Source organism: Nicotiana tomentosiformis, chromosome 8 (assembly GCF_000390325.3).
Source record: "Nicotiana tomentosiformis chromosome 8, ASM39032v3, whole genome shotgun sequence".
NCBI lineage: Eukaryota > Viridiplantae > Streptophyta > Magnoliopsida > Solanales > Solanaceae > Nicotiana > Nicotiana tomentosiformis.
This window is the reverse complement of record NC_090819.1, coordinates 20546294-20618382: the sequence shown is the minus strand read 5'-3', so window position 1 is coordinate 20618382 and position 72089 is coordinate 20546294. Positions and strand designations below refer to the sequence as shown.

Genomic DNA, 72089 nt, shown 5'->3' with positions numbered 1-72089 from the left:
GGTGGCGCCGAACTCCTCGAAGATTGGGGCCTGATACTGCCTCTGAACTCATCAGAATACCCTGCAAATCTCGCCCTCTTATGCTGGCCCCTATCCTGCTCCCTATCTGCCCTTTGCTGGCGCTTACGATCCTCTAGGGTCTGGGCATAAGCCTGAATACGGGAAATATCCATGCCCTCTACCAAGGAGGCTGTTGTGCACTCATTTATCAGATGTGGTCCCAACCCGTTCACGAACAGATGCACCCTATCACTCATCTCTGACACCATATGGGGAGCATACCTTGCTAAAGAATCAAACTGTATACTATACTCTCGTACACTCATATTACCCTGTCGAAGGTTCAAGAACTTATCAGCTCTAGCTCGTCGTATCTCAACTGGCAAGTAGTGACGAAGAAAGGCCTTAGAAAATTCCTTCCACATGGCTGGAGGAGCGTTCGGACCCCTAGATCTCTCCCAACTATCATACCAGAAAATCGCTAAATCCCGTAACCGATAAGAAGCCAACTCTACTGCCTCCGTATCACTAGCATGCATAACCCGCAATGTACGATGAATCTGATCAATAAATATTTGTGGGTCCTCCTTGGGGTCTGATCCGGTAAACACTGGAGGGTCTAGATTAATAAAATCACGAACTCTCGCACTAACCGGTTTATCAGCAGCACCGGTATTCTGCCTCTGAGCCTGAGCAGCTACCAAGCTAGTCAACAATTGCACCGCACTGCGCATATCATGGTCTGTAGTGCCAGACGGAGGAACTGGATGTACTGGGTGCCTCCTAATATCCTCGGGAGGAGACAGAGAGGTATGAGACGGCATCTCACTCTGAGCCTCACTTTGGCCTGCTCTGGCTGGAGGCACCTGAATGTTACCCTCTCCCACAGCTGTATCAAGCCGTTTACTAATCGCTTGCTTCCTAGTCGAAGGCATCGCTGAAAGAAAACAAGGTGAATATTAGATATGAACACTTACTACTCAACTCTATGCACGATCTAGATTCAGGAAGAAGGTAACAACCCTAGATGTCACGTAGCCTCCTGATTATAAATGTGGCACGCTACACATCCATAATCAAAACTCTACTAGACATGGCTCATAGACAACCCCTAGGACAGACTTGCTCTGATACCAAGTTTGTTACGACCCAACTGGAGGGTCATGACTAGCACCCGGGCCATACTTGCCGAGCACCAATGTACATTTTATCTAACCTTCCTTATTATCTTTAAGGGCCAACAAGATCAATATAAATAGTAGACATGGATCATGAACATCCAACAATGAAAGATAATGTCATGAACATACATAACATGGGACGACAAGACTGTCAAGAAACTATATATAAGGTACGAGCTACCATGATGCCATGAAAGACTATACAACAAAAATCAGCCGACAAGGCATTCTAAACCATACATAAGTCGACACCTGTCTATGAGCCTCTAAAAGAACATAAATGCTATAACATTGCCGGAACAGGGCCCCGACATACCCATAATGTCTATAACAAAAATGCATACCAAGACCACGGCAAGTCCGGAGAAGGGATCTCGCCAATAACCGCTGAACCGGATAGCCTACTGTGATGGGGGAGCTGCGTCTACCCGTCTATCAGGACCTGCAGCACGACATGCAGCGTCCACAAATAAAAAGGACGTCAGTACGAATAAAGTACTGAGTATGTAAGGCAGGAAAGCATAAGTGAGAACAGTAATGTAAACAGGGATAGAGAATATACAACCTGTGACATCTGGGTACCTCTGAGGGCTACTGACATGAAATACATGATACATACATATATATACATAAACTTTTAAAACATACGCCTTTGTGGGCATCACCATCATCATATCGTACCCGGCCGTAATAGGCTCGGTAAAATGTACCCGGCCATCATAGGGCTCGGTAGAATCGTACCCGGCCACGTGGAGCTCGGTAAAACCCAACTGATCAGTGGTTGCACAATAGGTGCCATACCCGGCCGACTATAGCGCGGCTCGGTAGAGTAAAATAGATACATATATATGATGCATGCTGGACTCATTGGAATCACATTTTGAACCTTTCGGAGTGACGTAAGGTCGGTATCCTTCGTACATGTTATTAGGATTAACTCTTCATCAAGAATCTTATAAGAATAAGGAACTACCAACAACATTGATAATATAAGAATAAGAGAAGTAACATCAATATCAATCGTTTCATAAGAAGGGCAGCAATGTAAGTACTGCTAGCTTCTAAGAGTAGAGTATCTTTGGGAGCTCGTTCATTACATTATGTACAATTGGAGTCGTGCAAAAGAATGAAGGGGATAGCCTCACATACCTTGTATATACTGCCCAACCTCAAGCTATGCAAATGTCACGACTCCTTAGTCTACAATAAGACAAATGACACTATCATTATCGTTTAAGCGTCGTAACTATTATGTATCGACCACAACCTATTTTACGATGAAACGGACAGCACCTCCCCTATTTATATGACTTCCCACAAGTCAATACAATCACCAAACAGCCCAAACAACATTATTAATAATCATATTGAGCCTCCAAAACAGTCCACCAACCAACAACATTACTACCAAGCCTTTCGATATATATTTCACAAGTTCTAGCTTCAACGACTTAGCTGCAACTTGGATAATCTTAAATATATATAGAGTAAGAGGTTCCTTACCTTTAAAAAGAAAGAACAACTCCAATTTGACCTTAATTTTCCACGAAATATCCCTTCAATTCTGCCACAAGAACAAGGAAGCAAAACTAGCAATTAATTCGGGTTTTTCGGCACTAGAATTACTTTAGAAGACTTGAAATCACCTAGGGTTGATATTAAAAACTTGAAGGTGTATTTACAGGACATAAAACACTTAAAACAACCTCCCACACGAGCTGGAACAACACAAAAATCAGCAACAACAAGAAGAACAAGAAACTTACTAGCGCCACGGGATTCCTGACATTTGATTTATGTTGTTTGCCCTTTGTTTGGTTCTTGGATCATGAGAGAACCTTGAGAGACTGATTTTAGGGTTATAAGGTCTGAATATACTGAAATATAATGAATTAAAACGGGGTTGAGGTATCTTATATATGTCCATATGTCTTAAACCGCCTTTGTGGGCCCCATAGAGAGCAGCTTGGCGCACTCTCGTGAAAACGCGAATATCTCTCTATTCCGAGATCGTATCGACGAACAGTTTAATGAGTTAGAAACTAGACTCATAGATCTTCAATTTGATAGGTAGATCACCCCATAATTCCAAGCACATTTGGAGAAAAATGCAGTAACATTTGACCTAAAGTTTAAGTAAAATTATAAACCTAAGTTGCGACAACTTTTATCGACTTTTGTTTCATAACTCGCTTGACTTCAAGACTTATGATGCGGATATTATATGATTCAAATACATTAAAACAAGACCTCTTGGGACAGTTAATCACCTCTAGTGTTACCCGAAAATACGGTTTATAACATCCTTGATTCGTTTAACTTCTAATATTTGTTAACCACTCTTATACACCCTTGTATCGTTTAAGACCAATAGGATTAACTTCTTATCATCTCAAAGATAATTTCTTCTTGGATTTACGTCGACTAACTTATGACGTGATCTATGGTATGCGAATTTGGGTTGTAACACAACTAGTGGCCCGCGTGCGGGCTGGTACTCTGATACCACAGTCCTCCGATCTAGCAGAGGTCGAAGAGGGAGCTTTGGCCATAGTTCCTGAACCAGAAGGAGTTGAGGCCACTCCGTCCCAAGCTAAGATGGTCGAGAGAGAGACCGGAGGAGAGGCTTCCCAAGCAGCGGAGGATGCCTCGAGGGATGAGCTCGGAGTGATCGATATTTTCGGGTCCCCTTATATTTTGGACGCTATGATCCACGAGGCCAATATGTTGGAAGGTCGCTCTTACGAAGGTATTCATGGGGCGACTGATATCCATAGCTTTTTGGATGGGTTTGAGTCTGCAGCTTCGGAGGATTCCACCAGGTTTGCTGGTTTATGGGTACCGAAAAAAGTACCGTCATCGGGCTCTACCGGTTCTTCATCGAGCCCAAAGCTAGTAGACCGATTCCCGGCCCCAAGTGTTAATCTCGACCGTAGGCGGAACATAGCGCTTTCTATCCCGGTGGATTCCCAGATTTTCTCTCCTCCCGTGGGGATTGCTAGCTACCTTCGATCCTTGGTGATCGAGGAAGACCAAGCCGTGATGAACGCGGTGGGAGCCGCTTGTCTTTTCAATGAGGCCCAACATGCTCTGAATCGGGTAACTTCAAAGGTTTCTTCATTATTTATTTTAAACTCGGAGTTATAGATAATTTTAACATCTTCTCCCTTGTTTGCATGTTTCTGTGTTGCATAACGAGACTTTCCTCCGAATCCGGGAGGAGCACGAGGTTGAGGTTCGGAACCTCACTGAGAAAAGTAATACCTACAAGCTTCTCTGTGAGAAGCTTTAGGTCGACTTAGTGACAGCACGGGATGAGCATGCCGAGATAGCCGAGCAGATATTCTGAGTTCTTAACAATAGTGAAGATGAATTGGAGATAACCACTAACGATTCGATTCTGCAGGTTCGGCAGAGGCTCGAATAAATCGGACGACTCCAGACGCAGGTAGATGCGATACAGGCCGAGGCGGAAGAATTCAAAAAGAACATGGACATCCTAACCTCAAAAAAGGAGACCGTCCAAGCGCAATGGGAGTTGGATGAGACCCAGCTTCGAGATGCAAAAGAGAGGGCCTCGATGCAGGCTGAGAAGATCAAGGAGCTTCAGTCTCTGTTGGATTTGGCCATTTCTGATAAGGCAAGCTTGGCCAATGATCTCGAAGTGGCCAAATCCGAGGTGACCGTGGCCAAATCTGAGGTGGCCGTGGCCAACATAAACGTTGATGCTAAAGTGGCCCAGTTTAGGGTCGATGTCGAGGTCATCCAGGGCAAGGCCAAGGGTATGGTAGATCATGCAAAGTGGCAAGCCCGAAGGGAAGCCCTCGAGGGAGTTCATGCCCAGGGTTTCGACATTGCGGCTGAGATTGAAAATGCCAAATCTGAGGAAGCCAGGGCCCGGAGGGTGGCCTTTCCTGAGGAAGACTCCGAGAGCTCGAGTTAATCCGAAGATAGAGAAAATCCCAAGGATGGAGATGCAACTTCCGATGAAGACCAAACCACTTAGGATTTTTTGTTTATCTTTTGCATTTTTCTGAGGCTGTTTTTGGCCGTTGTAAATTTTTGTGTTAGGCCTATTTGGCCTTTGTAAAATATTATCATATATAAATATAAGGCTTTTCTTTCCCTTTCATCTCTCATATTTTTCCTTTGCTCTCATATAAGGTTGTGTTCGAGGGTTCGAACAAACCTTGCCTTTATTGCCTTTCTGGGTTAATACGTTAATGGAAAAGGGTTTTTTTCCGAAAATATCTTAAGTTTTGGGGTTTCTGCCGAGGGTAGCCTTTAGAACCGGTTGTGAAAGGAGTTTCTCTTTTTCAAAGGCCCTTCCTTTTTTTTTTTTTTACGGGTATTGGACGTCTCTAAACCGTGTAAAGTTGGGCTACGCCTTTTAGTTTAGGAGCTACCCATTGGGCTTATTTTCCCATTTTATCCGGGCTTACCCGAGATAATTATTCCCGAGCAGGGTGGCTGTGACCTTCAGAAATTGGGGCGTTGCCTATTAGGTCTGTTTGAGTCGGACGGCAGTCCCCGAGTGAAGAAGCGATCGTTCGTATTTCGGTTATGTATTACCTTTGGGTTTGTCATTTTCGGAAGTACGAAGCTTTTTGATGTGTAAAGAGGAAAAGTTTTTAAAACATAAGATGATTGCAAGAATAATACTTCTTTTTATTCTCAATCGAGACAATCATACATGCATACATGTTTTATGTCAGGGTTCGAACGATCTACATGGGCACGACTCATTTTGACCGTTTGGCCCTTACAACAAATCCTGTCTATCGAGATCCTCCCTTTATGAAGTAGTTTCCTAGCTAGAGTTTATGCATATCTGAGGGTAGCCCCCCATTATTCGAGGTTGATTGCAAAGGAACCTTGAATATTGTTGGATTGATCTTCGTTGCTATTTCATAACCGGTCTTGATTTTAAGTTAGCACGATTCATCGCCACCTCATTAAAAACCTCGACGAAAAAATCCATTTGGGACAAGAATCGGTCTGAGGGAAAAAGAGTGTGACACGTGCTTTCAGACCTAAAGACTTCATGCCGTTCGCTAAAAAGATCTATCGTTATTTCTTGTCGACCACCTGTATGTGTTATTTTGAAATTGAAAAGGAATTGAAAAAGGGCGTACCTTGGCAGTAGTACCGTTTTAGGTGAGATACGCTCCAATTGTTTAGTAGTCGTTCCCCATTCATCGTTCCGAGCTTGTTGGACCCTTTTCCGGTGATCTCGAGAATTTGGTACGGTCCTTCCCAATTCGGACTCAATTTCCTTTCATTAGAATTTCGGGTGTTGAGGGTGACTTTCCTTAGTACTAAGTCTCCGATATTTAAATATCGAAGTTTAGTTTTTCGATTGTAATATCTCTCGATTCGTTGCTTTTGGGCGGCTAATCGAACGAGGGCGATTTCACGCCTTTCATCCAATAGTTCTAGGCTCGTATTCATGGCCTTGTTATTTGATTCCTTTGTTGTATATCATAATCGGATAGTTAGCTCTCCGACTTCGACCGGTATTAGAGCTTCGGCGCCATAAACTAATGAGAATGGAGTTGCGCCGGTGCTAGACTTCGAGGTTGTGCGGTATGCCCAAAAAACTTCTGATAGAATTTCCTTCCACTTTCCTTTGGTGTTAGTTAGCCTCTACTTAAGATTTTGGATGGTTTAGTTTGGTTGATCGAGAAGCACTTCATCAGCTTGTTCTTCAAGCCAGGAAATGAAAACTTTAATTATATGAACATTAATCATCCTAACCAGATCAAATTCCACAAATCTGGTTGGGAATACAAAAAGATATCACCAACCAATTCAGAGGATATAAAAGACGTTGTATATTGTGTTTACCCGAAAAATGAATAACAATTGAATTTGTACGTGATTTTAAAGAGATGTGATATATAGCTTGGTACAAATAGAGAAAATATAAATATTGGTATCGAAATTAGTTGTAAATGAAATGAATGCAAACCGAATGAATCAATTAGCCTAGGCTCTCAAGTCTGATCACCCTCAAACTAAATGGAGGGTAAACTGATACAAGAATAAAATGATTGAATATTAAAAACCAGAAGAAAGGCAGTATATTGCTTTATATTATATGAATGAATCCCTTCTACAAATGATCAGACCCCTTTATATAGTAAGAAGTCCTATTCTTAATATAATTTCTAAATACAGCAAGGAATCTCATGATAGATTAATTAATTGGCCTCTCTTTGATATGCGCCGGAATTTCCATCGAGATTCTCGTCCAATTGCGGATATTCCAAATTTCTGTTTTTTGGCTCGATAAGCTCTCCTCAATTTTGGCCAATCTCGATCTTGATCTGTCTCTATCTTGCTCGATCTTGATCTTGATCGGTCTCTATTTTGCTCGATCTCGATCTCGATCTTGATCGGTCTCTGGGTCACGAGTTCGGTAATCCAACTTCGCATCATGGCTCGATTTTACACGAGGCTGAATCTTGGTCTATCATGTTCCAATCTCGATTAGTCATACGAAGGGTAAACTCGGTTTTAACCGTATACACATTGTATTTTGTATATTCAAATGAGTAGTGGAGAGAGGCAAACCGAATAAACTTGAGAGAATGCAAGAAAATATCTCATTCAGATGCCTTTCTTTAATCCATCTTTATTGCATAATCAAAAGCACGTTTAAAAACGTTAAGATTGAGAATTCCAAACGATTGGATTGGATTTGTATTACACTATTTATTAGAATACACATTTACATTTTTGTACAAAAATATTATAAGAGTATAGTCTAAATGAAGGGGTAAAAAGATAATTCAACTTTTGATGGATATTTTTGTCTTTTACTTTAGACTTAGTTGCTCCACATTTATAATATAGTATCATGTAATTAAAATACCCACTAACTATCGGGGACTGATGCAAGATATCAAGATCTAGGGCAATGTTGATTTTTCCTTTTAATATTTGCTTATTGTTAGGCATTACCTAAATAAGTCTACTTTGCGAGGGAAATCAAATGATAATAGATAAGTTAGCACTTCGAGCCAAGTAATTTCTTCATATTTGTCTAAATTTTGATTGACTAAGTGGGCGTTTGGACATAAGAATTGTAAAATTTCAAAATAGGGGGAAATATTTTTCTAAGTAAAAATGGTATTTGAAATTTATAATTATGTTTGGACATGAATATAATTTTGGGTTGTTTTTGAAGTTTTGTGAGTGATTTGAGTGAAAATTTTGAAAAAATATTTTTAGTAGTTTTTCAAATTTTTAAAAATTTTCAAAATGCATCTTCAAGTGAAAATTAAAAATTTTATGAACAAATGTTGGTTTCGGAAAAAAGTGAATTTTTTTTTTAAAAAAAGAAAAAATTTCTTATGTCCAAACAGGCTCTAAATTATCCAGTTGGTTCGAATACAATCATTATCTAGAAATGATAATGGTAATTAAGGGATCGGAGTGTCTACGGATTAATTTCCATATAATAATGGTATGCACGAATTTTCGTATGTCAAATATTTGAAAAAATTAACAAATGAATAAATTACTGTAACGACAAACTCTGTCATTTTTATATTTATATATAATATTTTAATTTTATTTATTATTTATTATTTATTATTTATTATTTATAAATACAAATTACCAACCAAAATACTATTTGGCTTCCACGAAAATTCTGGAGTGGGCAAAAATTAAATATATTGTCTCTATTGAAGAACTTTCCTTGAAGTTAAAGAGATTCGTATATCAATTGGAATATGAAGTGATTATGTAGGAATTCTTTCATGAATTAAAAAAGAAAAGAAAAGAACTGCTGGCTTTCTCCAGCAACTAAACAAGAGAATGTGTCTTTATAACTCTATAGCCCCCAACCCTATCCTAGTTTTAGGTTTGGTGGAGAATATTAGACAACCATATCGTAAGATGTTAGGGGTTCCGAATCAGTTTGACATAGTAGACGTTTTTTTATAACCTTTAATTCACGCACCTCGATTAATTTTATAGTCATACATATTCAATAATTCTATTCACCAAGGCTTAAAAAATACAAAAAAAAATCACCTAATTATTTACCTCTATTGACATTTGAACCTGAGACCTCAAGGTTCTACCGACTTTAATCATTAGTAGGGGGCTCAAAGGTTCTCTGAAAATCTATTGAATCAACCGAACCGAACTGATTATTAGGCTTTCATATAAAATCGTAGGTTTCAACATAAATATACCATTTGTATCGAATATTAGGATAGGTTTTATTTTTCCTAAAAAAAAAACTAAACCGAACTGAGTTATATGTTTATAAGTTTAAAAGATAAATAAAGGATAACGAAGTTTACACTAAATGTTCGGATAAATTCAGATAAAAATGGCTACAAGTAACATCCAAACCCACTTTACTGCTATTAAAAATTAAATTAATCGGACAATTTTCAGCAGCAAGCACCAATCTATATCTCTTTTTTTTTTCTTTTGTTTTTCCCTTTATATCTTTGTGATACTGGAACAACACGTTATTTTTCTAGGCTTTCTGTCTTTTGAATTGCAAATTTTTGGTTAGCAACTTAATAATCGATCTAAGATAGAACAATATTTGTTTCTGATTTGATAGTGCACAGTTTGTGTTATCATAACATATGCCATGTAAATAAAAAGGTCAATGTACTAAAAGAGAACTTAAACTCTTCTTCTATCTGTTTTATTGATCAGACAGAATATGGTTTTAGTTTCTTTCTTTTATTCTAAAAATATTTATTTATTTTAATTACGAGAAGTATCCCTTAAAATATTTGACATTTTAGCTACGAGATGTGTATATATTTTTTTGTCAACAGGGCCGGCCCGATAAATTTTGTGGCCTAAAGCTAAATTTTACGAGGGGCCTTAACTTCTTTTTTTAAAGAACTTTTTTATTTGAAGTTTATTTTTCTAGAAATTTTAGGTGTGAAGTTATTAATAGTTTTTTATAATCATTCTCAATTGACAATATAACTAATCCATTTAACCTCTCTTGATACATTGGTAATATTAAAAAAGATTTATTAATTTTAATTTTGAAAAACTTCTTTTCGCTGAAGCAATAACAACATGAGTTATTAACATTATTCTATAAGCAATGTAGGCATTTGGAAAAGAAAAAATCTTTTTATTTGATTGAATATATCAATTAAACTGTTATCTTCTAATTGTACTATTTTCTTGATACTTTTAATTCAGAAAATAAATCTAAACCATCAATATCAGATTGATTATTAAGCCTTTGAGGAACATTCAAGATTAAGGCAATATTTTTTAAAATTTTCATCATCTAATGATCTCAATGTTTTACCGCTAAATAGAAAACCAAAAATATTTTCATATGCTTCGAATTGTTCAAATCTATTTTGAAGTGAATATTATGTATACAAAGTAATCAACTCTAAAGGACACTTCGATAGAACTTAAGATTTCATTATCAATATTCTCATCAAATTGTTTCTTCCTATATATCACATATTTCTCACGAAATTTGGGTTCGATATTCATTTCAAATGCAATTTCCTTAGCAGAAATCATAGCAATTGCAAATCCTTCTTCTTTATATTTGTTAGAGAAAGAAATAAAACAGTTTCACTTCACATAACTTTTTTTTAAATTTATATATAGTCTATTAAGTGTAACAAAAAATGAAACTCCCACAAATATGGAACCTAAAGCAGTTGTTTTACTTGGTTCAGGGAGGGCCGCCCTGTTTGTCAATGCCCTCTCTTGATCTGTTCTAATAGTTCAAAGTGGTTGTCGTTGAAGTGGTATGCCAGTATAGCACAAAGTATTGTCAAAATTCATTTCCAGCTGAAAAATAAAAGTAGAATAAGTACTACGAAGGGGACCAGACTTATTAAATTTTAGAGATTATATAATATACCAATCATAAAAGGGAAGGACCACTAAATATGATAATCATGTACTTAATTATCAGTAGTAAACAATTTCTGGGAAATCCCCCCATTCCTTAGCAAAAAAATAGTCAAAGAAAATAATGACATTGAAGGTGTGAATTGTTGCTAATACTATTGAAGCATTATTTGCTTGTAAACTATTTTAATGATAATGAAATATTTAACAATAAATTATTCATGGGAGAAGAATCATATCTACGATAAAAACTCTTGGATTTGCAAGTTAAGTTTACTCTTAGCCGAATTCTTGTTCATTACTCTGTCATGGCATCACTATTTTAAAATTCGAATTTTTTTTTAATGAGTTTAAGTTTTATGTATTGATAATATATATTTTATTTAGACGATATTTTAATAAACTGACCTACAATAATATGTAATCTTCATAACAAACAGACATGATAATTTTGAAAAATATAGTATTCCCTTAGTCTCAGTTTGTATGACACTTTTCTTTTTCCAGAGTCAATTTTACTAACCATCGAAACTAAATTAGATTACATCAACTCAGTATTTTAAATTTGAAATTCACATATTCAAATACTATAAGTTGCAATTCTTCTCATTTTAACATGATGTAAAAATCCATTTTAAAATATTGAGCAAATTTTTTTTTTTTTTTTTTTGCTTTAATGACGAACTTTTATTAAAAACAAGAATTAAAGAGAGTTATTGATCAAAGTTCATCTAGTTTTAATCTCGAAAAACAAAAAGTGTCACGTATGTAAAGAGAGTAATAATCTATCATAATCGATTAAATTAAACTGAAGGTGCAAATATTTTTTACGTTATCTATATTCATGACTTAAGCCTAAAATTCTTCAAATTATTGCAATCAAACAAATCCAAAACAGCCGCAAACTCCGTTTTCCCTCCAACGTAATTGATATCCAATGAGCTAAGCGCTAACGAAGCTACAGTGCCACAATAGACTTTCCCACTATAAATCCTTTTCTAAATCTCTTTGGATCAAAATTTTCAAGTTCTCTTTAGTTGTTTATTTTTTTCCAAAATCTTAGGAGATACCAATCAAGCATTATATTTTATCTTTAATTTTTTTTTTTTAAAAACATTCACTATTTTGCAATCTGTAGATGTGGTTTTGATGTGTTGATTGTGTTCAAATCCTTTATAAATAATTAGTTCGTACTATCTTATATTATTGTCCACCTAAAACAAAAAATATTCTACCTATGCAGATGTAATATCCTCATTGGAACATCGTTATGTTATTGGCTAATTCGGTAGGAAAGATCTAACTTGAGCATTAAAAGATTCAAAAAAGTTGTTAACTGTTATCTTATAGAATTCGTGGGGTCAAACCCCATAATAGATTTTTACCTTTTTTTTAAATAATATATAGAGAAAAAAGATGGTCCTGTCAGAATATTTATAAAAAAAAATTCAATTACTAAAATGGTTGATAATTAAAGATACGTATGCAATAGTAGCAATGAAAAGGAACCAAATGCTTCCTGAAGGTTGCGGTCTCACATTTTCAGAAAGAAAAGGGAAAAAATAATAATAAAGAAACATGAATAGTACTGACTTAGGGGTGTTCATAAAAACCAGAAAAATCGAACCAAATCAAACCGAAAATCGAACCAAACCGACCAAAAAAACCGATACTTTTTAGGTTTGGTTTGGTTTTGGTTTTGAATTTTAAAAACCGATCAAATTTGGTTTTGTTTTGGTTTTAATCAAAAAGCAACCGAAAAAAGCGAACCAAACCGACTATAGAAGTAACTATTTAAATTTATTATTATACCTATATATATGTATATTTTTATATAAAGTTTTTAAAATTTTATGGTACATATTAATCTATATTTTTAGTCTAGTTTTTTGCTATTATAATAATATAATTCTTTGCCTTTACATTATAGTTTGATTGGTAGTTTTCTGTTGCTAAGTACAAGAATTTATTTCATGCTAAAAATAATTAATTTTTAATTGAGTACTTAAATTATTTATCACTAGTTGATTCAATTATCATCAATATATCTTGGTAAATGATAGATTTCTCAAAGAGTAATTGGTTTGATAGTGTTACGTTGAAAATGTAGTCTCCGGAATATGTATTTGGTAGTGTATGTCTCATAAGTATTTAAGAAAAAACCCGATAAATAATCGAAAAAATCGAAAAATCGACAAAAATCGAATCGATAAAAAACCGACTTAATTGATTTGGTTTGGTTTCAAAATTTGAAGAACCGACTTACTTGGTTTGGTTTCTTTTTAGGGAAAAATCGATCCAAATCGAACCATGAACACCCCTAAGTACTGTATAGGGTAAAATATGCTATGACACGTGGTCGTCCAAAAAAAGGACACGTGGAACCCAAAACGGGGGATGACCAAAAACCAAAGACAACTATTTTATTTATCACCGAAAAGAACAACGCTTATAAAGATGTGATAAATGCTCTTCGTCCGGTAGCATTTAATAGAGAATATTTTATGGCATTAAGAGCAATTACCCGTTACCGAGAATTTGGCATTTATGTTCACTATTACATATACATCAATGTTCCTCATAATTGACATTAAAGAAGGGCACGATCCTAGGACCTCCTTCATTGCTATGAATACTGAGCTCAGTTATCATTGTAAATAATATGAATTTTCTGGCAAAGTGACACTACATTCTATACAAAGTTCAATACAATCTTATCTTCTTATTCGTTTGATTTCGCTTTTGTTGCGCCCGAAAATCCTATTCCTGGAACTATTATTTCTGTTGTTTCGTCTATATCCTAAGGCTAAGTATTGCATAATCCTTCGATTATTTTATTATTTTAGGATCAAATTAATTCACTTGTCTAGAAACCACGTATAAATTCAACTGTACCATTTTACGGGTAAACAGTTTGGTGCCCACCGTGGGGCCAAGACAACCGTGTAGTTAAATTGATCCTTGCCTTTTGCACTAACATGTTTTGATTATTTTGTCTTAGAAAAAAAATCATAAGAAATGGCACATAACACTGTTAACGACACGCACAACCCCGAAATTTGAGGGGATCAGCCTCATTTCGAGGACTCAGTCAGTGACACCCATAATGAGGGGGATATCACTATACCGGTGCATGACAAACAATATCCTCGATATGTTCGGGAGACCACTCCCGATGATGCTGATGAGGAACATGTTGTCGGCGCAGTAAGGGTCTTGCAAGAGCAACTGGCGATCATTCTAGGTCATCTCACGCGACATGATAAAGTTATGACAGAATTGAAGCAGGCGTTATCAGGAGCTTCAAATAATACAAGCAGACGAGATCCGATTCCTCCTAGGGTTCCCACGAATCAAAAGACACAGAGGATCAATAATAATACTCCCAAGGGTAAAATTGGCTCCGATGGGGCAGGGGAAATGGATCCGGCCTCAACAACGTGAATGATCCTTTCAAGAATGAGCTGTTATGGTTCATGAGGGAAGTGAACGCCCGCATGGACCAGATCCCGGGAGCGCCACCAGTGCTGAAAGGTCCGGACTCGAAAAAGTATACTCAATTGCCGTACTAGCCAAGTGCGGCACCAGAGTTAATCCCGAAGCGGTTCAAAATACCTGAAATGCCAAAGTATGACAGAACTTCAGACCTCTAGGAGCATATTACCACCTACACAACGGTGATAAAGGGAAATGATTTAGCTCCTCACCAAATTGAATCTGTGCTGCTGAAGAAATTTGGAGAAACCCTCACGATGGGGGACTTGACGTGGTATTCGCTGTTACCCGAGAATTCCATAGACTCCTTTGAAATGCTCGCGGATTCTTTTATCAAGTTTGATGGGTTTAAAGTATCTTAGATTTATGTTTTGATGATCTAACAAACTTATTGTTAAAGAACCAGATAAAGGACCTGATGTACACTTGGTATATATATCTCTATCAACGGACTAAAGCTAATGTGTGTTGTATGACTTCAGACAGAAAAGAATCAACTCAGGGACCTGATCCCTTTGAGTTTCCCTGACAGTAGTACGAAGTCAATTCTATAGCTGGAAAGTGACTGTCTGCACTGTACATGCTACAGTGCAGAAACAGTGTAGCAGTCACTTCCCATTGGGAAGGGCTTTTTTACCAACCAAGTGTTTACATCATCCAAGTGATGTCATCCAAAGGATATTAACAAGAAGCATTACAACAAAATATCACTTGAACACTTGTGAAATAATTCAAGCACTCAAGATCTCATAATCAAGCATTGAAGTCACAAGTGCATCAAGAACAAAGTACAACACTACTACGGACCAGTTCCTACAACAAGTCTTTTGTATGTCCTTAGTTGAGTTGTATCTTTGTATTAGTTTTTCATTGTAATTCCTACAGCAGGTTCTCCTACCTTCTTTGTTGGGACGTATGGACCATCACAAATAACATCTCATAACTCGGAGTCTTCTGCCATTATGAAGTCATGCATTCGAGTTTTCCACCAGCCATAGTATTGGCCGTTGAATCTCGGGGGCCTGTAGGTTGATTGTCCTTCCTCGAAGTTTGGTGGAGCAGCCATGGTGAAGATCCTCTCTAGGTGTTAACCTTTTAGAAAGAACCTGCTCTGATACCAATTAATAGAATGTATGAGTCTACTAAACTGTATAGAGACCTGGTCCTATACCAGTTCCCATAGAAATAGCTAATGAACAAGTAAGTAAATAACACAGAAGATTTTACGTGGAAAAGTCCCTGCTCAAGGGGATAAAAAATCACGACCTACACTTGTAGGATTTCAACTTCACTACTTGAGCAATCTTTAGATTACAACCTATTGTAACCTAGGAATTAAACTCTTAATCCCTCACTAACTTGTAATACACCTATTACAAGACACTTTGCAATACACCTATTACAAAGACTTCAACTCATGACTAACTCTAGTCACGACTCAAACTCTAAGGTTTTATGGTTTTTGGAGGTTCCTAGTTAATGCTTCTAAATAAGTACAGTACAATATTGTACTTACTGGTCAGTAGCTATTTCTATAGGAACTGGTATATGACCAGGTCTCTATACAATTTAGTGAACTCATACATTCTATCAATTGGTATCAGAGCAGGTTATTTCTAAAAGGTTAACACCTAGAGAGGATCCTCACCATGGCTGCTCCACCAAACTTCGAGGAAGGACAATCAACCTACAGGCCCCCGAGATTCAACGGCCAATACTATGGTTGGTGGAAAACTCGAATGCATGACTTCATAATGTCATAAGATTCCGAGTTATGAGATGTAATTTGTGATGGTCCATACGTCCCAACAAATAAGGTAGGAGAACCTGCTGTAATGGTTCCAAAAACCAGGAAAGAGTACAATCTGTAGAAAAGAACTTTCGCGCCAAAAGGACTTTGGTGTGTGGCATAGGACCTGATGAATATAATAGGATCTTAGCTTGTCAATCCGCCAAGGAGATATGGGAAGCTCTACAAACGGCACATGAGGGAACCACTCAAGTAAAACAGTCCAAGATCGACATGCTCACCACAGAGTATGAGCTCTTTAAAATGAAGGATGATGAATCCATTCAAGACATGCATACTCGATTCACTTCCATTACAAATGAGCTACACTCTCTTGGAGAAATCATTCCTAGGAACAAGCTCATGAGGAAAGTTCTTAGCATTTTACCCAGCTCCTGGGAGAGTAAGGTGAACGCTATTACTAAAGCCAAGGATCTGCAAACACTAACTATGGACGAGCTGGTTGTAAATCTGAAGACCTATTAGATGAAGAGAAAGAAGGACAGTGAAAGAAGAGAACCAAAGAAGGAGAAGAACCTGGTACTCAAAGCTGAAAACAATGATTCGAGTGAGGAGGATAGCGATATGGCATACCTTACCAGATGGTTTCAAAAAATGGTTCGAAGGAATGGAGGTATACCAAAGAGAGGTAGTTCCAGCAAACCAAAGAATTTTGACCTCTGTCATAAGTGTGGAAATCCAGGGAATTTCATCAAGGACTGTCCTCTTCTGAAGAAAGAACATTTCAAGCATAGCTCTGATAAACAGCCAAGAGGAACCCGGTTCCTAACAAATGCTAAAACACAGCTGACAATGTTGTGAAGCAAGCTCTTGCAGCATGGGGATACTCCTCCAGTGAGTCTGAAGAAGAAAATGGTGCAGGTGATAGCTCCATGTTGGCAGTTGAAAGTGAAGCAAATGAATATGATTCAATATTCGCCTTGATGCATCAGTCAGATGATGATGAATACCATGACAATGATGATGTAAATTTTAGGGATGTTCAGATAAATCTGAAATCCTATTCTCCTAAAAAACTCATGTCATTAGCTAATGTGTTGATTGATGCATATCATAGTCTGGTGAGTGATAAGGATGCCTTACCATAGAGTTAGGAGATGCTGAGCAGACTAGAGATGATTTGGTTGTTTGTATAGTTGACCTGAAGGAAACCATAGAAAATCTAAAAAATGAAAAGGAGGTTCTAACAAATAAAATTGCTAGTGTAGAACATGAAAGAGATGATTTGATGGTAGTTGTAGTTGACTTGAAAGAAATCACTGAGAACCTTAGTAAAGAAAAGAATTCCTTAGTGGAGAAAGTTGCTATCACTCAGCAAGAAAGAGATGATCTCCTAGTGGTGATTGCAGACTTAGAGGAAACAATTGAGGAACTTAAAGCAGACTCTAGGCCTGGAAATTCTGAAAAAGGAAAGGAAATTGCTAGTGAGGCACATATTAAACTTGAAAATGAGCTGAATATTGTGAAAACTAATTTATGTGCTGAGCTTGAGAAAAATAGGCAGCTTCAAGTAGAATTGGAAAAAGTAAAAAATGATCTTGAGAAATCTCTTAAGTGGACCTGGTCCTCAGATGCTATTACTGTCATGTATTTTAACAATGGTGGAAACAGGCAGGGAATAAGGTTCCAAAGGGAGAAAGTTTGCTATAACCCTCATACCAAGTACGTCACTGTACCTGATAACTGGCTTTGTACCCACTGTGGGAACAATGGGCATTTCAAGGAAAATTGCCAAGCTAGAGTCTAGTGTGTTCAGAAAAATAAAGTTTTTGCTGAAAAAGTACTACTGTAAGAGGACCAGGTGCCACTCACAAAAAAATGCATGTTGCCTGCATGGACTAGAAGAGCTCTCATTCATCCCTTTTCTCATTACAAGGGACCCAAACTTGTTTTGGTTCCTAAATCTAACCCTTGAATTCCTTGTGCAGGGAACAGTAAGAGAAAGGAGTCAACAATGGATCATGGACAGCGGATGCTCTAAGCAAATGACTGGGAATACCATGGACTTCCTTTCACTGAAAGCCCTGCAAGGAGGGAATGTATCCTTTGGAAATGGGAAAAAAGGGGTACATTCTTGGTGTTAGAAAAATTTGAAAGTCTCTCTCACACTCAATCGAGAACGTATATTATGTCAATGGTCTGAAGTACAGTCTCTTGAGTGTTTCTCAAATTTGTGATAAGGGAAACAAAGGGGAGTTTTTGCCAAAGATATGCACAATTACTAATCTGGTAACTGGTGAAGTGGTACTTGTGGCCAAAAGATACAAGAACATCTACGTTGCTGATTTTGAGTCCCTACAAAGTGGTGACATGAGCTGCCTAAAAGCTGTTGATGATGATGCCGAGCTGTGGCACAGAAGGCTGGGACATGCAAGCTTCTCTCTTCTGAACAAGCTGATACAAAAGGACCTGGTTTGTGGCTTGCCAAATTCAAAGTTCAAAGAGCACAAAGTATGTGATGCCTATGCTAGAGGGAAGCATGTGAAATCTTCATTCAAGCCAAAGAAGTATGTTAGCACATCAAAGCCACTTGAACTACTTCATATGGATCTATGTGGCCCTATGAGAGTGCCAAGCAGGGAAGGAAAGAGATACATTTTTGTTATAGTGGATGACTACTCAAGATTCACTTGGACGTTGTTTCTCAGAACAAAGGATGAGACCTTCGAAGTATTTGTAGCCTTTGTGAAGAAAATTCAAGTGAAGATGGAATCAAAAGTGGCTTGCATCAGATCCGATCATGGAGCAGAATTTGACAATGCCAAGTTTGATGAATTCTGCAGTTAAAATGGCATCACCCACAACTTCTTAGCTCCAAGAACTCCACAACAAAATGGAGTTATAGAAATGAAGAACATAACCCTTGAAGATATGGCCAGAACAATGCTTATTGATAGTGGGATAGCCAAAAACTTCTGGGCAGAAGCCATAAATACTGCCTGCTACTTGGTGAACAGGTGCCTGATCAGATCCTTCTTGAACAAAACTCCCTATGAGCTGCTAAATGGAAGGAAGCCCAAGCTGACTCACTTAAGAACGTTCGAGTGCAAGTGCTATGTTCTCAACCATGGAAAGGATCAGCTTGGAAAATTTGATGCCAAAAGCGATGAAGGAATTTTTCTGGGGTATTCTTCTCAAAGCAAAGCTTACAAAGTTTACAATAAAATGACTCAATGTGTGGAAGAAAGTGTTCATGTAATCTTTAATGAGTCCCCTTCATCTGGTGAGAAGAGCAACAAAGATGATCAAGACAGTGAACCACTGCTGGTTCCAGGAGAAATCATTGATATGGCCAATGGAAAGGCAGATATGATGAGTCAAGTGAAGGAGACAAATGAAGGCAATGCAACCTCCACCACTCCAACTCAAGAGGAACCAAGTACCCAAATCACAACCACTGAAGCTGAAGAAAGAGTGGTTGATGCAGTTCAAAGTACTCAACAAGTAGCAGAAAGAAGAATGCAAGGGAACCAGTCAGGATTACCTAGTTCCTCCACTAATGATATTCTAGTGCCAAACTGGAAACACAAAAGCTCCCATCCTCTCGATAATTTAATCAACCCCCCTTGATTATGGAGTCCAAACTAGATCAAAAGCAAGAAATTCACTTGCCTTCTCAGCCTTCCTCTCCCAAATAGAACCCAAAAATATTAAGGAAGCCTTGAAGGATGCAGACTGGATCACAACTATGCAAGAAGAGCTACATCAATTTGAAAGGAACTAAGGATGGCACCTGGTACCTAGACCCTCAGATAGAACCATCATAGGGACCAGGTGGGTGTTCAAAAACAAGTTTGATGAGCATGGAAACACTACAAGGAACAAGGCAAGGCTAGTTGTTCAAGGCTACAATCAGGAGGAAGGGATTAATTATGATGAGACCTTCGCTCCAGTTACTCGTATGGAAGCCATCAGAATTCTCATTGCCTTTGCATCATATATGGAATTCACCTTGTTCCAAATGGATGTCAAAAGTGTATTTCTGAATGGTTTTCTCAAGGAAGAAGTCTATGTTAAGCAACCTCCAGGTTTTGAATGTCATGAACATCCTGAGTATGTGTTCAAATTGGACAAGGCACTGTATGGTTTGAAGTAGGCTCCTCGAGCTTGGTATGAAAGGTTGTCAAAGTTTCTCTTAGAAAATGGCTTTACAAGAGAAAAAATTGACAACACTCTATTTCTGAAGAAACGAGGAAGGAACCTGCTCATTGTTCAGGTATACGTTGATGATATTATCTTTGGGGTAACAGCTGACTCACTTTGTGAGAGATTTGCAAAACTCATGGGAAGTGAGTTTGAGATGAGCATGATGGGGGAGCTGAACTTTTTCTTGGGTCTTCAAGTGAAGCAGTCCACGAAGGGAACCTGTATCAGTCAACAAAAATACATCAAGGAGCTATTGAAGAGGTTCGATATTGAAGCATCAAAAGTGATCGACACTCTCATTGCCACTGCCACTTGATTGGACATGGATGAATCTGGTGCTTTTGTAAATCAAACAATGTATCGAGGCATTATTGGATCTCTCCTCTATCTCACTGCCAGTAGACTAGATATTGTAAACAGTGTGGGGCTATGTGCAAGGTTCCAGTCAAACCCCAAGGAATCTCACCTAAAGGTTGCCAAAAGGATTCTAAGATATCTTAAGGGAACACAGGACCTGGTTCTGTATTACCCTTCAGGTGACAATTTTAATCTTGTTGGGTACGCTGATGAAGATTATGCAGGTTATCCGGTGGACAGGAAAAGCACATCCGGAATGGCTCACTTCCTAGGATCCTGTCTGATTTCATGGGGCACAAGGAAGCAAAACTGTGTAGCTCTCTCAACAACTGAAGCAGAATATGTTGCTGCAGCTTCTTGTTGTGCCCAACTCTTGTGGATCAAATAACAAATTGAGGATTTTGGAGTGTACACTGATTATGTACCTCTTCTATGTGACAATATCAGTGCACTCAACATGGCAAAGAACCCGGTCCAGCACAAGAGAACCAAGCACATTGATGTGAGACATTATTTTCTCAGAGACAATGTGGAGAAGGGGATTATTTGCATGAAGTTCTGTAGTACAGAAGACCAAATTGCAGACATCTTCTCCAAAGCTCTGAGAAGGGAACATTTTGAGAAAAACAGGATGGCACTGGGGTTAATCAAACCTAATTGAGAACCTGATTCCCTTCCATATGGCTATGAAAGTTACATTCAGGTAAATCTAGCTAAAGTGTTTTCTGGCCAAGCCTAACTCACCTCTATACCGTTGCAGGTAGACACGCATGATGACTATAGAAGCTGAAGAAACAATGCATGAGCGGTAAAGAGAGTTGAAAAATCTTTTTCGAAAGACCGGTCAAGAACCTGGTTCTTGTACCACAGGTTAGTAGTCTTGTATTTTTTTCATGCATATCTCAAAAGAAACAAAATTAACTGCCATGTCATCCACCTTTTCAGACCCTGTATATCATATCTTTTCTTTCAAATCTTTTCACTTTCCTCTGCAACGTTGCATCTTCCCACAAACCTACATCCATTTCAGAACCCGTTTCTCTTCCCTCATAATTATCCTTTCCCTCCTTAAAACCCCTACACCTCCTAACCTTAAGAGATCATCCTTCTCTCTTTCCACTCTTCCAAAACCTTCTACCCAACTATCTACCATGGCTGAAGAGAAAGCAAACCTACCCACCTCTAAAGAGAAAACCCTTGACTCATCCGCCATGTTAGAAATACCACCAGACGTCCCCTCTTCCACCATTACTGACCCAGAAACACCCAAACCTGATTCCTTTTCACCCCTATCTCTCTCATCATTCCCTCTATCGATACTCCTTCCTTAAGTGTTAAGAACTCAGAAATACCAAAAATAGATAGTGTTTCTTCTCTGTTGCCTGATACTCTCAAAGAACAGAATAATGATAACGAAAAGGGTGAAATTCAACAAGGAAAATGGGTGTCCGAGGAAGATACTGATCAATGTGCTAGTCCTTTGGTTACTGCTGCTGCTATGGAACCTCAGGAAAAGGAGGCCATCGAAAACATGTTGGCCATTGCTGCCGAGAGACTGGTGAATGAGGTAACTTCTTCCATGCTGGAGTCTCAAGGGGAAGGGACTCCACTCTAAGGAGAAGAAGGAACAATGGTGCTCTTCGGATCTTATGCACCTAAAGAAGCTACTAGGAACCCTGCTGATGAACCTGATCCGCTCTCTGAGGAAACATGTCAGGAATCATCTTCCCAGGTCAACTTCGATCCTTCTCTATCTCCTCACTTTGATGCTAAACCATTGAAGTCCATCCCTCCCGTTGTGAGATATAGTGATGAGGATGAACACGATGATATGGTTCTTAGTGCACACTTTAAGATTAGAAAGCCCGTGGTCACTCCTGAGCCCCCTCCTAAGCGACCTACTATAAGGTCGCAACAGAAGGAGGCTTTTGAGTCTGCCTTAAAGAAAAGCAAAAGGAGTAGTAATATAAAGAAGAAGAGGCTGGTGAATGACGGGGAAATTCTGTGTGACAAAAGTGTACCTGTAGTGGAGGCGGATGAGGATGCTCATGAGGAACCAAGTTCCCTGGTTAAGAGATCTCAGAAAAAGAAACAATCTATTGAGAGTGCTTCAAAGGAAGCTGTTGAAACATCAAGTAAAAAATTTATGAAAGGTAGTATCAAGTCTAAGCACGTTGTGGAGGAACAATCAGTGTTTGATGATGATATTCTGGTGAAATCAAGTAGCAAAGTTAAGTCCATTGAGAAGTTTGGTAAAAGGAAATTTGAAACTGTTGGGGCACCCGGTTCTGTTAAAAGGGTGAAAAGTGTAAGTGTGCTTGGGCAAGAAAGGCTGCGGTACCAGAAGGTACTGTGGGTCGCACGTTTGACCTAGAGATTTCTGAAATGGCGGGTATGAGACAAATTCTTGAGATGGTGGAATTTCAGCAGTGGGGCCATCTGTTCAAAGAGGATGTGCCCAAGGTGTATGAGGATGAGGTCCAAAGTTTCTATGATGAACTCTTCACTGTTGAAGATGACCACATCTGTGTCCTAGTGAATGATGCGGATAATGTTATAGATTCAACTGTGTTGGGAAACATTCTCAAGGTTCCATCTGAAGGGTTGTCATCTGTGAGAGGCACTTGTGGCTCTAATTTTAGGCACGCCATTATGAAAGAGAAAGCTGTCCAGCATGGGGAACAGGTACATAAGAAGGCTCTGCTTCCTGTGTACCAACTGTTATTTGAGTTAGTTAATAAGGTTCTGCTCCCTCGTGCTGAGAGAAGGTCCATCAAATCCCGGTCTGATCTATACTTAATGGAAGCAATGGATGAGTTCCGCTCTATCAATTTGCCTGCCATTATGATTGAACATATGCAGAAAGTGGCAGCTTTCAAGGATGGGAACCATGGACTCCCTTATGGCTTTCTTCTCACGTGTGTCTTCAAGTTCTTTAATGTGCCCTTAGGATAGCCCAAGATGGGAACCAGGAAACAGACCTTCTTGAAAATTATACTAGAGGAATGTGAATGTGTTGAAAAGGTTGGAGGAATAGGCAGCACTTCGACGATCTCCCAGCTGATCAATTCCCAGAATAGTGCTACAGAGGAGATCAGGAAGCTAAAGGCAAGGAATGCCATTCTGGAGACTCAACTAAGTCAGGCTACAAGGGCACCAGGACCTTCCAGTTCATCAAGTGAAGAAGTTGCTTGTCTTTCAAAAGAAAATGCTGAGCTCCAGCAACATGTGGAGAACCTGCGAGAGAAACTGCTCGCAGAGCAGATGTCCGCAAATGCTCGGATTGACCTTGTTCTCAACACTCTTGTGGCCTCCTCCAAGCCTTCTTCCTCTAGCACTCCCTAGGAATATCTTCCAGTGACCAGTGACCAGTGTCAAGTTTCTCTCTTTTGTTTTGATAACTTGTGGTAGTTGTATTTGTTTTTTTGTGATGTGGATGGATTTCACCTGAACTGCTCCCGCTTTCAACAGTCCAAACTTGCCTCTGCTTTCTTGGCAGAGGTTTATGTCTTATAAATCAATGAAGACTCTCTTTTTGCTGTTAAATGCTTGTGTTTTTCTACTTCTCTTTTCTATCATGTTGTGCGCACACATGTGGCATGAGTTAGTTGGGCTAGACTTACTTATGAAGATTACTTGCTTGTGTATTTTTAATGCTGCCAAAAGGGGAAAGATAAATAGAAGCAGGGCATCTAAGTAAGGGGGAAGCATAGAGTTAGGGGGAACTTGTGAAATTCCTGGTACTTTATCTGGTTATTGTATTCTACAAATGGTTTTCAATTTTTAAGTTTGTCATCATCAAAAAGGGGGAAATTGATGGGTTTAAAGTATCTTAGATTTATGTTTTAATGATCTAACAAACTTATTGTTAAAGAACCCGATAAAGGACCTGATGTACACTTGGTATATATATCTATCAACAGACTCAAGCTAATGTGTGCTGTATGACTTCAGAAAGAAAAGAATCAACTCAGGGACCTGATCCCTTTGAGTTTCCCTGATAGCAGTACGAAGTCAACTCTACAGTTGGAAAGTGACTGCCTGCACTGTACATGCTACAGTGCAGAAACAATGCAGCAGTCACTTTCCATTGGGAAGGGCTTTTTTACCAACCAAGTGTTTACATCATCCAAGTGATGTCATCCAAAGGATATTAATAAGAAGCATTACAACAAAACATCACTTGAACACTTGTGAAATAATTCAAGCACTCAAGATCTGATAATCAAACAATTAAGTCACAAGTGCATCAAGAATAAAGTACAACACTACTACGGACCAGTTCCTACAACAAGTCTTTTGTATGTCCTTAATTGAGTTGTATCTTTGTATTAGCTTTTCATTGTAATTCCTACTTTGCTTATTTAGAAGCTTTAACTAGGAACCTCCAAAACCCATAAACCCTTAGAGTTTGTGTTGTGACTAGAGTTAGTCATGAGTTGAAGTCTTTGTAATAGGTGTATTGCAAAGTGGCTTGTAATAGGCGTATTACAAGTTAGTGAGGGATTAAGAGTTTAATTCCTAGGTTACAATAGGTTGTAATCTAAAGATTGCTCAATTAGTGAGGTTGAAATCCTACAAGTGTAGGTCGTGGTTTTTTATCCCCTTGAGCAGGGATTTTTCCACGTAAAATCTCCTGTGCCTTTACTTACTGGTTCATTAGCTATTTTTGTGGGAACTGGTATAGGACTTGGTCTCTATACAGTTTGGTGGACTCATGCATTCTATCAAAGTCTCATGCCGGGGCTAGAAAAGTACAAGACCAAAAGGCTGACATATTCATGATTGCGCAAGGAGAGTCTGAGCTGCTACGACATTCGTTACCCTATTCCATAAGGAGAGAATGTTTCTCCCGGCTGTCCCCGGATGAATGGGCAGCTGAAGCATTCACCAAGGGATTGAATCTGAGAAGTTTAAACGCTTCCTCAAATTGAAGGAAATTCTACTCGAGATTCAAAGAATGACCTGGGCGGATGTACACAACCGGTACGAATTAAAAATAAGGATCGAAGATGATCAGGTTGATTTTCTATCATCGACCAGAGGACGAGAAAAGAACATAGAAAAATCAAAGGATGATTATGACGCGGACAGACAGACTTTGAGGGGCCGGTTTTTGCCCTATAAACGGATTGAAAGCCGCATTAGAGGTTTCCGGACCATAGACAGGTTCGCCGTTGACAGAAGGACTGATCACAGTCAGAACAATTGATCACTGCAGGATAGAGAAGCGTCAGGATCGCGGGATCCTTCTTACCCCAGGTTATCGGAATACAACTTCAGTATCAGTATAGTGGAGTTGGTATCGGCCATGAGAAACATCAAAGAAGCACGGTTCCCAAAATCGAAGAGATCTAATCCCAGCCAGAGGGATCCCAACTTGTGGTGTGAATACCACGGAAGGAATGGCCACCGGACAGGGGACTGTCGACACCTCCGGGAAGAAGGGGCAACATTATTGAAGAATGGTCACCTCAGAGAATTCTTGAGTGACCGAGCTAAGAACAATTATGGTCGTAACCAGGACAACGCGGAACCCTCAAAAGCAAGAGAAGATCCCCTGCGTCAAACAATCAACATGATCTTCGGAGGGAACGAGATTTATGGGTCACCTTTTCAGCAGCAAAAACGATAAAAGTATCAATTACGCATAGCAAAGACTTTGGGAAGACGATATCACTTTTACGAAGGGGGACGCAGACGGATTGCTGCTGCCATACAATGATGCATTGGTAATTTCTTTAGATGTGCTAGATTTTAAGAATAAACGTGTTCTAGTGGATCCAGGGAGTTCGGCTAATATCATATAATGGAGAGTATTGGAGCAAGCTAAACTCACCAGAAGCATTATTCCAGCCACAAAGCTCCTCTCCAAATTTTCGCAAGTGTGACAACCCAGGGTGAAATTTTATTACTCACGAACGCTGAAGGAGTAATGAAAACCACTCTTTTCAAAGTAGTAGATGGTGATATGGGATACAACAACATTCTTGGAAGGCCATGGTTGTACAAGATAAAAGTTGTACCATCAACGTATCATCAGTTGTTGAAGTTTCCAACACCCAAAGGAATTAAGCAGATAAGGGGTGATCAACCGGCGACAAGGGAGATGAATGCAGTTTTGGTCTCCAGTAGCAAAATAAAGGAACATGCGGCATAACAATTACAGGGACTGACACCTACTCCCGAACTAGATGAAGTTAGCCCGGGGGTAGAGGCGTCGGAATATTATCAGGTGCCGAGATATTTCCATGTTTCAGAAGAAACCGATGAAACAAAGTCCACGATAGAAGAGCTGGAGAAAGTGGCATTATTCGAAGAATTCCTAGAAAGGAAATTCCACTTGGGGACGGGACTGCACCTATAATTCAGGTCCGACTTTATTAAATTCCTTAAATCTAACGATGATTGTTTTGCATGATTGCATGAGGATATGCCAGGCATCCCGACAGAGGTAGCCATACACAAGATAAGCTTGGATCCCAGCATACCTCCGGTAAGACAGAAGAAATGCCCGATTGCCGAAGCCAGGAATAAACTCGTCAAAAAGAGGTAACCCGCTTACTTAATATCGGTTCGATCCGAGAGGTAAGATATCCAGACTGGCTGGCCAATGTAGTAGTAGTTTCTAAGAAGAATAATAAGTTTCGCATGCGTGTAGATTATAAGGATTTTAACAAGGCGTGGCCGAAAGACTCGTTCCCACTGCCAAACATCGATCAGATGATTAATCCCACGACCGGGCACGAGTTGATGAGTTTCATCGATGCTTATTCCAGGTATAACAAAATTAAGATGAACCCGGAGGATCAGGAAAATACTTCATTTATAACGAATTTCGGTATATATTGCTACAATGTGATGCCCTTCGAGTTGAAAAACGTCGGAGCCACTTATCAACGACTCGTGAACAAAATGTTTAAAAATCAAATAGAAAAAATTATGGAAGTTTATATAGATGATATGCTCGTTAAGTCTTTAAATGCGGGTGATCATCTTAAACATCTGCAAGAAATTTTTGACATCCTAAGGAAGCATAATATGAAACTTAATCCTGAGAAATGCACATCCGGAGTCAGATATGGTAAGTTTCTTGGGTTTCTGGTATCACAAAAGGGAATTGAGATAAACCTTGATAAGATCAAAGCAATAGAAGATATCCCGGACCAACTATCAAACGTGAAGGAAGTCCAAAGGCTTACGGGAAGATTGGCAGCTTTGAGCATGTTCATTTCCCGGTTATCAGAGAAGTGCCATCGTTTCTTCACACTGCTCAAAAAGAATAATAATTTAGAATGGACCCCGGAGTGCTAGCAGGCTTTGAGGGATTTAAAGAAGTACTTGTCAAGCCCTCCATTGCTTTCAAAACAAAACGAAGATGAAACGTTGCTGGTTTATCTCGCGGTCTCGAAAGTTGTGGTAAGTGTGATTTTAGTCCGAGAGGTCGAAGGTACGCAATCTACCATTTATTATGTTAGTAAAATTTTAACAGGAGCAGAAACTCGTTACCCATATTTGGAAAAACTGGCCTTAGCTTTCGTAATCGCCGCTCGGAAGCTGAGGCCCTACTTCCAATGTCACCAGATAGCCGTGGTGTCTACTCTCCCTATATGGAACATCCTCCATAAACCTGAGCTCTCGGGTAAATTGGCCAAATGGGCCGTCGAAATGAGTGAATTTGACATAGAAAATAAACCAAGGACTGCAATTAAATCGCAAGTCTTGGCCGACTTTATGGCTGATTTGAGTCCGTGATTATTGCCTCTGGCAACCAAGGAGGCAGTAATGGTGTTGGAATCGACATCAGGGGTTTGAACATTATTTATGGATGGAGCTTCCAATATAAAAGGGTGCGGGCTCGGTATAGTCTTAATTACGCCTTCTGGGGAAACCCTAAGACAAGCCATCAGGACGGTCCATTTAACTAACAACGAAACAGAGTATGAAGTTTGAATTGCAAAGCTCAAATTGGCCCGGGGACTTGACTCCGAGGTTATCGAAATTTAATGCGACTCACAGCTGGTGGTAAATCAGGTCTACGGGATCTTCGAGACCAAAGAGGAGCGTATGCAACAGTACGTGGTAAAGGTTCAGGTTTATTTAGCGCGATTCCGGGAATGGTCAATTTCTCATATCCCAAGGGAAGATAACACATTAACAAAACTAGGATCATCGTCAGAAATAAAGGGATCAGAGTCTAGGACGGTAGTGCAACTGATGAACTCAATCCTGGATACAAATAGTTACTATGAGGTAAATTCGACTAGTCTAGTCTGGGACTGGAGGAATGAAATCATCAATTATCTCGAACACGGGAAGCTACCTGAAGACCCCAAACTATCCCCGGCATTGTGCGCCAAAGCAGCGCGATATAGCTTCAAGAGAGGCCAATTATATAGAAAATCTTTTTAAGGCCCGATGCTTAGGGGCATCTGAAGCTAACTATGTCATGAGAGAAGTTCACGAAGGGATATGCGGCAACCACTCGGGCGCCAATTCCTTATGCTAAAGTTGGTAAGGGCTGGATATTATTGGCCCTATATGGAACGAGATGCCAAAGACTTCGTACTAAAATGTGATAAGTGTCAACGCTACGCACCACTGGTGCATCAACTGGCAGAACTCTTACATTCGGTTCTGTCCCCGTGGCCATTCATGAAATGGGGGATGGACTTCGTCGGACCATTGCTTCCGGCTCTCGGGAAGGTAAGATTTCTTTTAATTTTGACTGACTATTTTTCTAAGTAGGTGGAAGCAGGTTCTTATCAGAAGATCAGAGAACGCGAAATGGTAGATTTCTTGTAGAAAAATATAATTTGCATGTTTGGAATACCAAAAGAGATAGTATGCGGCAATGGGCCACAATTTATTGGCGCAAAAATTATAAAGTTCTTCCAAGATTTAAAAATAAAGAGTCACATCTTCACCCTATCATCCGAGCGCAAATGGTTAAGAGGAGTCGACAAATGAAGTACTTATTCGAAACCTCAAGAAAAGGTTGGAAGTAGTTAAAGTTAACTGGCCCGAGGAATTACCCAGAGTTCTATGGGCATATCGAACTATGGCCAAGTCAAGCACAGGGGAAACCCCTTTTTCCCTCGTGTACGGTGCCGAAGCTTTAATCCCGGTGGAAGTAGGGGATCCCACCTTGAGATATTTCCAGACAGATGGAGAATCAAATAATGAAGCAATGTTGGTCAACTTGAAACTGCTCGATGAACGCAGGGACTTGGCGCATGTAAGAATGGTAGCTCAAAAACAGAGAATGGAACGGTATTATAATCAAAGAGCCAACCTCCGTTATTTCAAAGTAGGAGACTTGGTCCTAAGAAAAGTAACTCAAAATACCCGGGAGCTCAATGCGGGGAAGCTAGGTCCAACGTGGAAAGGCCCCTACCGGATTTCAGCTATCACCACGAAAGGTTCATACGAGTTGGAAAACCAAAATGGAGAAACTTTGCCCAGCAATTGGAACGTGTCACACCTCAAAAGATATTATTGCTGATGACCATTATCCGATCAGAAAGTATGTACTGCACTTTTTTTTCCTTTGTTCAGTTTTTGTCTCAATTAGGTTTTTTTGGCAAGGTTTTTAACGAGGCAGCAACAGAAAGCATACTACGAGGACAACAATAAAACCTTTAATAGCAAGGCATACAAGAGAGGATCCACTCAAGGATGGATATATAGCCTTTTGCTCTATAACAAATTCTCATCTAGAAATTAAGTTTGCTATTGAGCAAAGGTTACCTGATCGTTCACAAGCACAAAACACTAGAGAATTATTTAGCAATGCATTAGTGGAATCTTCGAAGATACAAGACTTTCAGTGTTCCAATTCGTGCACTTCGCGTTCGAACACTGGGGGGAAATGATATGAGGATACGACAATAATGACTGCCACATCGACCGAGAAATGAAAACTCAAAAATATAGTTGCATCATCGGGACTGGGGACTGCGTGACCAGCCCCGTAGAAACAAGTTGTACAAGTTAGCCACAAGTAATGGCAATTTCTTTTTAGCATAGCAAATGCTTATGTATTTTTTGAAAATAGAAGAAATAAAATGAAATCCTTTTGTTTTTAGCTTGTTTCTTGTCTGAACGATGAATTAACTTTGTCATTTGAAAGTTAAACAAGTATTTCAAATGCTAGTGTCGTAATGAACATGAGACGTCCTCTTCAAGAGCACCGTAAACATAAGAGGGCCCTCTCTTATAAAAACCCTCATGATAAAGGGTTGGTTCCGGAAGAACTTATGCCCGAAATCAAAGATGCCTTCAGGGAAAGATACACCCGAAGCCGTATACGAAAGGATGCAAAAAGAAAACTTGCACAAATACTTATCAAAAGCCCTCGTGAAAAAGGGTTGGTGCCCAGAGCCAAAAATGCTTTCGGGAAAAATACACCCAAAGCTTCACATAATAATTCTTAAAAGGAAGAAAATACAAAGATTAAAGACTTGCAAGAATATTCAAACGAAAAGAAAAATCAAATTATACTTGAGCAAAAGATGTTTTTTATTTACAAAAACATGTCAAAATGGCACAGGTACAAGAATCGAAAAAAGAAAAGAAAAGCTAAACTGCAGTATCTCAAGAACCCGGAGGAAGAGAAGTGTCCGTACCCCCGGGAGAGGCATACGGACCCACCAATGGCTCAATATTTTTACCAGTTTAGCCTTCAGCATCATCATCCTCTGATTCTTCTTCAGTTCCCGAGAACTCGGAACCAGAACTAGAAGGACCAGGTGCATCAGGCCTCGCTGGGAGTCCACTTTTAGTAGCTAACTCAAGCTCGCGGGCCTTAGCAATTTTGGCATCAAAATCAATGACACCATCTTTGGCCTCTTCCAAGGTTTTTCTCCTCATGCTGTACATGGCGTAAGTTTTCTCAACAATGAGGGAAGCCGCTCAGCAATTGAGTTCTTCTTTGAGTTGGGTCACCTCGACAGAAAGGTTTTCCCGGGCGGACCTAGCAGATTTGAGGCTAACATCAAGGTCGCAGACAGTTGAACTAAAAATCCTATTATGCTCGATAATTTTCCTATAATTCTCTTCTAGCTAGTCATGCTTCGCCCCATAGTAGTAAGCTCTTCAATTTTGGAATTCAAGGCTGCCTCTAAGTTGATCACTCTTTCAATAGAGGCAGCCTCGCGTTCGGTTGCAATAAGAACGACGTTATGGACTTCAACCCGTTTCTCCCTGGCTTCGTCAAATCTAACCCTCAGCGAGCCAATTTCTTGGCTAAGGATTACCACTTCTTGCTCACTTTGCTGCAAACGAGCTTCCAATACAACAACCTCAGCATCTTTGGCTTCCTATTCCGAAAGGCGAGCGACATGTTGCTCTTGCTCTGCCAAAAGCTAATCCCGAGCGGAGGTAATTTCTTCCTTTCCACGAATCAACCTTTGAAGGCCCTCAAAAGCAAGAAAGTTGGCCTACAAAGTAAGAAAGGTAAAATTCAAAATATGTTCACACCCAAAAGTAGAAGGAGTAATAAAGGAAGAAAGAAACGTACCGCGGCGGCATTGTGCATAGCGTTGTTTAACAAACACTCTCCTGAGAGTGCCTGAATCTTTTCCTAGTTTTTCTCTAAAGCCAAAGGCTTCAGATAATTAGCAATATCCACAGGCTGGGATAGCAAGTTGCACCCGGTAGAGACCGAAAGAGTAACATTCATCCTCTTTTGTGGATCTTATGAAGGGGCAGCATAATTGTGCCCCAAATTCCCATGAACTGGGGACTGTGGAAGAGGAACATCTTCTTCATGGTCAGATGAGGCCGGTGGAGATGATGTAGCAATTGCTGGTGGAAGAGTGGATGAAGATGGAAGTGATGTAGCAGTTACTGGTGTTGGCGAAGATGGAAATAAAGTTGATGGAGTTGAATAATGAGAAGCAGCTGTATCAAATTCAGTCCTGGTTGTTGGATGCTCGCCAACCAAAGACGACAGAGATCTAGTACTCTGCCCCACAGTACCAGACACAACAAATGGGGCCCGAAAATGGGAGTTAACATTATCTACCAAATAAATCTCTCCCCAAAGTGTCGAGCATCTTGTTGAGATGATGAAGATCGTCGTCTTCTATGTAGAAAAGCTCCCCCATCACTAGATTCTTCATCATCGTTGATCATCACGGTGTCTATGACCGGCCCGGAAAGAAGGCCAGTCACTATCACTACCGGAGATGACTCGGGGGCATCGATCCTCGCCCTCTTATCTTTTTCCCCGACTGCGGAGGAGCGTCTTCTCCCGCGGTTTGCTAGACAACAGAGAATGGTGGCCACGTTTGCAGAGGTTTATCATTCTCCCGCAGAAGATTTTGGGAGAATAAAGATTCATTATATGAGCTAAAGTTAACTCCTCTCAAGTCTCCTGGCACAAACGCCGAAGGCAAGCCACTGTCCTCCACACAGAAGGACTTACTTGTACCAAACACACTTGGTAGCGGAGGCAAAACTCCGCAATCACGGGGTCAAGCTCTCCGCTCAAAGGCAAGTCGCCGTCCTCCACACATAAGGACTTATTTGTGCCAAACACACTTGGTAGCGGAGGCAAAACTCCGCAATCACGGGGTCAAGCTCTCCGCTCAAAGAAAACGCACCCAAAGTAAAAGGATACATGTAAAAATATGTAAAACCCTCCTTGGGTAGGGTGATTCGCTCCGATAGATCAAGAGCAATAATATCCAAGTTATCACAGCGGCAGTCTTCCTTCACAGCAGGAATGCTAGAAGGATGTATGGAAGAAGGATACCAACTGACGGCCCATGTACGAGAGTTAGCAGTAGGGAATTTCTCTTCGAAATCTTTTGTGGTAATAAGACTTCTAGGGATGATGGAGCCCACTGTTGGAGGAGCAAAGTCCTCAGACTTGTTTTTGCTTTTTGAAAAATCGGTACGCTTTAAGGAAGAAGCCATTGTATGGAAGAAGTAGAAAGTTTTTTGTTTAAAGAGAATTAGAGAAAAGATGAAGAGCAAGATGCACGTTAGATAAGGGAAGTTTGAAAAATTATGAAGTATAAGGGAGAAAGTTGATACGTATAAGTAAAAGGTTTGGCGACTAAATTTATGGCCATGATTACCTCAATAATCGGCAAAAGTTGTGTTGAATCATGGGATGACGCGTGTTCGGGGTATTAAATGTGCCGAGACGTACATCTAATCAACCATAAGAAGCCTTCAGACGGAATTATAGTAATTTCCGCCAAAAGAGTGTTTCTACCAACTTTCCGATAACACAAAGGTTATGTCACCGAAAAGCTGGGGGACTATCTGTATAGGATAAAATATACTATGACACGTGGCCGTCCAAAAAAGGGACATGTGAAACCCAAAACGGGGGGATGGCCAAAGACCAAAGGTAACTGTTTCATTTGTCACCGGAAAGAACAACGCTCATAAAGATGTGATAAATGCTCTTCGTCCGGTAACATTTAATAGAAAATATTTCATGGCATTAAGAGCAATTACCCATTACAGGTAATTTGGCATTTATCTTCACCGTTACGTCTGCATCAATGTCCCTCATAATTAATATTAAAGAAGGGCACGATCCTAGGACCTACTTCATAGCTATAAATAGTGAACTCATTTATCATTGTAAAGGACATGAATTTTTTGGTAAGCTGATACTACATTCTATACAAAACTCAATACAATCTTATCTTCTTATTCTTTTGATTTCGCTTTTGTTGCACCCGGAAATACTGTTCTCGAAACTATTCTTTCTGTTGTTTCGTCTATATCCTAAGTCTAAGTATTGCATAATTCTTCGATTATTTTATTATTTCAGGATCAAATTAATTCACTTATCTAGAAACCATATATAAATTCAACTGTATTATTTTACGGATAAACAAGTACGTAGTTAGTAGCTAATCATGGTAAAAGTTCAATACTCAATGTTTACACTAAATCGATGTTAATATGAAATTTGTCTTCTACATACTCTTTTATTACTTGGCTATGATTAATTAATATGTATTTTTATATACTTTTTCCGATCCACTTTATTTGATTATTTGGGTTTTTTTTGTGGTCCATAATATTTGATTTTTTCAGATATCAAGAAGGAATTAACTTCTATTTTCTAAAGTTGCCCTTGGAGTAAAGAGCCTAGGAGTATTTGTTATATTTTCAATGAACAAATTAAGGTTAATATGGTCAATTTTATTGTTAATTAATATTAAAAGATGAATTTTTTAATATGTGTGAAAATAGAAAAAAGAAACAACTAAAGTGTACCGCTGAATTATGGTAATGTAATGCAATCGCTGAATAAGAGTAAGTACTTACCAACTAATCATTGTGTCTTTTACAAGAAAAGTTGAATTTGTACTAGTAGAATTTGGGAAAGAAAAGAAACCTTTGTTCAATATTTCGATCTTCTTTCACTCTTTTTTAACGATCTATAATGCGCGAGTTAATACCTAAAACCCCCATAAATTATTCACGTTTTATAACTTTAATACTTAACTTATGAGGTGTTGTTGTTATCTTCTTGAACTATAATATCTCCTATTTAAAATCCCATGCAAGCCAAGTGACATGAAAAGTAACTTCACTCTCTTAGTAAAAATAAAATAAGAAAACAAATAAGAAATAAGAATAATTAATTTAAAATTGCAAAAATGACACATTTACTGTGTTTTTTTTTGAGTTGTGAGGTATATAGGTCGAATAGGTGCCATATGATCCATATGGACGACAATAGTCAAAGAAGAAGTCAGTTGTCTCTGGAAACCTTACTATCTTAAGCGTTGCAGTGGTTCCTATTTATTTTCTTTTCATTAAATATGTATAAATTATTAATTTAATACCTAATAATAACGAACTATAATTTTGAACTCATAAATTTTAAATTCTGACTTTGATTCTGTCTCCAATAGTTTATGTGAAATTTGTATAGGGTAAAATATGATATGACACGTGACTGACTAAAAGGAGGACACGTGGAATCCAAGATGGGATGGTTGAGGACCGAACGCATCCACTATGCTTGTCAACGGAACAAATAATGTTCATAAAAGTGTATTAAAGCTCTGCACCCGGTAGCATTTACTAAGGAATATTCTACAGCATTAAGAGCGACGGTCCGTTATAAAGAATTTGGCATAGATACTCAACATTACATCTCAATCAATGATCATCATAATTGACATTAAAGGAGGGCACGATCATAGGACCTTCTTCCCTAGACATAGCTATAAATAGTAAGCTCAGTTATCATTGTATGACACGCAAAATTTCTGGCAAGAACATATATTATGTTATATGCAAAGCTTTATACAATTTCACTCAATTGCTTTCTGATCCCATCATTACTGTGTTCGGAAATCGTGTTCACGGAATCACTATCTTTGCTATATCATATACATTCCAAGGCTAAGTACTGCGTATTTCTTCGATTATTATATTATTTCAGAATCAAATTAGTTCACTTATCTAGAAACCAAGTATAAATTTAACTGTACCGTTTTACGGGTTAACAGTTTGGCGCCCACCGTGGGGCCTAGAAGCCGTGCAATTAAATTGATCCTTGCCTCTTTTACTAACGTGTTTTGACTATTTTTTCTTAGAAAAAATCGCAAAAAATAGCACATAACACTATTAACGATGCGCACAACCCTGAAATTTGAGGGGATCAACCTCATTTCGAGGACTCAATCAGTGACACCCGCAATGGGGGAAATGACGCCACGCCAGTGCATGACAGATGGTACCCTCGACGGGCTCGGTAAAGAACTCCCGATGATGCTGACGAGGAGCAAGTAGCGGATGTTGTGATGATCCTGCAAGAGCAACAGGCAATCATTCTAGGCCATCTCACGCGACAAGATCAGGTTATGACAGAACTGAAGCAGGCGCTATCAGGTGCTTCAGATAATGCGAACAGGTGCGATCCGATTCCTCCCGTTGTTCCTGCAGAGCAAACAACACAAAGAATTGATAACAACACTCTCAGGGGTAAAGTCGGCTCCGATGGGGCTGGGGGGAGCAGATTAGGTCTTAACAACGAGAACGATTCATTCAAAGATGAGCTTTTACGGTTCATGAGGGAAGTGAATGCCCGTGTGGATCAAATCCCGGGCACACCACCAGTATTGAAAGGCTCGAACTCGAAGAAGTATGTTCAATTACCGTATAAGCCAAGTGTGGCACCAGTACTAATCCCGAAGCATTTCAAAATGCCTGATGTTCCAAAGTAAGATGGAACTTCAAATCCACATAAACATATTACCACCTACACAATGACGGTGAAAGGAAATGATCTAGCTCCGTACAAAATTGAATCTGTGTTGCTAAATAAATTTGGCGAAACCCTCATGAGGGGAGCCCGAATGTGGTATTCATTACTGCCAGAGCATTTCATAGATTCCTTTGATATGCTCGCAGATTCTTCCATTAAGGCTCACGCCGGAGACATAAAGGTGCAAGCTTGGAAGGCCGACATATTTAGAATCGCACAAGGAGAGTTGGAATTGTTACGAGAGCTTGTCACCCGGTTCCGGAAAGAAAGAATGTTTCTCTCGGCTGTACCGGATGAATGGTCAGCTGAAGCATTCACCAAAGGATTGAATTCGAGAAGTTCAGACGCTTCCCGGAAGATGAAGGAGAGTCTGCTTGAGTTTCAAGCAACGACCTCGGCAGATGATCACAATCGGTATGAGTCGAAGATAAGGATCGAAGATGACCAGGTAAGTTTTACATCATCAGCCAAAGGATGAGAGAAGAATAGAGAAAAATCAAAGGATGAATATGACGCGGATAGGCGGATTACGAGGGGTCGGGTTTTGCCCTACAAGCGTACCAAAGGCCGTGGCAGAAATTTCTGAGCAGCAAATAAGTTCACCATTGACGGAGGGACTGACCGTGGTCGAAACAATTGTAACAACCCGACCGGTCGTTTTGAGTGTATTAGCCCCGACGCGGAGGTCTTATTTTCGGTTTCGAGACACTTAGTCCCTAAAACGGAAGCTTAAGTCTCAGAATTTTGACCGTAGTCTGAAGTGTGTGAAGACGACCCAGGAATGGAGTTTCGTTAGCTCCATTGGGTGATTTTGGACTTGGGAGCGTATTCAAACTATGAATTTGAGGTCTGTAGCTAATTTAGGCTTGAAATTGCGAAAGCCGAATTTTGGGAAATTTGGCTGGGGGTGAATTTTGGATATCGGGGTCGGATTCCGATTCGAAAAGTTGGAATAGGTCCTTAATGTTGAATATGACCTGTGTGCAAAATTTAAGGTCAATCGGACGTGGTTTGGTAGGTTTCAGCGTCGTTTGTGGAATTTGAAACTTTAGAAGTTCTTTAGGCTTGAATCCGGGTGTAATTGGTATTTTGATATTGTTTTGAGTGATTCGAAAATTCGACTAAGTTCGTATGGTATTTTAGGATTGGTTGGTATGTTTGATTGAGGTCCCGGGGACCTCGGGTGAGTTTCGGATGCTTAACGGATCACTTTTGGACTTTGGAAGATAGCAAAATTTTTGGTGTTTTGTTGCAGACAATTTCTTCATCGCGTTCGCGTAAGGCATCTGGGAAGGCCAGCTGAGTTACTCTTCATGTTCGTGATGTGGTTCCTGTGTTCGCAAAGATGTGGAACCCTGAGACTATGTGTTCGAGACATGGTCCTCGCATTCGCGGAGAGGAACGAGCAGATGAATCTTCAAGTATTTAAGCCTACGCGTTCGCGAAGAGGGTCCCGCATTCGCATAGGGTCCGCCAGTGAAAGGTATGCGTTTGTAAGAGGTCACTCGCATTCGCGAAAGAGGAATTCTGGTTAACATTTTTTTTGGTTCAACGCGAACGCGAGGCGTTGACCCCGTTCGCGAAGAAGGAATTAACTGGGCAGATATAAAGATTCAAAAACGAGGGTTTAGCCATTTTTATCAAAACTTGAGTTTGGTAGCTCAAATTTGGACGAGAGTTCGAGGGATTTTCAGAGGTATCAATTGGGTAATGATTCTACACTTGATTTTGGTTATATCCAACTAATCTATCATTAATTTCATCATTTAAATTTCGGATTTGGGTTAAAAATTGGGGAAAAATGGGAAGAAGTTCTTCAACTAAGATTTTGGGTTTTGATTGGGATTCTGTCATCAGATTTGGATAAATTTGGTATGATTGGACTCGTAAGTGAATGAGTTTTCGGGTTTTGTGACTTTTGTCGGATTTCGAGACGTGGGCCCGGGGCCGACTTTTGACCAATTTCGGATTTTGGCTTGTAATTTTATATTTTTCTTGTGGAATTGATTCCTTTAGCCTATATTAATTATCTCGTACTGCTTGGGGCTAGATTCAGGGCATTTGGAGACTGATTCGATGGGCAAAGGCATTGCGGAGTAGAATTTTGCACGGTTTGAGGTAAGTAACAGTGTTAAATCTGGTTTTGAGGGTATGAAACCCCGATGATTGGTATGATGTGAGTGTTTGGAGGTGACACACATGCTAGGTGACGGGCGTGTGAGCATGCACCGTGAGGGATTGTGACATGGTCCGTCCCGTGAGACTGTATAATCGAATAGCCATTGTTATTACTTATTTTTCCTGTCTTTGAGAAATTGACTGCCTTTTATGTTAGAAACCATGTTTAGGCCATATGATATTACTGTTGGGACCCGCAGCGATCGTATACTTGTTGAATTGACTGCTAATTGCTGTTTTGTACTCAGTCACAGTCTTACTTGTGTGTTATATCTCTGTTCCCTCTCATTTCTTGTTGATACTTGTTGTATTCTCTGTTTGGGCTGATTATTATGATATTTTGTGAGCCCGAGGGGATGGAGAGGTCAGTGACTGAGGTAGGGCCTGAGTGCCAAGCTGTGAGCTATGTGAGGGTATATGGATCGGGTTGCACGCCGCAACGAGTCTTATGGCTATTTATGGATTGTGGATCGGGTTGCACGCCGCAACGAGCCTTATGGATACTTATATGATTGGGTCGGGCTGCACGCCGCAGCGATATAGCGATTGAGCTGAAAGGAGCCCCTCTAGAGTCTGCACACCCCCAGTGAGCGCAGGTACCTATTGAGTGTGAGAATTGAGGGCTGAGAGCCGAGTGATTGAGCTGTTGTGACGAGTTCAGTGTCTGTTGCCCTGAGAGGATGTACTTGTTTTTCATTTGTTGATGCACTTAGTTGCTATCTGTCATTGTTGTGAAATTTCTAAAAGATTCTATATCCAGATTACCTGCATTGTATCTGTATACACTGATATGACTTGAACTGCAGGATTTGAAAGCATGTCTACTCTTTGCTGGAATTATTGAAAATGAACTGTATTTGTATAGCTCGTCACTACCTTCTCAGTTCCTTATTTATTCATGTTACTTGCTGAGTTGGTTGTACTCATGCTACACCCTGCACTTTATATGCAGATCCAGGTGTGTTTGATCATGGAGGTCGTTGAGTTCGTGCGTGATCGAGTATCGGAGACTACGAGGTAGCTGCCGGCGTCCGCAGACCTTGTCTCTCCTTCTATGTTTTCTCTGTTTTCTTTATTGGTACTTAGACACTGTTTGTATTAGACTGAATATCTAGATGCTCATGATTCAGTGACATCTCGATGTCGGGTTATTTTTCCGCACTTATGTTTTGGGTTTTACCCCATTTTTATGAAAAACTCCGGTTATTTTAAATGTCTTAATTCATTTATGTTAAATGTTGAAAGTGTTTTGGAAATGTTGGCTTGCCTAGTATCACGATAGGCGCCATCACGACGAGTTAGGTTTTGGGTCGTGACAAGTTGGTATCAGAGCCTAGGTTACATAGGTCTCACGAGTCATGAACATGTTTAGTAGAGTCTTGCGGATCGGTACAGAGACGTCTGTACTTATCTTCGAGAGGCTGCCGAACCCTTAGGAAACTTCACATTCTTGGAAGATCCACCAGTTGCCGAACAGGTTTGGCAGATCCACCAGTTGCCCCAGTTCAGGAGTAGGCTCCAGTTGTGAATGAGCCGGTGGGACCAGCTCAGGCACCACCTGTGCCTATTATGATCCCAGACCTTCAGGAGGCCTTAGCTCAGATTATGACCGCGTGTACCACTCTTGCTCAGGCGGTCTCTATTCCAGCCGTAGCAGCCACTTCTCAAGCCACGGGAGGTGCTCAAACTCCCGCCGCCTGCATACAGAGCAGGTGGTACAGAGATTCCAGACACCGGGAGCACCACCAGCCAACCGATTGCAGCTGCTCAGGACTGTGTGGTTCGTGTTATGCCTGATGATGAGCAGCGTCGATAGGAGAGGTTTGGGAGACTCCAGCCTCCATTTTTCAGTGGTACCGAGGGAGAGGATGCACAAGGCTTCTTGGACAGGTGTTAGAGGATACTCTGTACAGCAGGTATTCTAGAGGCCAGTGGGGGTCTTGTTTACTACTTTTCAATTCTCTGGGGCTTATTTTAGTTGGTGGGGGGCTTACGAGAGGCGTAGGCCAGTCGGCGCAGCACCCCTTACATGGCAGCAGTTCTCCGGTCTATTCCTTGAGAAGTTCGTGCCACAGTCCTGCAGAAAAGAGCTGCGTAGACAGTTTGAGAAACTTCGTCAGGGTGATATGTCTATGATGTAATATGAGATGAGATTCTCGGAGTTGGCCCGTCATGCTATCTGGTTGGTTCCCACAGACAGGGAGAGGATCTAGAGGTTTACAGATAGCCTCACTTTTCAGCTGCGATTGCTTATAACCAGAGAGAGAGTGTCTGGTGCTACTTTTGATGAGGTTGTCGACATATCTCATCAGATTGAGATGGTTCGCAGTTAGGAGCGGGTTGAGAGAGAGGCCAAGAGGCCTCGTGGACATGGTGGATTTAGCGGTGTTCCTTCTGGGGGTAGTTCCACCACGATAGGGGTCGTCCTTTCAGACATGCTCAGACGGCTAACCCAGTCCACCGTGGTGCATCATCTAGCCATGGTTCACACAGTTATAAGTAGGGCCATTCATCTCTCAGTGACCTCCCAGCTCATAGTTCGTCCCGTGCTCCATCGGGTCAAGGCTCGTCTATGCCAGGTCCTTCTACTAGTCATCCCGGTGCTCGGGGCTCCCTTCAGTCACTAGCACCAGCACCGGGGAGTTGTTATGAGTGTGGAGAGTTTGGCCACATCAGAAGACATTGTCCCCGCCTTATAGGAGGTTCGGCTCAGTAGAGGAGCCAGTCTGTGGCATCAGCACTAGCCACTCGCTCAGCCAGCTCGGGGTGTAGCCCAGTCAGCTAGGGGTCGCCCGAGAGGGGGAGGCAGATCAAGGGGTGGCCAGGCCCGTTTCTATGCCCTCCCTTCCAGACCAGATGCCATTGCTTCGGATGTTGTGATTACAGGTATTGTCTCAATTTGCCATAGAGATGCCTCCGTATTATTTGACCCTGGTTTCACTTATTCATGCGTGTCCTCGTATTTTTCTCATTATCTGGATATGCCCCGTGAGTCTCTAGTTTCATCTGTTCAAGTGTCCACTCTAGTGGGCGATACTATCATTGTAGACCGTGTATATCGGTCATGTGTGGTGACTATTGGGAGTTTGGAGACCAGAGTAGATCTTTTGTTGCTTAGTATGGTCGATTTTGATGTGATTTTAGGTATGGATTGGTTGTCTCCATGTCATGTTGTTCTAGATTGCCATGCTAAGACCGTGACGTTGGCGATACGGCGGTTGCCGAGGATTGAGTGGAGTGGCTCTATAGACTTTGTTCCCAGTAGAGTGATTTCATACTTGAAAGCTTAGCGAATGGTTGAGAACAGTTGTCTATCTTATCTAGCCTTTGTGAGGGATGTTAGTGTAGAGGCTCCTGCTATTGATTCTATTCCGGTGGTGCGAGATTTCCCGAATGTGTTTCCTACAGGCCTGCCGGGCATGCCGCCCGACAGGGATATTAATTTCGGTATTGATTTAGTGTCGGGCACTCAGCCCATTTCTATTCCACCGTACCATATGGCACCGGCGGAGTTGAAGGAGTTGAAGGAGCATTTTCAGGAACTACTTGATAAGGGGTTTATTCGGCCTAGCGTGTCACCTTGGGGTGCACCAGTTCTTTTTGTGAAGAAGAAGGATGGTACTATGAGAATGTGCATTGATTACTGACATTTGAACAAGGCCACAATCAAGAACAAGTATCCTTTGCAGCATATTGATGATTTGTTTGACCAACTTCAGGGAGTGATGGTGTTCTCCAAGATTGATTTGAGGTCAGGGTATCACCAGCTGAAGATTCAGGACTCAGCTATTCTTAAGACAGCTTTCAGGACACGATATGGCCATTATGAGTTCCTTGTGATGTCTTTTGGGTGACCAACGCCCCAGCAATGTTCATGTATCTGATGAACAGTGTGTTTCAGCCGTATTTAAACTCGTTCATTATTGTATTGATTGATGATATCCTGGTGTACTCTCGTAGCCAGGAGGATCATGCCCAGCATCTGAGGATTGTGTTACAGCGATTGGGGGAGGAGAAGCTTTATGCAAAGTTCTCCAAGAGTGAGTTTTGGCTCAGTTCAGTGGCGTTCTTGGGGTACGTGGCATCCAGTGAGGGTAGTCAGGTGGATCCGAAGAAGATAGAGGCGGTGCAGAGTTGGCCCAGACCGTTCTCAGCCACGGAGATTCGGAGCTTTCATAGGTTGGTGGGCTATTACTGTCATTTTGTGGAGGGTTTCTCATCTATTGCATCGCCCTTGACCAAATTGACCCAAAAGGGTGCTCCTTTCAGGTGGTCGGAGGAGTGCGAGGAGAGCTTTCAGAAGCTCAAGATTGCTTTGACCACGCCTCCAGTTCTAGTCCTACCATCAATTTCTGGTTCTTACACAGTGTATTGTGATGCCTCGCGGATCTGCATTGGGTGTGTTCTGATGCAAGGGGGTAGAGTGATTGCTTATGCCTCACGCCAGTTAAAGCTCCATGAGAAGAACTATCTTGTCCATAACCTTGAGTTAGCAACTATTGTCCACGCCTTGAAGATTTGGCGGCACTATTTATACGGTGTCCATTGTGAAATATACACTGATCATCGTAGTTCGCAGCATCTGTTCAAACAGAATGATCTTAACTTACGTCAATGGAGGTAGTTGGAGCTTCTTAAGGACTATGATATCACCATTTTGTACCATCCCAGAAAGGCCAATATGGCAGTCGATGCCTTGTGTCACCGGGCGGAGAGTTTGGGGAGCTTAGCATATCTTCCAATAGCAGAGAGGCCATTGGCATTTGACGTGCAGGCCTTAGCTAGTTATTTTGTTAGATTGGATATTTCTGAGCGGAGTCGAGTATTGGATTGTGTGGTCTCTAGGTCTTTTCTTTATGACCGTATCAGGGAGCGTCAGTATGAGGACCCCCATCTGCTTGACCTTAAGGACACGGTCCAGCACAGTGATGCTAAGGAGGTCACTATTGGGGAGGATGGTGCATTGAGGATGCAGGGCAGGCTATGTGTGCCCAATGAAGATGGTTTTCGTGAGTTGATCCTTCAGGAGGCTCACATTTCGTGGTATTCTATTCATCCGGATGTCGCGAAGATGTATCAGGACTTGAGACAACATTACTGGTGGAGGAGAATGAAGAAGGACATAGTGGAATATGTAGCTCGGTGCCTAAATTACTAGTAGGTAAAGTAGGAGCATCAGTGACCAGGTGGGTTGCTTCAGAAGCTAGAGATTCCGGAGTGGAAATGGGAGCGGATCACTATGGATTTCGTTGTTAGGCTTCCACAGACTCAGTGGAAGTTTGATGCAGTTTGGGTGATTGTGAACCGGCTGACCAAGTCACCTCATTTCATTCTTGTGATGACTACCTATTCTTCAGAGCAGCTGGCTCGAGTGTATATCTACCAGATCGTCAGGCTTCATGGCGTACCAGTATCTATCATCTCTGACCGGGATATGTAGTTTACATCACAGTTCTGGAGGGTCGTACAGCATGAGTTGGGTACTCGAGTGGAGTTGAGCACAACATTGCACTCTCAGATGGACGGACAGTCCAAGTGTACTATTTAGATATTAGAGGATATGCTCCGTGCGTGTGTGATGGAGTTTAGGGGTTCGTGGGATCGGTTCTTGCCTCTAGCGGAGTTTGCTTACAACAATAGTTACCAGTCGAGCATACAGATGGCACCGTATGAGGCTCCATATGGTAGGCGGTGTAGGTCTCCAGTGGGTTGGTTCGAGCTGGGCGAGGCTAGATTATTCGGTACAGACTTGGTTCAGGATGCTCTGAAGAAGGTTAGAGTAATTCAGGATAGACTACGCACAACCTAGTTAAGACAGAAGAGTTATGCAGATCGGAAGGTTCGTGATATTGCATTCATGGTTGGAGAGCGGGTCTTGCTCCGAGTGTCACCCATGAAGGGTGTTATGAGGTTCGGAAAGAAGAGCAAGCTGAGCCCGAGGTTTATTGGTCCATTTGAGGTATTTTGACGTGTTGGGGAGGTTGCTTACGAGCTTGCCTTGCCTCACAGTCTAACAGGAGTTCATCTAGTATTCCATGTTTCTATGCTCCGGAAGTATCACGGCTATCCATCTCACGTGTTGGATTTCAGCTTATCCAAGTTGGACAAGGATTTATCTTATGTTGAGGAGCCGGTGGCAATCTTAGGTAGGCAGGTTCGAAAGCTGAGGTCGGAGAGTATTGCTTCTGTAAAGGTTCAGTGGAGGGGTCAGCCGGTCGAGGAGGCGACATGGGAGACCGAGCACAATATGCGCAGGCGTTATCCTCATCTTTTCAGGTATGTCTCTATGCTCGTTCGAGGACGAACGATTATTTTAATAGGGGGAGGATGTAACGATCTGGACGATCATTTTGAGTGTATTAGCCTCGGTCCCATATTTAATATTTTTCCTGTATCTGGTTTTGCTTAAGTGACTTGCCGGGAGGTCTTGTTTTTGGTTTCAGAATGTTTCGGGATACTTAGTCCCTAAAACGAAAGCTTAAGTCTCAAGATTTTGACCGTAGTCGGAAGTTTGTGAAAAAGACTCCGGAATGGAGTTCCGTCAGTTACATTAGCTTTGTTGGGTGATTTTGGACTTAGGAGCATGTCCGGACTGTGAATTTGAGGTCTGTAGCTAATTTAAGCTTGAAATGGCGAAAGTCAAATTTTGGAAAATTTGACCTGGGGGTTAACTTTTTGATATCGGGGTCGAATTCCGATTCCAGAAATTGGAATTGGTCTGTAATGTTGAATATGAGTTATGTGCAAAATTTGAGGTCAATCGGACGTGGTTTGGTATGTTTCAGCGTCGTTTGTGGAATTTGAAAGTTTGGAAGTTCTTTAGGCTGGAATCTGGGTGTAATTGGTGTTTTGATGTTGTTTTGAGTGATTCAACGGCTCGACTAAGTTTGCATGGTGTTTTAGGATTGGTAGGTATGTTTGGTTGAGGTCCCGGGGACCTCGGGTGAGCTTCGGATGCTTAACGGATCACTTTTGGACTTTGGAAGATAGCAGATATTCTGGTGTCTTGTTGCAGACATTTTCTTCATCTCGTTCGCGAGGGAGTTCTCACATTCGCGTAAGGCATCTGGGAAGGCCAGCTGAGTTACTCTTCGTGTTCGTGATGTGGTTCCTGTGTTCGCGGAGATGTGGAACCCTGGGGCTACGCGTTCGCGACATGGTCCTCACGTTCGCGGAGAGGAACGTGCAGATGGATCTTTAGGCATTTAAGCCTACGCATTTGCGAAGAGGGTCCTGCGTTCACGTAGGGTCCGCCAGTGAAAGGTACGCGTTCGCGAGAGGTCACTCACGTTCACGAAGAAGGAATTAACTGGGCAGATATAAAGATTCAAAAACGAGGGTTTGGCCATTTTTATCTAAACTTGAGTTTGGGAGCTCGGATTTTGACGAGATTTCGAGGGATTTTCAGAGGCATCGATTGGGTAATGATTCTACACTTGATTTTGGTTATATCCCACTAACCTATCATTAAGTTCATCATTTAAATTTCGAATTTGGGTTAAAATTTGGGGAAAACGAGATTTCGAGGAATTTTCAGAGGCATCGATTGGGTAATGATTCTACACTGGATTTTGGTTATATCCCACTAATCTATCATTAATTTCATCATTTAAATTTCGGATTTGGGTTGAGTGATTGAGCTATTATGACGAGTGATTGAGCTATTCTGACGAGTTGAGTGTCTGTTGCCCCGAGAGGCCGTACTTATTTTTTATTTGTTGATGCACTTAGTTGCTATCTGTCATTGTTGTGAAATTTCTGAAAGATTCTATATCCGGATTACCTGCACTGTAACTGTATACACTTATTTGACTTGAACTGCCGGATTTGAAAGCATGTCTACTCTTTGCTGGAATTATTGATAATGAACTGTATTTGTATAGCTCGTCACTACCTTCTCAGTTCCTTATTTATTCCTGTTACTTGCTGAGTTGGTTGTGCTCATGCTACACCCTACACTTCATGTGCATATCCAGGTGTGTTTGATAACGGAGGTCATTGAGTTTGTGCGCGATCGAGTATCGGAGACTACAAGGTAGCTGCCGGTGCCCGCAGACCTTGTCTCTCCTTCTATGTTTTCTCTCTTTTCTGTATTGGTACTTAGACATTGTTTGTATTAGACTGGATATCTAGATGCTCATGGCTCAGTGACACCCTGATGTCGGGCTATGTTTACGCACTTATGTTTTGGGTTTTACCCCATTTTTATGAAAAACTCGGGTTATATTAAATATCTTAATTCATTTCTATTAAATGTTGAAAGTGTTTTGGAAATGTCGGCTTGCCTAGTATCACGATAGGCAGCATCACGACGGGTTAGGTTTTGGGTCGTGACAACAATAGATCACTTCAAGATAAACAAACATTGGGGTATCAAGATCTTTCTTACCCCAGGTTATCATAATATAACTTCAACGTCAGTATAGTGGAACTAGTGTTAGCCATGAAGAATATTAAAGAAGAACGATTCCCGAGACCTATGAGGTCTGATTCCAGCTAGAGGGATCTCAATTTATGGTGCGAATACCACGGGACAAACGGTCACCGGAGAAGGGACTCCCGACATCTTCTGGAGGAGGTGGAAACGCTATTAAAGAATGGTTATCTCCGAGAATTCTTGAGTGATCAAAGCTAAGATCAATTACGGTCGCTATAGAGACAACATGGAATCCTTGAAAGCAAGAGAAGAAACCCCACGTCAAACGATCAACATGATCTCTGGGGGGAACGAAATTAATGGGGTCACTTTTTCGGCGGCAAAGAAGACTAAAATATCTATAACTCACATCAAAAGTCTCCGGGAGGATGATATCACTTTCACAGAGGAAGATGCAGATAGAACAAAATCGAGGACTCCATTCCTCCAACAGTGGATTCCATTATCCCAAAGAGGCTTAGTACTTCGAAGGATTTTGAAGAGAAATTCCCTACTTCTAACACTCGTACATGGGCTGTTAATAAGTACCCTTCTTCTATTCATCCTTCCAGTATCCCTGCTATGAAGGAGGAATGCCACTGCAATGAGTTGGAAATTATTGCTCCTGGTCTATCGGAGTGAGTGACTCTACCCAAAGAAGGTTTTACATAATTTTTCACGTATCCCTTTACTTTGGGTGCGTTTTATTTGAGCGGAGAGCTTGATTCCGTGATTGCGGAGTTTTGCCTTCGCTACCACGTATGTTTGGCACAGGTATGTCCTTCAGTGTGGAGGAAAATTTCCTACCTCTGATGCTTGTGCCAAGAAACTGGGGAGGAGCTAACCTTAGCTCATGTGATGAATCTCTATTCCCCCAAAAACTTCCGTGGGGGAATGATAAATCTTTACAAGCATGGCCATCATGCTTTGTTGTCTAGCATGGATGATGACAACGACCGTAGGTGGATGGAGTTTGTTGTAGTTGCCACCAACGACATCATTCTGATAACGGCTTCATCCTTCCCGATTTCTTGGAACCGCACTCATAAGTTCTTTATATAATATTCCTCTTACTAGATATTCTTCTATGGCCGTATCATCCTTTCACCCTTCGCATATTTAAGCAAATCGATGGCTCCCACTGGTGGTAGAAGGTTTGAACTGATGGGTTCCGAATATATTAGACGTTATAACGCCCGAAACTCGTTCGTGGAAAGAACTGGCTCTTAAATATGGGTGGAAGGCCAAAAATCATGGTAACTCTAATTTACCTTGCTTTCATATTTGTTTATGAAGAACCACGTTGAACCCTTCTGACTTTGTTCATGGAATTAGGTCTACCTGCGGGCTTTGTTGTTGTCCCCGAGGAGGACGTTCTGGCTGATCCTGTTGATGCAGCGAGGCTCAGGACTATTTACAATCGTTACTTACCTCAAACTGGTTAAATCTCTACCCCGCAATGCTCTTGCCTCTAGACTCGACCTCCAAATGCTCCGAATCTATTCACAATCAGTATAATACCATCAATACGTGCTAATGGAATGAATTCCACAAGAAAAGCTACAAAATTAGACCAAAATTCGAAATTGGTTCAAACCCGGCCCTCGGGCCAACGTCTCAAAATTTGACAAAATTTAAAAAACTAGAAAGCTCATTCACTCACGAGTCTAACCATACCAAATTTATCAAAATCCGACATCGTTTGGTCCTTCAATTCCTTAAATTACTCTCCAAAAATTCCAAGCCCTAACCCCTCATTTTCACTAATTACAATGAATAAAGAACGGAAAATCACCATATATACAAGTATTAGGGCTCAAGTAACTTACCTCAACGAAATCCTCTTGATTCCCTCTTCAAATCTCTCCCAAAAGCTCCGAAAACCGAATAGAAATGGTGAAGAATGCACCAAAATTCGCGAAGTGTGCAATATGTACCTTCTGCCCAGGCTCCTCGCACCTGCGGCCATTTTCTCGCACCCGCGCGACCGCACCTACGGTCCAAGGAGCCACACCTATGCAACTCACTTACGCGCCCAAACTCTGCATCTACGGCAAACCCATCGCACCTACGAAGGCGCACCTACGCATTTCCTCCGCTTCTGCAAAGCCTGCCCATCATTTCCCTTTTTCGCATCTGCGCCCCAGGTTTCTCACCTGCGGGCTTGCAGATGCGACCTCCAACTCGCACCTGCACATTTTGCCTAGCCCAGCGTTGCCCGCACTAGCGGCCTCACACCTGCGAGGCTTTCTTACGCAGGTGCGAAAATAGCAGTAGCAGCAGCTTCAGCTGCATTTTCCAACTTTGATAAATCCGTTAACCACCCGAAATCACCCCGAGGCCCTCGGGACCTCAACCTAAAATGCCAACAAGTTATATATCTACATACCAACTTAGTCGAACCTTCGAATCACTCAAAACAACATCAAATAGTCAAATTACTCTCGGATTCAAGCCTAAGAACTTCTAAATTTCCAAATTCGGCAACCGATGCCGAAATCAACCAAACCACGTCTGAATGACCTCAAGTTTTGCACACACATCACAAATGACACTACGAACCTACTCCAACTTTCAGAATTCCATTCCAATCCCGATATCAAATTTTTCACTACCGACCGAAATCATCAAATTTCCAATTTCACCAATCCAAGCCTAATTCTACCACGGACCTCCAAATCATATTCCGGACGCACTCCTAAGTCCAAAATCACCTAACATAGATAATAGAACCATCAAAATTCAAATCTGAGATCGTTTACACATAGGTCAACATCCGATTTACTTTTCCAAATTAAATTTCTACTTAAGAGACTAAGTGTCTCAATTCACTCTGAAACCACTCCTGTTCTGAACCAACTAACCCGATATAATATAATATAGCTGAATAACACAAAAAGAAGTAGAAATGGGGAAAATGGGGCTATAACTCTCGAAATGACCGGCCGAGTCATTAAACCTTCGAAGATACAAGACTTCAAGTGTTCCAATTTGCTTTCTTCGCATTCAAACACTGAGGGGGGAATGATATGAGGATAGGGCAACAATGATTGCTATGTCAAACGGGAACAAAAATCCGGAAACAAAATGCATCATCGGGACCGGGGACTGCGCAGCCAACTCGTAGAAATAAGTTGTATAAGATAGCCACAAGAAATGACAATTTCTTTTCTGCATAGCAAAATGCATATGTAATTTAAAAAAATAAAATGAATAAAATGAAATCCTTTTGCTTTTATCTTGTTTCTTGTCTGAACGATGAGCTAACTTTGTCATTTGAAAGTTAAACAAGTACTTCAAATGTTATTTCTGTAATGAACAGGAGACGTCCTCTTCAAGAGCACCGTAAACATAAGAGGGACCTCTCTTATAAAAACCCTCACATTAAAGGGTTGGTTCCGGAAGAATCAATGTCCGGAATCCAAAATGCCATAAAGGTAAAAATACACCCGAAGTCGCATATGAAAATGACGCCAAAAGAAAAGTGGCGCAAATATTCATAGAAACCCTCATGTAAAAGGGAAACTTGTGTAAAGATTCATGAAAACCCTCACGTAAAAGGGATAATACTCAAAACCAAAATGCTTCGAAGAAAAGGCATCCGAGACTACACATAGTAAAGTGCGAATTGAACAACATGCGCAGAATACCTGAGCAAATGCAAAAGTTAAAGGCTTGCATAAGTAAGACTCAAACGACACCTGAACAAAAAGAATAAAATATGTCTTTATTTACATGAACGGGTTAAAACGTTACAAGTGAAAAGTGGGAAAAGAAAATGTTAAACTGCAGCGCTTCCGGAACCAGGAGGAAGAGAAGTATCTGCATTGCCGGGAAGAGTAGGTGTTTCCGCCGATGGCTCAACGCTTTCCCCAGTTTGGTCTTCGACCTCATCGCCTTCCGATCCTTATTCAGTTTTAGAAAACTCGGAACCGGAATCAGAAGAACCTGGAGCATCAGACTACGCCGGGAGTCCATTTTTTGCAGCCAACTCAAGCTCTCGGGCCTTAGCAATTTCGGCATCAATATCAATGATACCAACTTCGGCCTCTTCCAAGGTTTTCCTCCTCATGCTATAAATGGAATAAGTTTTTTCAACAATGAGGGAAGCCGCTTGGCGCTTAAGTTCTTCTTTTAGTTGAATAGCCTCGGCAGAAAGGTTTTCCTGGGCGAATCTAGCAGATTTGAGGCTGACGTCAAGCTCGCGGACAGTTGAACTAAAGAGCCTATTATGCTCGATAGTTTTCCTTTACTTCTCTTCTAGCTGGGCATGTTTCGCCTCCACAATAGCAACCTCTTGACTTTTCGAGTTCAAGGCTGCCTCCAAGCTAATCACTCTTTCAGCAGAGGAAGCCTCACGGTCAGTTGCAGCAAGAACGACGTATTGGACTTTTGCCCATTTGGACTTGGCCTCATCAAAATTAACCCTCAGCGGCCTAATTTCTTGGCTGAGGGTTACCACTTCTTACTCACTTTGCTGTACATGAGCCTCCAAAACAGTGGCCTCAGTAGATCTGGTTTCCAGTTCCGAGAGGCAGAGAACAATCTGGTCCCATTCCGCCAAAAGTTGATCCCCTTCAAAAGTAAGTTCTTCCATTTCACGAATCAACCTTTGAAGGCCCTCAGAGGCAAGAAAGTTGGCCTATAAAATAAGAAGAGGAAAAACATAGAACACATTCGTTCAAAAGTAGAAGAAATGACATAGGAAAGAAGGAATGTACCGTCGCGGCGTTATGCATAGCAAACATCAACAAACACTCGCCCAAGAGTGTCTGAATCTTTACCCAATCTTTCTCTAAAGCCAAAGGCTTCAGGTAATTAGCAAGATCCACCGGCCGTGATAGCAGGTTGCACCCGGTAGAGACCGAAAGAGTAATGTTTCTCCTCCTTTGTGGATCTTCAGAAGGAGCAGCACAATTTTGCCCCAAGTTCCCATGAACTGGGGACTGTGGAAGAGGAACACCTTCTTCATGGTCAGGTGCGGCTGATGAAGATGGTGTAGCAACCGCTAGTGGAAGAGTAGACGAAGATGGAAATAATGTAGCAGTTGCTGGTGTTAGTGAAGGTGGAGATGAAGCTGATGGAGTTGAAGAGTGAGAAACAATTACATCAAATGCAGTGCTGGTTATTTAACGCTCGCCAACCAAAGACAGCAGGGACTTGGTACTCAGCCCCGCAGCACCGGTTGCAGCAATTGGGGCCCGAAAACGGGAGTTGGCATATTTTATCAAATCAGACTCTCCCCAAAGTGCCGAGACATCGTCTTCGGTTGGTGTAACTATCTCAACAGGCCGAGCATCCTGTTGATATAATGAGGATCGTCGCCTTCTATGTAAAGAAGCTCCCTCATCAACAACTTTTTCATCATCATCAATCGTCACGGTGTCTCCGACCGGCCTAGAAGGAGGACCAGTCATCATCGCCACCTGAGATGATTCGGGGGCATCAAGCTTTGCCTTTTTATTCTTTTCCCTGGCCGCGGAGGAGCGTCTTCTCTTTATTTGATTATCCTCCGGCCGGGGACTCCGTAAAGAAATATTTGCACCCGAAACAGGCCCAGAGATACTTGTTCGAGTAAGTGCTTCCTGAAGCAGCCTCACTGCATCAGCAGGATTAGCCAGAACGTCCTCATCGGGGACAGCAACAGAGCCCGCAGGTAGACCTAATTCCATGAACAAAGTCAGAAGGGTTCAACCAAGTTCTTCATATACAAAAATAGAAGCAAGGTAAATTAAAGTTACCATGAATTTTGGCCTTCCACCCATATTTAAGGGCTAGTTCTTTCCACGAACGAGTTTCGGGCGTTGTGACGTCCAAAATCTTCTGAACCCACAGTTCAAACCTTCCACCACCAGTGGGAGCCATCGAGTTGCTGAAATATGCGAAGGGTGAAGAGATGATACGGCCATAGAAGAATATTTAGTAAGAGTAATATTATACAACGAACTTGCGAGTGCAATTCCAAGCAACCGGAAAGGATGAAGCCATTATCGGAATGATGTCATTGGTAGCAAGTGCAACGAACCACTCCATCCACCCACGGTCATTGTCATCATTCATGCTAGACAACAAAGCATGGGGGCCACACTTGCAAAGGTTTATCATTCCCGTGCGAAAGAATTTGGGGGAATAGAGATTCATCACATGAGCTAAGGTTAGCTCCTCTCCAGTTTCTTGGCACAAACGTCGGAGGCAGGCGATCGTCCTCCATACTGAAGGACTTACCTGTGCCAAACATACCTGGTAGCGAAGGCAAAATTCCGCAATCACAGAATCAAGCTCTCCGCTCAAAGAAAACGCACCCAAAGTGAAGGGATACGTGAAAAAATATATAAAATCTTCCTTGGGAAGGGTCACTCGCTCCGATAGATCAGGAGCGATGATTTCTAATTCATTGCAGCGGCAATCCTTCTTCACAGCAAGGATACTGGAAGGACGAATGGAAGAAGGATGCCTACTAATAGCCCATGTACGAGGGTTACCGGTAGAAAATTTTTCTTCGAAATCCTTCGAAGTACTAAGCCTCCTTAGGATGATGGAATCCACTGTTGGAGGAATGGAGTCCTCAATTTTGTTCTTATTCTTTGAAGAACCACCAGGTTTGGAAGAAGAAACCATTGGGAAAAAAGAAGGTAAAGAGTTTGTGTTTGAAGAAAATTAGGAAAATGATGGAAAACAAGGATGCAAATCAGAAACTCAAGCAATTGTGAAGCGTAAAAGAAAAGAAAGTAGCGTATAAGTAATATTCTGGCGGCTAAATTCATGGCCATGATTACCTCGATAATCGGTAATGGCTGTGCTAAATTATGGGATGACGCGTATTCAGGGCATTAAATACGGAGAGACGTGCGTCTAATCAACTGTCAGCGACCTTCAGAGGGAGTTATAGTAATTCCTGCCAAAAAGGTGTTACTACCAACTTTCCGGTAACACAAAGTTATGTCACCGAAAAGCTGGGGGACTATTTATATAGGGTAAAATATGATATGATACTTGGCTGACTAAAAGGAGGACACTTGGAATCCAAATAGGATGGTTGAGGACCAAACGCAGCCACTACGCTTGTCACCGGAACGGATAACGTTCATAAAAGTGTATTAAAAATTCTGCGCCCGGTAGCATTTACTACAGAATATTCTACAGCATTAAGAGCGTTACAGAGAATTTGGCATTTATACTCAACGTTATATCTCAATCAATGATTCTCATAATTCATATTAAAGGAGGGTACGATCCTAGGACCTTCTTCACTAGACATAGCTATAAATAGTGAGCTCAGTTATCATTGTATGACACACAAAGTTTCTGGCAAGAACATATATTATATTTTATACAAAACTTTATACAATTTCATTCTCTTGCTTTCTGATCCCATTATTGCTGTGTTCGAAAAACCGTGTTCACGGAATCACTATCTTTGCTATTTCATCTACATGCCAAGGTTAAGTACTGCGTATTTTTTCGATTATTATATTATTTCAGGATCAAATTAGTTCACTTGTCTAGAAACCACGTATAAATTCAATTGTACCGTTTTACGGGTAAACAAAATTAAATCAGGGTAAAAGATGAATAGGCAGATAAACAAGAAGGGTTTGTTAGATATCCAGAATAACTGAATAAGATAACTGTGGATCTCTCAAGTTCTCAAGCATGCCATTGCCACATCACCGATAGTGGCGCAAAAGACGACCTCGTGACATTGACCTCAACAAAAACTATGTTACTCCTCTCCCATTTTCATATACTTTCTTTCTTAATAAATAAGTCTCAAATAAATAACATTGTTCTCTTTCTGAAACTTATTTAATCTTAGTATTTACAATTTCTCTTAATGACGTGATTTTTTGCGACCCATTTGATTTAAAAGTTAATTCTTTTATAAGAAAAGAGGAAATGTAAAGACATGAAACTCTCATCTCTGTTTATTTAACCGAATAATTTTGTTACTTTGCATATATTTGATCTATATATCAAAACTCTTCTTTAATTTCTTACATATTCACATAAAAGAGGACGGAGGACAAATGGTACTCCGTAAGAATAAAGTAAGGGCCGTATGATTTGAAGTCACGTTTATGTTGGGATTAGTTATGCTGATATAGTTATATTTAGATTAGTTATTTTGGAATTAGTTATTTAATTCTGGTATTATTTCTTATTCACTGTTTGATATGTTGTATTAATGTTGGGATTACCAAATTTACTGTTTTATCCTGAGATTACTATTCTACCTTCTAGCAGATATAAGTTATCTCGGTACAATTTTTAATCTCGGAATAACTTATCTCATAATTAGTAACCAAATAAGGGATAAGATGATACTGAATTTTTATCTCAGGATTAGATTTTGCTCATCCATCATACGACCTTTAAAATTAAAAATAATTCAGTTATACTCTCCTGCTGTCAACTATAGTTCCATTTGCTCCTCTATATAAACCAGCCAATACCTCTTTCATTAATACACCTACACCAAATATAGTTCCTTCTCACTCCTTCCCTTTCTCTCTCTCTCTATCATATAAATCTTTCCTCCCAAAAGAATCATGAGAACAGACATAGAAAGCCTTTGGGTTTTTGCTTTAGCTTCAAAATGCAAATCTTTCTCCTCCTTAAACTCAATTATTTTCCCACTCTTTCTTGTTCTCATTTGGCTAGTTATGAACCTTATTTACTGGTCTTACCCTGGTGGTCCTGCTTGGGGCAAACACAAATTGAAAAATAATTCTTCTTTAGTGTCAAAACCAATTCCAGGCCCAAAAGGGTTTCCTATAATAGGAAGTATAAACCTTATGGTTGGTTTAGCACACCACAAAATATTAGCCATGGCAGAAAATTTACAAGCCAAACGTTTAATGTCTTTTAGCCTAGGTGAAACAAGAGTCATTGTTACATGTAATCCAGATGTAGCAAAAGAAATACTCAACAGTTCAGTTTTCGCTGATCGTCCAGTTAAAGAATCAGCCTATAGGCTAATGTTTAATAGAGCAATTGGCTTTGCTTCTTATGGTGTTTATTGGAGAACACTTAGAAAAATTTCAGCTGCTCATCTTTTTTCTCCTAAGCAAATTATAGCCTCTGAAAAACCAAGGTCCCAAATTGCAAAACAATTAGTTACTATGTTTAAAGACAGTCCAAATGACATTTTACGTGTTAGAGATGGTTTAAAATTGGCTTCTTTAAATAATATGATGTCTTCTGTTTTTGGAAAATTTTACAATCTTGATTCTTGTAATATGGAGATTGAGGAGTTGATAAAATTGGTAGATGAAGGGTATGAATTATTGGGTATGCTTAATTGGTCTGACCATTTATCTTGGTTATCTGAATTTGATCCACAGAAAATTAAACAGAGGTGTTCAGAGATTGTGCCAAAAGTGAATAAGTTTGTGAGAAGGATTATTGAGGAACATAAGGCTCAATCTGGTGAAAATCATCGTGATTTTGTGGATGTTTTGCTATCTCTTCAAGGTTCAGAGAGTTTATCAGAATCTGATATGATTGCAGTACTTTGGGTAAGCGAACTTCGTGTCAATTAGCGCGGAATTTAAGGTGAAAAAGCATTTTGAAACTCGTGATCTAAAATAATTTATATATATATATGTGTAGTTATATATCGTTTCATTAAGAGTCAAATTATAAGATTAAAGTTATATTCTTTTTAAATTTAGAAAAGGTCATTTTTTTTGGAACTGAGTTAAAAGAAAATAGGTTCATTCTTTTCGAAACATAGGGAATACAAAACAAAACGAACATAACTAACCAGTTCTTTTTCTTCTTAAATGACTAGTCCTTTTCGAGAATTTTTGCTCCTTAATATCTTTTGGCTACTCCGTCTCATTTGATGGTGTTATTTATACATCATTCCCTTTTACAATTTATAATTTAAGAAAAAAATCTTTTTAGATCTCTTATGTGTAAAAGATAGATCTCTTACGTGTAAAAATAAATCTTTCATGTGAAAAAAAATAACTTAGGTCAATGCAGGCAGTAACACACTTGGAATCAGCACGTTTATGATTTCATAATCACAATTGGATTGGAAGAAACTACCTCTTCTATTTCTCTTCTTTTTTAATCGGGACCATGGCGCATTTGCTCTTCGATTCTATTTTTATTTAAATACGTAAAAAAAATATCTAATATGTCCAAAATGCTAATTAATATTCTTTTTGCTTGTGGGGATTTATAGAAGAATAACGAACCATAATCGAAATAGGCTGCAACTAGTTATCTATCTTTTTTTTTGGATATTAGTTTGCACTTGTTATGTGTAATTACTTTTTACTAATTTTCACATCATAAGTGTATAAATATTGACGTTTACTTTTATGTGTCGTATTTGCAGGAAATGATATTTAGGGGGACTGACACCGTGACAGTGTTGCTAGAGTGGATATTAGCACGAATTGTCCTTCATCCGAATGTTCAGTCAAAAGTCCAAGCCGAGATAGACAGAATCGTCGGTAGATCACGAGCCGTAACAGAATCCGACATAACAGAGATGACATATTTACCTGCGGTAGTAAAAGAAGTACTCAGGTTGCACCCTCCTGGCCCATTATTGTCATGGTCCCGGCTTTCGATAACGGATACCATAGTGGATGGTTATCACGTGCCGGCTGGGACCACGGCCATGGTGAACATGTGGGCCATCACGAGGGATGCAGAAGTTTGGACCGACCCTCTTACGTTTAAGCCCGAAAGGTTCGTGTCCAAAGCTCATACTGACGTTGATTTCTCGGTGTTAGGGTCTGACCTAAGATTGGCACCATTTGGGTCCGGAAGGCGATCTTGCCCTGGAAAGACACTTGGCTTGACCACAGTCACTTTTTGGGTTGCAACGCTTTTGCACGAATTCGAGTTTGGGCCCGGTAGCAACGTTGACTTATCTGAGGTATTGAAACTCTCTTGTGAAATGGCCCACCCACTTATGGTCAAGATCCGATCCAGACGTACTACATCAAATTAAATGTGATACAATATTTATTTTTAAAAAAGGCAGTTCCTCTTTATATTCGTCTACTGTTTGGTCATTTTAATGTTTGATTGTAACGCTTCTTCTTCTTTATTTCCTCTTTTTTACTTTGCGTTGATGTTTAGACAGTAATTTTGGGTTTGCTTGTACAAATGATGGTTAAGTTAATATAAATTTCAGCTACGGTAAATATATCGTTCTCTCTTTTCTAGTATGTGCATTGACGTTTGCCGCGCACAAGCATAATGAAGGATCTTCTCGAGAAATGCTCAATTATCTATAGTTAATAATTTTAAGAGACAAAAACCACGTTCTCTTTGTTTCAAAACGAATAACATCATTTCATTATTATTCCGTTTTAAAATAATTGACACTTTTTAATTTTTCTTAATAAAAGTATTTATAACCACGTAAATTTTAAACCACAAATTTCAAAAGTTTTACCGTCATACAAATATATGACTTACTTACGACTAAATATCTCACAAGTCTTTTTTTTTTAATTAAAATTTATGTTAAGTCAAACTATGATAATCTATTTAAAACGGAGGAAGTATTAGTAATTATTAAAATGATTTACTCTTCCTCAGTTTTATTTCTTTATCAGTTTATTTATAAAAAAAATATATTTCTATATTTAAAAATAATTTAATTTTAAACTTCTTATTTTTATCTTTAATGGATTGGTTTTTTAACCACACAATTTCATGGTATATTTCTTGAACTTTTTGACCGGCTAAATTATGCCACATAAAATAAAATGGTCAGACAAGGAGAAAATTTGTTCTAAACAAGCTTACATGTCTACAGGAGAGATTCCCATTTTGTCACTTAGAAACTAAAAACTGACCGCCGTTACAAAAATATTGAATATTGTTGATAGATAGACTCTGAATTTGAACAAAAATATTTATTTCAGCTACATGTTTAAAAGAACCGTATATAGAATATAAAAGATTCATTATGTTTTTCCACCTAATAATAAATAAAGCATAATGAATAACCTAAAGAAAATTTTCAATGTTGATCAATTATGAGAATTAGAATATTAATTAGAGAACATAAGATGACGTTGGTATGTGGTTAATTTCACTGATGGTCATTGAACTATCTTCCAATTTTACTAAAGTCATTCAACTATTTTTTGTCACTTAAAAGTAACTAAACTTTATCATTGTCACTTAAAAATTATTTTGCCTCAAACCCCTACCATAAATATGACATGTCATAAAATTTAATAAGAAAAATCCAAAAATAAATGCCACATAAGCTTAAATGGGTCATACCCACTTTAGATCCATGTCTTCCTTAATAAGATTTGACCCAAAACCCAAATAGGTTTCGATTAAAAAAAAATTAATTCCACATTAGTTTAAAATAATTATCCTATACTATAAAATTTTTGCCTTTTTATACTACTGTATTTTAACTTCACTAGAAAATTATAAATATGTTATGTGAGTTGGATACAATAGTATTTTAGCTTCAATAGAGTTATAAAATGACTCGGATAGTGCATACAAACAAAATAAGAATTTTCTAGCATAGATTATTTTAGTATAGAATAATTATGAATGTGCATTATGTAACAAAAAAGGCAAAAACTTTGAGTATACGATAATCATTTTAAACTAATGTGGAATTAATTTTTTTTTTTATCGAAACCCATTTGGGTTTTGGGTCAAATCTCATTAAGGGAGACATGGATCTAAAGTGGGTATGACCCATTTAAGCTTATGTGGCATTTATTTTTGGATTTTTCTTATTAAATTTTATGCCATGTCATATTTATAATAGGGGTTTGAGGCAAAATAATTTTTAAGTGATAATGATAAAGTTTAGTTACTTTTACGTGACAAAAAATAATTGAATGACTTTAGTGAAATTGGAAGATAGTTCAATGACCATCAGTGAAAGTAACCCTATTGGTATGCTCTATGTATTAAGTATAAGTATGTCAAATTAATAGTTTTGGATTTATGTCCACATTATCCATATCTGATCCGAAATAAAATCTCGTCATCATCTCTGCCTTGTCAAAAAACAATAGCTCAAGATTTGGAAAAGGAAGTGTGTTTACTCGTAAAATTATACAGTTGAATTTCTAACGTAGTTTATACACACGTAAAATTGTACTCATATTTTTACTCTCTACCTTTACAACTTCTTTTTCTTCTCTGATTTATCTAAGAACCCTACTTCCAAAATTCAATCCTCTCAGTAAAATCATTAAGATGACCACGTCGCCATCGAAAACTCTGGCCTTCTCTTCCGTGGAGGCCCAAAGAAGAACAAAATAAAAAAAGGTTTATGTTGAGTCTGAACCTCCTACCGTGAACTCCATCATACCCCTTCAACTTACCACAAAATCTATTTTTCAAGAACAAAAATATCTCATTAACCCCAAAAGTGACAGACACTGACCTGTTCGTGGGTACCCTTCTTTCATTCATCGTTCCAGCATCCTTGTTGTGAAGAAAGCATGGAACAATATTGAAATCATTACCCCTGATGAAATAAAAAGGGTCACGTTATCCAAACTAGGGTTCATGTATATTTATACATACCTTCACCTTGGGAGTGGGTAAAGAAATCGACCCACTAATTTTGAAATTTTCTCACCGGTACCAAATCTATTTGGCACAAGCAGGCCAATCAGTTTGGTGTACAGAGGCTTGCCTCCGCCAACTGTGTTTTGAAATCGGAGAAACCCTAATCCTTTATCAGATAATGAATCTCTATTCCCCATAGATCTTCTGTGGGGGTGTGCTAAAACTTCGCAAACGCAGTCATCATGCCCTTCTTACCAGCATTGACGACGACAATGACTGTAGATAGATGGAACGGTTCGTTATCATTTCTATCAGGGACATCCTCCCGACCACAACACCTGTCTTTCCTGAATCATGGAATCTTTTTCGTAAGTCTTCGGATATCTTTTTCTTTCTATGTTTAAAAAGACCTTCTATTGTTACTAAGTTTATATTTTCCTTATTCCAGCTACTCATTGGGAACCACCGCGGGTTCAAGATCTTTTTGTACCATACAGGACTTCCTAAGGGATCCATTGTTTTACCCCCGACATCGAGTCTCTCGATGACCGGTGGAAGCCGAACGGGTACTGCAAAATTTCCTTATTCGGAGGAGAGCTCGTGAATCTACTCTCGCTTCTGGTGAAGGTGCCTCCTCCCGGAGTCCCCATCCCAAAAACAAGAAACTAAAGAGGAAACGTACCTCCTCGGCTATGATTGGGGAGAAGAGAGTGAAAGAAACGCCAACCGGACCGGCCACAGTGATCCTTGATGATGAAGAAACCGATGATAAAGTGGTTGCCCTTCAGAGAAGAAAAAGACCTTCATCAGCTCAACCAGATGCTCAGTCGGGAGAGCCTCGAACACCACCACCGGGGGAAGTCCAGAGACTCTTTAGGGAAATGGATTTGGTTGAAAATGTCGATTCCCATTTTGCAACTCCTATCGACACCTCTTGTCAAAGGTGTTCAGTCCCTGATGTTCCTCCACCACCGACTTTTGAGCCAATAACAACTACCTCTCCTTCTATACCAACTGCTACCACTCCGCCGGTGCCATCAGAACGGATGGAAGATGCCCCTTCCCTACGGTCACCCGACCATGAAAATTTAGGAAATACTTACTCGGCACCCACTCAAGACCCTAATGGAAAACAAAATGCCATCCTTACGGGTTCGAATGAGTTCCATATACATTCCAAGCCGATGGCGCTTTCTAATTATCTGAAGCCGCTAGCCACAGAAAAAGATTGAAAAAAATGGACTCTCTTTCTACAGAGTGTCTGTTAAACAATAACATGCATTGCTCGGCACAGGTGTCAATATAATCATCCCCACCCCTCTTCATTTGTTATATTTTGAATTAATAACCTTAGATTTAATCTCTTCTGGCTAACCTTCTTGCTTCTGAAGGCCTGCAAAGGTTGACCTTGGATAAACAAGCACTTACTTCAGAACAAGATCAATTTTTGGTTGAACGGAGTTAGCTTGCTGAGTGCCTCTCGGTGATGGAAACAAAAATTTCTCAAATGGATGATCTTGAGGCCTTCTTGCAGCAATCCGAGCAAGATAGAATGGCCCACATCCAAGTGGCCGCTCAATTGCATGAAAACCTTAAGGATGCAAAGGCTAAGTGGGCTAACCTACATGATACTGTGACTGCTGCCGCCGAGCGTGAGTTTGCTTTCATGGAGCAAGTCAACAACTTAGAGGCTAGCTTACACTCCAAAACCGAGGAGGCCAATGTTGCCGAGGAGAAGAGATCAAAAATGGAGAAAGGCTCAAAAGGGCCATGGAGCAGAATCAACTTCAGTCGACCACCAATGTTGTGTTTGATTCCAAAATCAGCATTATGAAAGCTGAAAATGAAAAGCTCCAATTCAAGATTGAAAAACTCCAAGCTAAACTCCAAGACCAAGATGATTCTATCCTCTTCGACAAAATCTATGCCATATATCATACAGAGAGGAAGAATTCTGAGGAGGCCAAAGAAGGCCTTGCAAACATTGATGACTACATTTCCAAAGCTCGTGAACTAGAGACAACCGCTCTCAAGAACCTCCCATATCGGTCCACTACTTCTGACTCCTCGAATACTAACTCCGAGTATTCGGGAACCAAAGAGGAAGCTGAAGAAGATGGAGATAAGATGAAGGCCATGATTCGAAAGCGGAACAGCCTTCTCCCAATAAAGAAAATGAAGACTCTTCTCTCCCTTCGGGTTCTGGCAGCAAAAATTAATGTATATATTTTTCTTTTCTTTTGTAACTATGCCAACACTTCTTTATTGAGTTTGGAATTATAATTAATGAAAGAAGTATTCTTTTTCATTTAACTAACATAGCTTCGGGAATCTTTTCACATCCAATATCTTTTGACTACGAGCATAAATACTTTCAAAATCTATTCTTTGACTATGAGGGTTTCATAAGAGAGGGCCATTATGTTTACGGTGTTGTTGAAGAGAACATCCCTTGTTCATTCCGGCACAAGCATTTGAAGTTTTAACTAACTTTCAAATGATAAAGTAAATTAATTTATCATTCATACAAGAAATAAGATAAAAATAAAAGGACTTTGATTTATTCCCTTTATCTTTAAAAGTACATTTACATAAACATTCTTTTGGTTAAGTAAATAAAACTGCCAATACATGTGGCTAACTTGTACAACTTATTTCTACAGGGCTTATCATACAGTTTGTGGTCCTGATAAGACATTGATCCAGGTTCTAACAGTCCCCAATCTTCGTAACACTTTTAGTGTTGTCATATATAACAATTCCACCAGTGTTCAGATGCTAAGTATGAGAATTCGAACACTGAAAGTCTTGTTTTTGCGGATGACCCTTTCTTCGTCGTATGCTTTACATTGCTGCCTCATTCAATACCTTGCCAGAAAAATCCAATTGGGACAAAAACTAGACGAAGAAAGAAAGAGTGCAACACATATTTTTAGTACCAGGAAGGATCATTATCAATAGTACCTTTTGAGGTGAGTTGTGTTCCAATTGCTTGGAAATTTAACTCCATCTTGATTTTTCAATTGATATGAACCTTTACCAATTATAGCTGAAATCGGGTAAGGTCCTTTCCATGTTGGTTCCTGCTTCCCGGCGTTAACTTCTCGAGTACTTTGAGTAACCTTTCTCAAAACCAAATTCCCAACTTTGAAATATCAGAAATTTGCTATGCGGTTGTAATACCTTTTCATCCTTTGCTTTTGTGCCACAATCCACACATATGCCAGATTCCGGTGTTCTTCAAGCAGATCCAGTTTAGGCAACAATGCTTCATTATTTGTCTCCGCGTTTGCTCGGGAAGACCTTAGAGTTGGTTCCCCCACTTCTATCGGAATCAAAGCCTTTGAACCGTTAATAACTGAGAAGGGTGTTTCACCCGTGCTCGACTTCGCTGTTGTCCGATATGCCCACAACACACCCGGTAGCTCATCTGGCCATTTTCCTTTAGTATCTTCTAACTTCATTTTAAGGTTTTGGATTATTATCTTATTCGTTGATTCCCCCTTTCCATTAGCACTCGGGTGGTACGGTGAAGATTTAATTCGTTTGATCTTCAATCCTCCCAAAAACTTTGTGACTTTGGAACCTATAAACTGTGACCCATTGTCATAAGCAATTTATTTTGGTATTCCAAACCGGCAGACGACATGACATGATCCCATATAAAATCGATCACTTTTCGTTATCCGATAATTTGTTAAGCACCTGCTTCAACCCATTTAGTAAAATAATCAGTTAAAACTAAAAAATATTTACTTTATCAGGTCCTTATGGTAAGGGACCGACTATGTCCATCTCCCATTTAATGAATGGTCATGGTGAAACCACCGAATGCAAAATATCCACCGGTTGATGAATTAATCGTACATGGCATTGACATTTATCACACTTCTGTACAAATGTCTTTGTGTCTTGCTCTATTCGGGGCCAATAGTAGCCAACTCTTATTAACGTGAGAACCAACGAGTCTGCACCAGAATGGTTCCACATACTCCTACATGAACTTCCCTGATCTTGTATTCAGCCTGCGATGTCCTTAAACACTAAGCTAATAGTCCTTGGAATGACCTCCTGCATAATTGTCCGTCAACAAGACAGTAACGAGCTGCCTTGGTCTGTAGTGCCCGGGATGATTTTGGGTCTTTAGGAAATTTTTCATGCCTTAGATATTCTAAAAACTCATTCCTCTAATCCCAAATTAATTTGGTTGAGTTAACTTCATAGTAGCCGTCCGCATCCAACACTGAATGCAACAATTGAACTTACCGCAACAAAACTGGATCCTTTCATTTTCGTGGACGAACCCAAATTGGCTAATGTATCTACCTTAATGTTTTCCTCCCTTAGAATGTGGATTATTGACCACTCCCTGAACCAGGAAAGTAATTCTTCAACCTTGTTTACGTATTGTTGCATGCGCCCCTCCTTGATGTCAAAATTTTTGTATATTTGGTTCATCACTAGCTAGGAGTCACACTTTATTTCAATGACCTCGGAACCTAATCCCTGAGCTAATTCAAGTCCTACAACCAAAGCATCGTACTCGACTTCATTATTAGTTTGTGACACAGTTCTAATGGCCTGTCTAAGGGTTTCCCCCAAATGAGTGATTAATACTACCCCGAGACCGGACCCTTTTACATTGGAAGCTCCATCTGTAAACAAGGTCCAAAATCTTGATACCGTACCTGGTACCAACACTGCTTCTTTAGCATCTAAAGGCATTAATCCCGGACTAACGTCAACCACGAAGTCGGCCAAAACTTGTGATTTGATTGCAGTTCTAGGCTTGTATTCAATGTCGAATTCACTAACTTTGACTGCCTAATTAGCCAACTGACCTAACAACTCAAGCTTATAAAGGATATTCCTCAAGGGAAAGGTTGTCACAATGGCTATAGGATGACATTGAAAATAAGACCTAAGCTTTCGAGAGGCAACTACGAGAGCTAAGGCCAAATTTTCAAGGTGCGGATATCGTGTCTCTCCTCTTGATAATACTGTATTAACATAATAAACGGGAAATTGTGTACCTTCTTCTTCCCGGACCTAAACAACACTTACCGCTACTTCTGAGACCACCAGATAAATTAGTAGTTGCTCACCTTCATCCAGTTTTGACAACAAAGAAGAGCTAGACAAATACCTTTTTAGATCTTTCAGTGCATGTTGGAATTCCAGATCCACACGAAATCGTTCTTCTTTTTCAAAAGTGAAAAGAAGTGATGGCACTTCTCCGAAGACCTCGATATTAACCTGCTTAGAGTTTCCAATTTACCGGTCAACCTCTGTACTTCCTTCACACTTGTTAACTAGTCCAGGATATCCTCGATGGCTTTGATTTTATCGGGGTTTACTTCGATTACTCTTTGAGAGACCAAAAACCCCAAGAACGTATCGGAGCCAACTCCGAAGGCACGCTTCTCCGGGTTGAGCTTTATGTTGTATTTTCTCAAAATATCAAATGTCTCTTGGAGATATTTTAGATGATCTCCTGCTTTAAAAAACTTAACTAACATGTCGTCAATATAAAATTTCATTGTCTTCCTATCTGTTTTTCAAATATTTTATTAACAAGCCTCTAATAATTGGCTCCGGCATTTTTAAGCCCAAAAGTGTAATGACCTGGCCGGTCATTTTGTGTATTATATTATTGTCCCTCTATTTTATTGCTTCTTATATATTCATTTGTGTTTATGTGACTTTCCGGGATGATTGGATTAGTTTTGGGGGAAGTTTCTATGTGAATTGGGATATTTAGTCCCAAGGTTAGAAGGTTAAGTTGAAAGAGTTGACTGGAGTTTAAATTTTGTATAGACGACTCCAGAATGGTATATTCATAGTTCTAATAGATTCGTATGTTTATTTTGGACTTAGGCGTATGACAGGATGTTGATTTGGAGGTCCGTAGTTTGATTTGGTGCTTTTTGGCAAAAGTTGGAAAGTTTGGAAGGTTGAAATATTTGACCGAGAGTTGACTTTGTTGATATCGGGTTCGGATTTTAGTTCTGGAAGTTGGAATTAAAATTTGAGAGGTATGTTGTGTCATTTGGTATTATTGTGCAAAATTTGAGATCATTCAGAGTTGATTTGGTATGTTTCGGCATGAGTTTTAGAAGTTGGAAGTTCATTAGTTTCATTAGGCTTGAATTGGAGTGTGATTTATGATTTTGCTATTATTTGATGTGATTTGAGGCTTTGAGTAAGTTCGTATTGTGTTTTAGGACTTGTTAGAATATTTGGTTGGGGTTCCGAGAACCTCAAACGTATTTCGGATGAGTTGCGGATCACATTTGGACTTAGAGGTTTTGTTGAAGAAATCTATCTTCAGGTGTTTTTGCACATATGGTGGGATTGACCGCAGATGCGGCCCTTTGTGTGTAGGTGCGATGTTGGCCTGGCTGGGGGAATGGTCGCAGATGCACAAGGTTTTTCGCAGAAGCAGATGTGCTTCTGTGGGGATGGGTCCGCAGAAGCGGAGTTTGGCTTAACCTAGGGAAGAGCGCAGGTGCGAGGAATTTTACGCATCTACGAGCCTGCAGATATGGGAAGGTGATCCCAAAAGAGGAGAATGGTCGGAGGCCTGGGAGTCTGCAGATGCAGAATGTCAGTCACAGAAGCGGTCCCGCAGGTGCGGATAAGGGACCGCAAATGCGCATCGTCGGGATTTAAGTGGGTTCCGCAGATGCAGGATTTTGACTGCAAAATCGGTATCACAGGTGCAATTTAGGGAGCCGTAGATGCGAGAATCGCTAGGCAGATGTTAAAAATGAGGGGTTTGGCCATTTTTCTCATTTTGGATTTGTGGAGCTCGGTCTAAGGCGATTTTTGGAGTACTTTTCATCATAATTGTAGGGGTAAGTGATCTTTAATCACTTTTAGTGTTAGTTATTGATTACCCAGTGATTATTACACCTAATTTATGAGGATTTAAGGTGGGATTTTGGGGGTTTTGGACTATGTCATTGGAGAGTGAGGTTTGATGATTTGAGGGTCGATTTGTTATTGGAATTGGGTGATTTTTGTATGGTTGGACTCATATTTTAATGGGTGTTCAAAATTTATGAATTTTGTCGGGTTCTGAGGTACGATCCCGGGGTTGACTTTTGATTTTGGTTAAATATCTTAGTTTTATCAGTTGTAATCAATTCCTATAGTTTTTATTGATTATATTAACTTCATTTGGCTAGATTCCTTTCGTCCAGAAGTTGATTCATGCGGGAAGGGCTTGTTGGAGTAGAGGCTTGGCTTGCTTGAGGTAAGTTTCTTACATAAACTTGGTTTAGGAATTAGTTGCCTGAGTTATTTGTGATAGCTACATGCTATGGGTGCATATGTATGTGGGGATTGAGCCCATGTGTGAGCACTGGTGTATTTATCCATGCTCGGGGTAATGCTTAGGCTATGACATGCCTTGAATTGATTGTTAAGCTTTAAGCTATGAAGTTTCTCATAGTTGTACATTGTTGTGAGCTATTTGATCCATGTTTTGAGATTACATAGAGGCTAATCTCCTGATTGAACTTGATATTTGCTATTTTCGTGATGAAGTTTCTGATTTGAGCTATGATAGCACACTTTTCACATACATACACATTAGCATGTCACTTATACCAGTTCAGGAGCATAAAATCTGATATTCATTGATCATATACATGTGCTCTTGTATATTTACTTATGCATGATATAATTTGGACTAGATATTTGTGTCCACGCCGGGCAGATTGTGTTGTTATGCATATGATCATGCCGAGCAGATTGTGTTGTTATGCATGTGACCACGCCAGGTGGATTATGTTGTAATGCCTGTGATCATGCTGGGCAGATTGTGTTGTTATGCATGTGACCACGGCGGACAGATTATGAAATTAAACCTGTGACCATGCCGGTGTAACGACCCGACTGGTCGTTTTGTGTATTTGTACCTTGTTTCCCCATTTTATACTTCACACATGTGTATTTATGGCTTTATGATTTTCGGGATCGGTTAGTTTCGTTCCGGGAAAGTTTTGGGTTGATTTGGACCCTTTGGTTCTTAGCTTAAAAGCCTAAGTTGGAAATATTAAACCAAGTTTGACTTTTGTTAAAATGACACTAGAACTATATTTTAATGGCTTCGATAGGTTCGTATCGTGATTTTGGACTTGGGAGTATGCCCGGAATCGAATTCGGAGGTCCGTAGGTTGATTTGTATTGTTTCGCCGAAAGTTGGCAATTTGAGGTTTAAAAGATTTCTTAAGTTTGACCGTAGGTTGACATTTGGCTATCGGGTTTGAAATTTAGTTTTGGGACTTGAAATAGGTCCGTTATGTTATTTAGAACTTGTCTGCAAAATTTGGTGTCATTTGGAGTTGATTTGATAGGATTCAGATGCTTGGTTGCAATTCTAGAGGTTCTTGAACTTTTCTTTGAAATTCATGTGTTTATATGTCCGAATCATAGTTCTAGATATTATTTTTGTTTTTTGATCATGCAAGTGAGTTTGTATGATGTGTTTAGACTTGTGTGGATGTTTAGTTTGGAGCCTTGAGGGCTCGGATGAGTTTCGAACGTGATTCGAAATAGTTTGGACTGAAACAAAATTTGCTGGTGTGCTGGTGATCTGATGTCACAATTGCGAGCACCAGCCTCAGAATTGTGAAGTGAACAGGTGAGGGCCGGTATCGCAATAGCGATGTCTCACTCATAATTGTAAACATAGGCCAATCTAGGTAGACTCGCAATTGCGACATATTTTGTCGCACTTGCAAATGGGACATGATTCGTAATTACGAACCCAATGTCGCATTTGCGAAGTCCCCCTTAAGTTGTCAGTAGCCGCATTTATAAGAAATTGTTCGCAATTGCGAGGGTTCACAATTGCGAACCCAGTGTCACAATTGTGACATCTGCAACTGAACAAAAAGGCTGGGAGTCGGGATATATTATTTTCTCGCATTTTAGAAACCTAGACTCGGTAGGAGGCAATTTGGAGAGGGGATTTTAATCTAAAAATATTGGGTAAGTGATTCTCATCAATTTTTAACTATATTTTATGATTATATCTTAGATTTAACATCAAATTTATGAGAATCAAAGAGTAGTCAAAGTTTTAAAAAATGAAGATTTGAGTTTTGAGAGTCGATCTGAACTCGGATTTGAAAATAAAACACATATATGGAACGTGGGGTTATGGATAGTCGGAATCTACCTGAACCCGAATTTTGATCGGGCGAGCCTCGGGTTGACTTTTTGGGAATTGTGTAAAGGTCAAAGCTTTATCTATTGTAATTGGTTTCCCTTACATTGTTTGATAATATTAAGTTGCTTTTGCTTAGATTTGAGCCGTGTGGAGGAAAATTTTAGGGGAAAAGCTATATTCAAGGGTGGATTCGGCCTAATTGAGGTAAGTATTTTGCCTAACTTTGTGTGGTGGAACTATCCCTTATGATTTGGGTTGATTGTGCTACTTGTATTATGTGGAAGACGTGTACACGAGGTGACGAGTGTGTACACGGACAAAATATGGTATTTGACTGATTTAAACTATTTAAACTCTTTCCATGCTTTTAATTATTGTCATAACATGTTATACCTTTCATTGTTAGTTTACTCTTACATGCTCTATTTGACGTTGTTAGCACTTGTTCTATCTCTTACTTTGTTATATTTGCTCTCATATGTTGTAGTTGAAGTTGTTACCTCCCTTATTGTCTTGTTACCTCTTTATTGTTGCATTATTCTTACTTGAAGTTGATATTTCATGGGAATTATCTTCTTGTTGGGTTATTGACATTGAAGTTGTGAAAGCTATTATCACATTAAAGTTGAAGATGTGGATTGTTGAGATATCTTTCCTTATTGAGCATTTTTATTTTATTTTTTCATTATTGAAATTCTCGTACATATTATGGTTAAGCCAAGGGCTATTTGTTGTGAAAAAATTGGTATTGTTGATTTTGACAAGTTGTGGCATATGGGCACTTGTGGTGCAGATTGATTATTATATTGTGATATTGATACGTATGCGGTGGTACAAGGAAAGGGGTTGATATGCATGCGGTAAGATAAGGTGGGAATTGATATGCATGTTACTAGTAAGGGAATTACTTGAAGTCATGCAGTGAGATAAGGGGGTTAAAATGCGTGTAGCTATTTCGAAAAAATATTTTAAAAAACAAATGCAAGGCTCACATGGTGATATAAGGAAAGATTGTGATTGAAATTGTTAAATGTGAATGTAAGGCGGTACCTCAGTTGTGATTCTTGTTGTAAATTCCATGCTAAAAGAGGCTTGTTGGTTGAACAGTTCTTGTTGTTTTCTTCATTGTCTCACTTGTATTTGTCCGTGATTGACTACTTGTTGTTTCATTGTATGTTCACTAATTGTTGCCTTTACCGCTTAAATTTTTGTTGTTAGCTTACATTATTGAACTGCTTATCTGTCATTTACTTCAACACTTTTCATTATTAGACAATGGTATATTATGTTTGGCTTTCTTATCCTAGTAGGTGTCTTGACCTAGCCTCAGCGCTACTCTACCGAGGTTAGGCTTGATACTTACTGGGTACCGTTGTGGTGTACTCACACTACGCTTCTGCACATTTTGTGCAGATCCAGGTACATCTGGCCGTGCTGGATGCCAGTGATTGACTAGCTATTTTTGTAGACTTCAAGGTACATCTGCTCGACGTTCGCATGCCTCGAAGTTACCTTCTACTTTTAATTGTATTACTGTTTATTTTTTGTTCTAAAATAGTACTGTATATCGAGACTATTAGTGTACTCTTGTAGAACTTATGATTCAGTTCCACCAGATTTTGGGAGTTATTTATTAGTTATATCTTTTGAGGTTTTATCAT

General features: G+C 40.0%; 3 protein-coding genes across 3 annotated transcripts; all 3 read left to right on the top strand.

The window, feature by feature from the left end:
- The first annotated feature begins 20830 nt into the window (after window positions 1-20830).
- Window positions 20831-21253, top strand: LOC138897157 (secreted RxLR effector protein 161-like). The gene has a single exon (XM_070183115.1). The coding sequence runs from the start codon at window positions 20831-20833 to the stop codon at window positions 21251-21253; it is 423 nt and encodes a 140-aa protein (XP_070039216.1).
- A 21542-nt stretch (window positions 21254-42795) lies between these two features.
- On the top strand, window positions 42796-48356 carry LOC138897156 (uncharacterized mitochondrial protein AtMg00860-like). The gene is made up of 3 exons (XM_070183114.1): window positions 42796-42929; window positions 43259-43696; window positions 48287-48356. The coding sequence occupies exons 1-3, from the start codon at window positions 42796-42798 to the stop codon at window positions 48354-48356; spliced, it is 642 nt and encodes a 213-aa protein (XP_070039215.1).
- A 7816-nt stretch (window positions 48357-56172) lies between these two features.
- On the top strand, window positions 56173-58887 carry LOC104108220 (cytochrome P450 78A6). Its single transcript, XM_009617204.4, has 2 exons — window positions 56173-57232; window positions 58066-58887. The coding sequence occupies exons 1-2, from the start codon at window positions 56264-56266 to the stop codon at window positions 58687-58689; spliced, it is 1593 nt and encodes a 530-aa protein (XP_009615499.1). The 5' UTR covers window positions 56173-56263; the 3' UTR covers window positions 58690-58887.
- Window positions 58888-72089: the final 13202 nt, after the last annotated feature.

Coding starts and splice junctions, on each gene's coding strand:
- LOC138897157 (XM_070183115.1), top strand. CDS start 20,831: ATGGATGAATCTGGTGCTTTTGTAAATCAAACAATGTATCGAGGCATT.
- LOC138897156 (XM_070183114.1), top strand. CDS start 42,796: ATGGCACCGGCGGAGTTGAAGGAGTTGAAGGAGCATTTTCAGGAACTA. Junction 42,930..43,258: donor AAGGATGGTACTATGAGAAT/GTGCATTGATTA, acceptor GTACTCTCGTAG/CCAGGAGGATCATGCCCAGC. Junction 43,697..48,286: donor GCCTCGCGGATCTGCATTGG/GTGTGTTCTGAT, acceptor TCATCCTTCCAG/TATCCCTGCTATGAAGGAGG.
- LOC104108220 (XM_009617204.4), top strand. CDS start 56,264: ATGAGAACAGACATAGAAAGCCTTTGGGTTTTTGCTTTAGCTTCAAAA. Junction 57,233..58,065: donor ATATGATTGCAGTACTTTGG/GTAAGCGAACTT, acceptor TCGTATTTGCAG/GAAATGATATTTAGGGGGAC.